Below are 72,089 nucleotides of genomic sequence, written 5' to 3'. Positions count from 1 at the left end.
TTATAGGTGTCTTTAATTGACTTTTTGGATTAAAAACGTGGTCAACAAGTTGGCCATGTGCCACACATGTTATTAGCTTGAAGACCAAGCTAACTATGTGACCCACACATTGAAAAACTTGCTTTGTAAGTCAAGGCATGTGTCTTACAAAGTCAAAACACATTGGAGGTCCTATAGAATATTGCCATGTAGCCTCTAGTTAGATAGTATATATAGAGATAAGAGTGAAGCCCTCTTCACTCTTATCAATTTTTTTCTTGCTTCTAGTCTAACTTCAAGTGTCTCTAGTTTTCTTGTCTTTTGGCAATAGCCATTTCAATTTCTTTCTTAATATACATATTGAGTTATTTCTATTTTGTCATCTTTCTTTGTGAAAAGTCTCACTTATTTATTTGTCTTTATCAAGTTCTTGTCCTTGACAAATTGACAAGAGTACACTTATAATACCAGAGCTTTGTCTAATCTTAATTAAGAGTGGATTATTTCTTTCTCTTAATAAGACATAAGCATATTAGAAGTTGCGGATTACCTTCTTTTACATTGATATTATTGTTAGTATTTTTTTTATTCTCAAGTATTCTCTTCTATTTATTTTGAGCAATATTAGACATCTTTTTTTTCTAAGTGTTATCATAGCAGAACTCGCTGAAATGAAGAGTGCAATGGCACAAATGTAAGAATAATTGAGGGAGTTAATGCTTATAATGCATCAACTCAATTTACCACTACAAAGAGCAACAAAATTGGCAGGAAATGAAGATATAGAAATGATTGGAGCTACTTCAACATCTACACCAAATCATATCTCTTCTCTTATAGTAGAACCCCCTTCCAATATTAGAGAAACTAGAATTATCCTATCTGAGAAGTTTGATGGTACCACATCAAAGTTTAGAGGATTTATCAATAAAGTATAACTTATGATTGAACTTCAATCCCAAAGCTATCCAATTTTAGGATCGCAAGTTAGATTCATTGATACGCTTCTTCCAAATTCAGCATTATCATGGTTTTCATCTTTTTTTAAATGACAAGATCTAATATTGAATAATTTGGATGCTTTTTTGATAGAATTTCAATCCATGTATGGAGAACATAATGCAATTCGTATTACAACCAACAAGATTTGTATTTTGCGACAAGGCAATCGATCAGTAACATTGTATACTTCACAATTTTGATAACTTGCAATTGATATCAACTGGAATGATGCTGCACTTGTTAGCCAATTTCTCTATGGATTACAATATGAGGTAAAAAAATTAATGTTCAATTTATCTAATCCTCAAACATTGAGTCAAGCAATTGACTTTGCTGTGAAGTGTTACAATCGTCTTTTTGAATTTCGATCTAAGAATTATACAAGTGGACCTCAATATTACTATAATTCAATGGCAACACCAATATTTCTTCAACACATACATTTGGAAGTAAAGGATATGTAAATCGATGCGGTATGTTTCAAATCTCTTACTAAGCAAGAAAAGACTTATCGTCATCAGGAAGGATTATGCTTATATTGTGGAAAAGCTAAGCACACTGCTCAACATTGCCCAAAGAAGTGATACAACCATAAAATGAGGAGTACGATGATCAAAGAAGATAGCATGTCGAAAAATAAATTTATCCAGCTATCATACGGACCATGCGGCTGGAATCTTGTATAACACCTAGTAAAGGTCCTATTCTCTCCTCAAAACCCTCTCCATGTTTTATGATAAATATTATTCTAGGACCTAAACATTACAAAGTCTCGGCCTTGCTAGATTCAAGAGCCTCAACATGTTTCTTAGATGAAGAATTTGTTAAAAGACATAGTACACTTTTAGTGAAGAAAACTAAACTTGTTCATATAGAAGTCATAGATGGTCATCCGTTGTCTTCAAGAGATGTTACTCATGAAATCCTTCCTATATAAGTAGCAACTAATGGTCAAAGTAGCTTTGTAATATTTAATATCATTAAGTCTCCCTCTAATCCAGTCATTTTAGGTTTATCATGGCTAAAAAAATATAATCCTAAAATAGATTGTACTTCTTGTAGTCATGATTTCTAAAAGTATAACTAAGAACATAATTAATTAAGTAGAAAGTCATAAGTCTAGTACAATTAAACCTTTATTTGTAGGTGAAGAGCTTTCTAACATGCTGCAAAAGAAAGATCACCTTGTGTCATTTATGTTGCACTTGTTTCTACTGGTAGAAAGACTTCAAGTGGCATTCTAAGTCAATATCAAGATTTTAAAGATGTATTTGAGAAGAAGAATGTGGATACTCTTCTGAAACATCGTTCCTATGATTGCTCAATTGACCTTCAAGAAGGAGCACAATCGCCATTTGGACTAATCTAAAATTTATCACAAAATGAGTTGGTTGAACTCAAGGAGTATATTGAAGAGAATTTGGCCAAGAACTTCATACGCCATTCCATATCTTTAGCAAGAGCTCCAATTTTATTTGTGAAGAAAAAATATGGATCATTACGGAAGTGTGTGGATTATCAAGGATTCAACAAAATCACCATTAAGAATAGGTACCCACTACCTTTGATATCTGGACTCCTTGTTTAGTTGAATCAAACTAGGATCTATATAAAAATTGATCTACGACAAGCATACAATCTAGTACGCATCAAAGAAGGAGATAAATAGAAGATTGTGTTTCAAAAAAAAGTATGGACATTTCGAATACAATGTCATGCCTTTTGGACTAACAAATGTACTAGCAGCATTCCAACATCTAATGAATGATGTCTTTTGGGAGTTTTTAGATGATTTTATTATTTGTTACCTAGACGACATCTTAATCTATTCTAAGAACTCAGAAGAACATGAACTTCATGTTTGTTGTGTGTTACAAAAACTAAGAGTTGTGGGACTCTATATCAAGATAAAAAAGTGCATATTTCATACTACTCAAGTCGACTTCTTAAGATACATCATTTCAAATGATGGACTTATGATGGATCCTAAGAAAGTTCAAACTATTATGGATTGGAAGATCCCAAAAATGGTAAAAGATGTCCAATGCTTTTTGAAATTTTCCAACTACTATCGAATCTTCATCAAAGACTTCTGTCAAGTTACAACTCTACTTACATGTTTGACTTCTAAAGTCAAACTTTAATAGAATTAAGAAGTAAAAGTAGCATTTAAAGCTTTAAAGACAACGTTTGTTTCTACACCAATCTTATATCACGTTGATTTTTTTAAGCTATTTTTTACGGAAACAAATGCATCAAACTTTGCTTTGGGTGCCGTATTGTCAGAAATGGGAACAAATGATAAACTTCATCTAATAGCTTTTCATTTCAAAAAATTTTCAGTAGCCGAGATCAACTATGAGATCCACGATAAAGAACTTCTTGCAATTATGGATTTATTTCAAGAATAGCGCTATTATCTAGAAGGTACTTTTAGCTTAGTCATTGTATATATAAATCATAAGAATCTTGAATATTTTATGTCAACACGTGTTTTAAATTATCGCCAAGCCTATTAGAGTATGTCTTTGTCAAGATTCGAATTCAAGGGCACTTATGAATTAAGAAAACAATAAGGTTTAGTAGATGCACTCTCTAGACAATCTTACCTTGCACCAAAGAAAGGAGATACTGCTTTCAATCAACAACGGACAATTTTCTTGAAGCTAGAGCATCTTCATCTTTGAGCAATGAAATCAATACTAATTTTTGATTCAACTTTCATTAAGCAAGTTCAGTCAAGTATGTCTTTTGATTCTCTTATTAGTGATATTAAGGAAAATCTTTCAAAGTCTCATGATACTTCTAAGTTTGAATTCAATAACAATTTACTATATTTTGAGGGACGCCTATATGTTTTACAAGTTGAAGCTTGATTATGTGTTCTTCAAGCTCGTCATGATTCTCCAGCAGCATGACATTTTGAGTATAATAAAACTTTAGAACTAATATCTAGGGACTTTTGGTGGCCATAAATATAGAAAGCAATGAAAGATTTTATCCAATCTTATAATATTTGCTGAAGATCAAAAATTCCTTGTCATCAACCTTATGGACTTCTTTAGCCATTACCCATTCTAAAACAACCATGATCTTCTGTTTCGATGGATTTCATCATGGATCTTCCAATCTCAGGTTCTTATGACTTTATATTTGTGATAGTAGGTCGTTTTACCAAGATAGCATATTTTGTACTATATATAAAATCCATCACAGGTGAAAAAACAGCCAAGCTCTTTCTTAACAATATCTATCACTATCATGGATTACCCAAGGATATTCTATCAGATAGGAGAACTCAATTTGTATCAAGATTTTGGCAGACTCTTTTCAAGATTCTAAAAGTAGATATAAAACTATCTTCGACATTCTATCCTGAAATTGATGGACAAACGGAGCATATTAATAAAGTTTTGGAGTAGTATTTAAGATGTACCATCAACTACCAACAAGATGATTGGACAACTCTTTTACCATTGACAGAATTTGCTTACAATAATATGATACATTCTTCTACAAAATAAATGTCTTTTTTTGCCAATTATGGTTATCATCTATGACTTGATACTTTTGACTTTTTAAATGTTGATGATCTTTTGGCAAAAGATTTGGCAATTCATTTGTCAGAGCTACATGCAACGATGAAGGTGCAGTTAAAAGAAGCTCAAGAACAACAAAAGGTCAATGCAGATGTCTATCAAAAGGAACAACCACCATTCCACATGGATGATAAGATATGGTTACTTCATCATAATATCAAGACCACTCATCTTTGTGATAAGTTGAACTATTGAAGGCTTGGACCATTTTCTATTTCTGTACAAATCAATCTAGTTGCATATCGTTTATACCTACCGAAGTCAATAAAAATCCATCCAACATTCTATGTGTCTCTTCTTGAACCATACAAGACAATGGACATACCAAGAAGAAGTCAGGCTCCATCTCTTCCTATAGAAGTAGACAATAATGAAAAGTTTGAAGTGGAAGAAGTCTTAGATTCAAGGTGACGCCAAAATAAATTAGAATATCTTGTCCATTGGTGCGGATATGACATTAGTAAATATACATGGGAGCTAGTAAAGAATCTTGCAAATGCAACAAAGGTGGTAGAGGCTTTTTATCAATGACATCGATTTAAATCAAGATGAAAACCTTCTTTATAAAAGAAACAAGATTTAAGCAAGATAACATTTTACTTTCAATCCTTGTTTGTAGTTGCTTTGTAGTTGTGACGTTGAGGAGGTGGAGAACCAACAACCAACAAATTTGATTTAAGAGCCTTCATTTACTGACCTGCCAGATGAGACATTACAAATATCATAACTTTCAAGACGACACAATCAAGATGAAGATCTTCAAGAATGACATATTTTTCCTCAAATAGATGGCAAGATACAATGCGTTTGGTATCACGACCTTGGAAGGCACTCCCAATGTTTGGTTATTTTACTAGAAGTAGGAACAACTCCTGACGGTGCTCCAAATATTTTATTTGAAAGAAATTATAAAGGCCTCAATAACGATCAAATAATTGGGTGGTCTTTCCACCCTAATATGGGATACTATCAATGGTTGAGAGGTCCTATCAATCATCTTCGAAGAGAACAAAGATCAGAGTAAGTGGCAAATACAATTCGTCGCATCATAAATTTTTTCAATATATGATGACCACTCCTTATAGAACTTGTCTCTAAAAGAGAAGGTTATGTCATGGACATATGCATGTAAGCTAGTAATTACATGTATAAATAGGTAGAAGTAAACAAAAGTATGTAAAAAATAAGTTAATTCTATAATATTTCATATGGAAGCTTCTTAGAAGCTCTATAGATGCTGCTTTGACTTTATAGGTATCTTTAATTGACTTTTTGGATTAAAAACGTGGTCAACAAGTTAGCCATGTACCACACATATTGTTAGCTTGAAGTCCAAGCTAACTATGTGACCCACACGTAGAAAAACTTGCCTTATAAATCAAGGCATGTGTCCTACAAAGTCAATACGTATTGGAGGTCCTATAAAACATTGCCACATAGCCCCTAGTTAGATAGTATATATAGAGACAAGAGTGAAGCCCTCTTTACTCTTGTCAACTTTTTTCTTACTTCTAGTCTAGTTTCAAGGGTCTGTAGTTTTCTTGACTTTTGGCAATAGCCATTTCAGTTTCTTTCTTAATATATATATTGAGTTATTTTTACTTTGTCATCTTTCTTTGAGAGAAGTCTCACTTGTTTATTTGTCTTTATCAAGTTCTTGTCCTTGACTCTATATTTATTTGGCTTATGTAGCACAAAGATGTAATAATTAATACTTGAAAGAAAAAAATCAATCTTTGTATAGATATTCATTGTATTATGTATCAATTATAAATATCTAAATTATTTTTTATTAATTTTAGAACTATCATTAAGCCTATTATATATGAAATTGGGCCAAGTCTTTTTATATAAATTAAAGTGTAATTCTTGGAATTAAAATCCCTAAAAAATATTTATACCAAGATAAGCTATTTTTGTAAAAACTCTTCTTTCTATATTCAAATATTTTCAAAAGATTTTATCTTTGTTAAAAAAAAAATTGTTTATGGACTATTTGGATTAAAAGAAACAAGTTTGTTTTTTAAAATGATGTATAGTTTAAAAGAGGCTAATTGAGTACACACAAATTTCTTGAAAATTTATTAAAAATAAACTAGCAAAATATGTACAACATGAGTTGTCCTTATTCAAGAAATGGGACAACTCTTAGATGACTAAATACGTACTTGATTCAAGAAATGATAAAGTAATTAAATGAAACTCTATTATCCTAGATGATGTGATTATATACAAAAGTATAATTAAGCTTACTTTAGTAGTTGCTAATATCTTAGCTTTGAAATTCAGTATAAAGAATGTGATTGTCATTTTACTTATTCCGAAAGAAACCTCCCAGAATAAATCCGTATAGGAGAATTCGAACACAGGGAAAGACTAAGCGTATGAGTTTCACTTTTTAGGATCACACAATTAATTGTATTCCAAACCACTAAAATACTAAGAAACACTAAAATGCTTCCTCTCAGTAATAATACTCCTTCATCAACTGATAACCAGAATGTGCAACCCTGCACTCTCAAAAGACCACTCAAAACTCAATAAATTCCATCCAACACTAGAAATAATAATCTTCACTCCAACCAATCTAAATTCACAGAATTCTTGTAATCACAGACTTCCTCTATCGAAACACACATACATAACTCTCAATAAATAACAATGATAATCTTCCATCCATAATCAATCTTCCAATAACTTCTCATATAATTCAATCACTCAATACTCCAATTACATAATCAATAACTCATAAATCAATCTCTGATTTATTCCACAGACTCACTTCTCAGTATTCAGAAACTATCCATTATTCTTCAACAATAAAGAAAACAAAAGAAACAAAGAGGAAGCATCAAGCTTAACTCCGGCTCATGACTATCACAATCTGGCATTTTCTTCCTCCCTCCCATCCTCCTTATACTACCCCGAGATACCAACTCCTATACTATGAATGATAACTACTTTTCCTGACTATTCATCCATTCTATATGTTGAACCACCTTTTCAACAGTCATCTATCCCTGTTTATACTATACACTAGGTATCTACATTCTGAAAATAACTACTTATTCTACATAGTTCCACTCCTAAATATGCACCATCCTTGCAAACATCCAATCCGAAGCTGAAGTAGTTACTCCTCAGCATTACCTTTACTTGGATCTACTGATTCCAGTTCTAAAGGCACATCGTCGTCCTCTTGGTCCAATACATTTATTGGTACTATGATCAATCTGGCAATTAAATCTTCATTAAGTGCATTCAATTCTCACGCTTGGCTTTCCAATTACAGAATTCAAGTGTCTTTTTCTTATAATTAGTATTGCTGTTGCTTCACCTTCTTTTCCAATTCGCCAATTTAACCTTCTATTAGAGTAGACCTTTGTGACTGTCGAATGTTGGCCAATTAAATACCATACCCTCGAAGGAGCCTATTGTCACAAATAATAATTATTTGACCATATACGTCTGTCAAGGACAAAGACTCAATGAGGGAAAATATACACAAAAAGGCTATCTCGATATAATAAATCAAAATATAAACAAGTATGTATATTAAAAGGAAACTGGAATGGCTATTGCCATAAGACAAGAAACTAAAGACTCTTGAATCTGGACTAGGAGCAAGAAAGGAGTTGACAAGAGTGAAGAAGCCTTCACTCTTGTCTCTATATATACTATCTAACTAGGGGCTACGTGGCGACGTTCTATAGGACCTCCAATATATGTTGACTTTGTATGACACATGCCTTGACTTACAAGGCAAGTTTTTCTACGTGTGGGCCACATAGTTAGCTTGATCTTCAAGCTAACAACATGTGTGGCACATGGCCAACTTGTTGACCACGTTTCTAATCCAAAAAGTCAATTAAAGACATCTATGAAGTCAAAGCAGTGTCTAGGAAGTTTCTAGGAAGCTTTTATATTAAATATTATAGAATTAATTTACTTTTATCTATTTTTACTTACTTCTACCTATTTCTATATGTAATTATTAGCTTACATGATTATCGCCGAGACATTACCCCCCCTTCTAGAGACAAGTTCCACGAAGAGCGGTCATCATATGTTGAAAAAATCTATGATGCGACGAATTGTATTCGCCACATACTCTGATCTCTATTCTCTTCGAAGATGATTGATAGGGCCTCTCAACCATCGGTAGTGTCCCATACCAGGGCGGGAAGACCACCCAGTTATTTGATCATTGTTGAGGCCTTCGTAACTTCCTTCGAATAGAATATTTGGAACACCATCAGGAGTTGTTCCTACCTCTAGCAAAATCACCAAACATCGAGAGTCCCTTCTCAAATCGTGATACCAAACGCGTTGTCGTGTTGTAACACGAGTATACAGTGAAAATAAAAAGAAAGGAGAATTTTATTAATATTCAGTTACCTCGAATATTGGGAGCATCGACCAACTCCAGTGCAAATACTGAGTGGTCAGGTTCAGTCACTCCGTTACAGTCAGCCGGGGCATACTGAAATGCTCCGTTCGATTCCAATAACGGGAGTCAGCAGGAAGAGAAGGACCAATTCACACGACGGGTTCGAAGAGCCAATTGGATCCAATTTCAAGAATCCAATCCGAGTCCTCTTATCCAATATGAGACCTGAATTGGCCGGTCAACCCAATTATGGGAAATCCAGGTCTTACTACGGGTCTTAGCCAATCCGACGCGAGGACCAATTTGACCCAATTACGGGAACATCTAGGTTACTACGGGCATCTTTTCCAATATTGGACCTGAATTGGTCGGGCGACTCAATGTGGACCCGATTACGGGGTTCGATTCTGTTTCAGGCTGTCCTATTCTCTGTGCCGTTTCAGGGAACGTTGTTTTCGGTAAATGGATTTCTTTAAGGTAAAAATAGAGGAGAAAGCTTTGACGGTGAGAGCCAATTTCGGATCCAAGCTTGACGGCGAGAGCCAATTTCGGATCCAAGCTTGATGGTGGGAGCCAATTCTGGATCTAAGACGGAAGATTGAAGAAATTCAGAGGATAAGGTTAGGGGGGATATAGTTTTGAGAGGGAAGTTTTGAGAGGGAAGTTTTGAGAGGGAAGTTTTTGAGGGAGATTAGAAACGGGAGCTTCATGCTTCGGGTCGGGGAAGGAAAGACAGAGAATTTGGATTTTTCTTCTTTGTAGAGTTTTGGGAAGACTGAGGCAATCGCTGCTGAAGTCAGTATTGTAATGGTGAATCGGGATTTTTAATGAAGTGGGTTTGAATACTCTTGACTGTTTTATGAAATCGAGTTACGTCTGTGATTGAAGGATTAAAAGGGTGTCTATAGGATTGAGTATGCGGAGTGAATGAAATTTATTGGGTTAATCTAACAAGACAGTCAGTGGATACAAGATCGTAAGTACAAAGCGATATTGAAGATTAACAGTTTGGGTTATTCAGGGTTCTCTGTAACGTCTAGAGACCTACCGGCTGGGGCAAAAAGGACTTTGACAAGCAGTCGAAGAGCATCCGTATAGATTTACGGTACATTGTTGCAGTTGTTTATGTTCCAGCAGTCAAAACTGATAGACTGCTTGACTATCGGCGAATCTCCATACTACCTTCTACAGCCAGACACCCGACGCGTTCTCGAGCAGGAAAGCACGTAATACGACAAAAAGTGGTGAACCCGACGTGAAAGCTTGAGGTGGAAGGTATTGGATTTCGGTTGATTTTATCTTTATTTTTATGGAAAACGAAAATAAAAATTTTGAAGGATTTTTGGGAGGAGTTTCTGGTGGGGAGTCTTCTAAAGGACAAGGTATGCACATGGATCCATCTATTGCTAGTTTGTTTCAAGCCTTCTCATTGTCAATGCAGCAACAGCAAAGCAATGATCGAAAGGAAGCTTTGGCAACCAAAGCATTGCAAGCAGTGGTCAATAAAATTGATCAATTTGATGGGAGGAATATTTCAAGGTATTTAAGATGTTATGTTCGTGAAATAGAATTAAATCGGGTTTCTGAGAAGAAAATGGTTGCACTATTTGGACTTGCCACGATACCGGAAATAAGGGACCACATTACATCGATTACAGATCATTATGGGAATTCATGGGAGGATTTTTCACATACATTGAAAGACAAATATTTCTTGGAAGATGCTGATCGCGTTACTAAGAAGCTGTTTCTGGAATGGATTGAACGGCCTAATAAGAATTTGCAAGCAACAGAGCTACTAAGGAAATTTGAGAGGCAGTACTCTCAATTATCGAAGGTAGAAAAATTGACATTGGAGCCGAACAAAGTTGATCTATTTCTTCAAGCTGCTGATGGAGAATTGCAAGAGAAATTAGAATCCCTTCTTGAAGACAAAGAAGAAGATGAAGGATTGACAACGAAGTGGAAGAACGTTGAAGATGCGGTGGGGTTGCTTACAAAAAAAGAAAGGAGGAAGGATAGGAGCAATATTCCAAAAACAGCACAAGCATCCAAAGCTCCAGTACGTACAACACCACCAACAATGCCTATAGTTCAATCTTCGACATCCTTGTCAAAGAAAGCAGATATGGGTATGGAAGAAATTATACGAGGAATGCGAGATCTTCAAATCAAATTGGCAAGACTTGAAGAGAATACTTCTATAAACAATTCGAAGAATGTTTCAAAACAAGGATATGTACAAAGATGCATTTGGTGTGATGATGCTTCACACACTAGAAAAGATTGCAATGAATTTAATAATATGATACGGCAAGGAATTATTTGCTGGAAAGATGGGAAGATAGCATTGAAAGATAGGGAGGATCTTCTTCAAACCAATTTTGGCAAGGGAGGAATGAGAGCATTGGTTCAAGATTACTTAAAGGAGCATGAAACAGTAGCACGAGAAAGTGCAAGTTATGGTGCTAGAGTAGATGATGAAATTGGTGGAAGTACAGAAACTAGTGAGTTTTGGGCTTCTACCGTTTCTACAATGCAAGAAGGGAAATTACCTCGAGAAGCGTTATTGAGAACTGCAGCTATAATACGAGGAAGAACAGGTTGGGAGGATCCTGTTGAGTCTCTTTCAGTTCATGCATATATTGCTAAGAGCCAACATGAAGCTTTGATGGAAGAAAAAAGACGAGGAAATTTTGATGATACTAGAGAAGGAAATTCTTTTAAGAGGCAAACTCAAGGAGACAAGGCTCGGGAGGCAGCTTCACAAGAATTACCTGTAAAGGATACCTCAGCATCATTGGGAGAAAAAACAATGGAGACAAAAGATAAGGGCAAATCAATTGCTTATAAGCTACTTTCTGACATTGAAGCGGCAACAAATTTGAAAGGGGTGTTGAAAGAACGTATATTAAACGCTAAGGTGGAATTCACATTGAAAGAAGTCTTGAGAATTACAAAGAAGGAGTTTCATGATGTTATCATTGACAGCATTAAGCGAAAGAGGCAATTAATGGGCGAAACTGGAATGAGTCATGCTATTGATGCAAGAATATGTAGAGATGAAGAAGAGGTTGATATTGGTTACAAGCAACCAACAAATGAAAAGAATGGGTATAATCAGCGAGTACGTTTCGAAGATTCTAGTGACAAGGAAATGGAAACCTTGAGCCATTATACTCAAAAGCATTGGGCAAGGGCAACTACTGAGGTATTGGTGAAGGTAGGAGATATAGATGAACCAGTAGTTGCTTTGGTCGACCATGGTTCTGAAATAAATCTCATGTCTAAAGATCTTTATAAGAAGCAAAAATAGCCAATTGATATGGAACATGGATGGGTAATACGAGCAGCTAATAATACACGGGGCGAATTATATGGAGCTTGTCCAGATGTCAAAATTCGGATTGGGGATGTTGCGACGGAGCAACATTTCTTCGTTCAAGATACAACGTCTTATCCGTTGATTTTAGGACAACCTTATATCACGGCAACATGGATGGAAACAAAAGTACTTGATGATGGTTCTGCTTATGCAAGGATACGGAGCGAAGATGGGAGGAAAGCTGATAGGTTGAGGGAGAAACCATTGCCAAAGATTGTTGAAGGATTTAAGGATTTTGGGGAGGTACCACTGTAAAGCGAGATTATGGAGGTACAAAAGAAGAGGTACTCTCGCGAGATGAAGGTGCCTTTAATGCGAGTTTTATTGATATATTGGAGAATGGAAATATTATGTATAAGAAAGTTGATGATTTTAAAAGAAAAGAAAGAAAAAGATTATATAATATTGAAGGACAATTACGCAAGATAGGTACATTGCAAGATGATGAGAGGATTTTGGGTGTTTATGAAGAAAATGGACTGGAAGATTCATTGGAATTGATTATATCTATTGGGTTAGAGGATAATGATAAGATTGTTGAGATTCATTCGAGAGAGGTTTATACCATGCTTGAATCTTTTCAAGCACCAGAAGTCACAGTAGAGACGAGATATAAAACGGCAGATAAGAAGGTAAAGCCTGTTGCCAGACCATTACCAGAAGATTCTAAAGAACAAATGGGAGAAGCATCAAAAGAAGCAAGTTTAAGAGATCCAATGAGTATTGGACATCAGTTTACTGAAGAGACTTTTGAAGAATTGAAGATTGGTTCTGATGGTTCTTTATTGCCGGAGGAAATTACTTGCTTCAAAAAGATGTTGGCTAAATAAGGTAGATCGTTTGCCTTCGAATCTCATGAAATTGGGTGTGTGGATCCAAATATTATAACATCTATGGTTATCTTCACTGTACCGCATGTACCTTGGAATCTAAGTCCGATTCCAGTACCGAGGGCACATTTACCTAAATTGGTGGAACTATTGAAAGAAAAGATAAAGATGAAAATATTGGAACCTTCATTTGCACCGTATTCTAGTCGATGGTTTACGGTACCTAAGAAGAATGGGTCACTGCGGTTTATTCAAGATATGCAGCCGGTGAATGCTGTAACTATCAGGAATGTAGGAATTGGACCTATTGTGGATGAATTTGCTGAGGCGTTTGCTGGAAGGGCGATCTATTCAATGGGTGATTTGTATTCAGGTTATGATCAATTTCAACTTGCCGAAAGAAGTAGAGATATGACAACGATGAGGACACCGCTTGGATTGGTTAGAATGTGCACTATTTCTCAAGGCGTGACCAACTCAGTTGCGCATATGATGAATGGGATGAATAAGGTATTGAGAGATTTTATTCCGGAAAAGACTATGCCTTTTCTGGATGATGTTCCTATAAAAGGGTGTAGAGAAGGAGACAAGGATGAAACTTTAGATACGAGGGGATGTCGCAAATATGTTGTTGATCATATATAAGATTGTGAAAAGATTTTAACTCGGCTTGGAGAAGTTCATCTTACATTATCGGGTATGAAGTTCGTATTTGGAGTACGAGAGGTTGTAATTGTTGGACATTTATGTGGATCTTATGGAAGAAAACCAGATCCGACTAAAGTTGATGCAATTGGAAGGATGAAAGAGGATTGTGATTCTTTAACAGAGGTTCGCAGGTTTTTGGGTGCATGTGTATTTTATCAAATCTGGATCCCTCATTTTGCTCACATAGCGAATCCATTATATGAACTGTTACGCAAGGGTTACCGATTTAAATGGGAAGAAAGGCATATTCAGGCAATGCAAAGATTGAAGAAATTATTGATGTCACCTCCAATATTGAGGAAGGTTGATTATAAGTGCAATAGACCAGTGATTCTTACTGTAGACGCTAGTCCAATTACCGTTGGATGGGCGGTGGATCAAGATGATTCGAATGGGAGTAGATTTGCAGTTCGATTTGGGGCTAAAGTTTTAAGTATTCGTCAGCGTGCATATTCGCAAGTCAAAAGAGAACTTTGGGGAGTCGTTTCGGCTATGAAAGCTGAAAAGGACTATTTGATTGGGGCAGTAGTAGTAATTGAAACAGATTGCTTGCCATTGCTTGGAATGATTATTAACTGTTCAACGCCAGATATTGCAATGTTGAGATGGATTGCTTATATTAAGTCACTAAATCCAGAATTTAAGCATATCACTGGAAAGGACAATTTAGTAGCAGACATGCTATCTCGAGCAAGATACGAGAGGGAGGACGAAATGGTTGAAGACATTGATGATGTCGGATTGAAATTCTATTCAATATCAAATCTCAACAAAGAAGACAAGCTATTTCTTGAAGAATCTTATGAAGGAGAATTATTGGATATTGGTCATTATTTGAATACCTTGACTAAGCAGGGGAATTGGTCTACAAAAAAATTCAAACAAATAAGAAAAAAAACATATGGATTTTTACTTTGAGATGGATTCTTATGGAAGAGACCGAAGAAAGGAATTGGGATGCCACAACGAGTGATAAGCAAAAGGGAAGAAAAACTAAAATTATTAAAGGAGTTTCATGATAGTTTATGGGCAGAGCATAGAGGAATCTGGGCTACTTTTGCTAAACTCAAGGAACGATATTGGTGGAAAAATATGTATCGAGATGTGGTCTCATTTGTAGAGTCATGTGAAATCTGTCAATCGTATTCTAATATCCGACATCGAGATGGTCTTCATCCTACGTATCCTCTGGCTATTCATTTTAAATGGGTTGTTGATTTGGTTATTATGCCGGTTGGGTTATGGCAGATGAGATATTTGGTTTTAGCTCGTGAAGGTTTATCAAATCAAGTAGAAAGAAGAGCATTGAGGACAAAATCTACAGAGACAATTTGTAGGTTTTTGCTTAAAGATGTCATTTGCCGTTACGGGTGCGTAGGAAAAATCACTGCAGATCGTGGAGAATTAAATGCACAAGAAGCTCGTAAGTTCTTTGAAAGATGTGGAGTTAAACTATCACTGACTACTGCTTATAATCCAGAAGGGAATGCAAAAAGCAAATGTGGTCACCCACCGATTGTGAAAGCATTGGTTAAAGCTTGTAATGGGAAAGTTAAAGAGTGGCCACGGCTTTTGTCATTTGCATTATGGGCTGATCGAACAACACATAGCTCGGTGACACGATATATGCCAGTAGAACTTATGATAGGTCAAAAACCAATTATGTCGATTGAAGAAAAGGTACTTACTTGGAGTATGCTACCATGGGAAGATGGATTGACAAGAGAAGAACTTCTGGCTATTAGGATTCGACAATTGGAGCAAAGAACGGAAGATGTCTAGATAGCATTGGGAAGGTTAAAAAGAGCAAGGTTACAAAACAAGGCGCGATTCGATAAGCAACATCGATTGAGACCAAAAGCAATCAAGGAAGGTGACTGGATACTTGTTTATGACAATAGTCTGGATAATCAACATAGTACTTTGCGAAAATTCTCAAAACATTGGTTTGGACCATATGTGGTAACAACTGTTCATGGTAATGCGACTTACTCATTACAGGAGTTAGATGGTACAAAATTGAAAATACCAATTGCAGGGAAGCGAGTAAAAATATTTAAACGAAGACACGCAGAGATGAATATGGAAGACCTTAATGAAGGTATAGAGATTCCGCAGCAAGAAGATGAAAGTGATTTGGATAATGAAGGTGACGAAGACAAACGGGACAAAGACGTAGAGGATATATTCTGAATCAAACAGCAATTGGATAAATTGGTGCATACCGGAGGATGCACAGGTTCAGAGGGGGTGGATGTCGTGTTGTAACACGAGTATACAGTGAAAATAAAAAGAAAGGGGAATTTTATTAATATTCAGTTACCTCAAATATTGGGAGCATCGACCAACTCCAGTGCAAATACTGAGTGGTCAAGTTCAGTCACTCCGTTACAGTCAGCCGGGGCATACTGAAATGCTCTGTTCGATTCCAATAACGGAAGTCAGTAGGAAGAGAAGGACCAATTCACACGATGGGTTCGAGGAGCCAATTGGATCCAATTTCGATAATCCAATCCGAGTCCTCTTATCCAATATGAGACCTAAATTGGCCGGTCAACCCAATGCAGTCTAATTACGGGAAATCCAGGTCTTACTACGGGTCTTAGTCAATCTGACGCGAGGACCAATTTGACCCAATTACGGGAACATCTAGGTTACTACGGGCATCTTTTCCAATATGGGACCTGAATTGGTCGGGCGACTCAATGTGGATCCGATTACGGGGTTCGATTCTATTTCAGGCTGTCCTATTCTCTGTGCCGTTTCAGGGAACGTTATTTTCGGTAAATGGATTTCTTAAAGGTAAAAACGGAGGAGAAAGCTCTGATTGCGAGAGCCAATTTCGGATCCAAGCTTGACGGTGGGAGCCAATTCCGGATCTAAGACGGAAGATTGAAGAAATTCAGAGGATAAGGTTAGGGGGGATATAGTTTTGAGAGGGAAGTTTTGAGAGGGAAGTTTTTGAGGGGGATTAGAGAGGGGAGCTTCATGCTTCGGGTCGGGGAAGGAAAGACATAGAATTTGGATTTTTCTTCTTCGTAGAGTTTTGGGAAGACTGAGGCAATCGCTGCTGAAGTCAGTATTATAATGGTGAATCGGGATTTTTAATGAAGTGGATTTGAATACTCTTGACTGTTTTGTGAAATCGAGTCACGTCTGTGATTGAAGGATTAAAAGGGTGTCTATAGGATTGAGTATGCGAAGTGAATGAAATTTATTGGGTTGATCTAATAAGACAGTTAGTGGATACAAGATTATAAGTACAAAGCAGTATTGAAGATTAACAGTTTGGGTTGTTCGGGGTTCTCTGTAACGTCTAGAGACCTACCGGCTGGGACAAAAAAGACTTCGACAAGCAGTCGAAGAGCATCCGTATAGATTTACGGTACATTGTTGCAGTCGTTTATATTCCAGTAGTCAAAACTGATAGACTCCTTGACTATCGGCGAATTTCCATACTACCTTCTACAGCCAGACGCCCAGCACGTTCTCGAGCAGAAAAGCATGTAATACGACACCGCTAGATGTAACCGATATGCAACTGGGTTGATCTGTTCAGAAACAGAAAAAGGGCCAAGCCTACGATAGTCCAACTTGTCACAAGGTCGAGTAGTCTTGATATTGCGACGAAGTAGCCATACCTTATCACCCACATTGAGTTGTGGTTGCTCCTTATGATATAGATCTGCGTTTATCTTTTATCGTTCTTGAGCTTCCTTCAATTGCGTCTTCATTATTGCATGTAACTCTGAAAACCGATTTGCCATATCTTCTGCTGCACGATTATCAACTTTTAAAAAATCAAAAGTATCAAGTCGTGGATGATAGCCATAATTGGCAAAGAAAGGTGTTTGTTGCGTGGAAGAATGTACCGTATTATTATAAGCAAACTGTGCCAATGGCAGAAGGGTTGTCCAATCATCTTGTTGGTAGTTGATAGTACACCTTAAATATTGCTCCAAGACTTGGTTTACGCGCTCTATTTGTCCATCAGTTTGAGGATGGAAAGCCGAAGATAGTTTTATGTCCACTTTTAAAATCTTGAAAAGGGTCCTCCAAAATCTTTACACAAATTGAGTTCCCCTATCCGATATGATATCTTTAGGTAATCCATGATAGCGATAGATATTATCAATGAAAAGCTTAGCTGTTTCTTCACTTGTGATAGATTTTGTACATGACACAAAATGTGCCATCTTGGTCAAACGATCTACTATCACAAATATAGAATCATAAGATCTTGAGCTTGGAAGATCTGTGATGAAATCCATAGAAACAAAAGACCATGGTTGTTCTGGTATAGATAATGGCTGAAGAAGTCCGTAAGGTCGATGACGAGGAATTTTTGATCTTGAACAAATATCACATGATTGTACAAAGTCTTTGACTGACTTCCACATTTGTGCCCACCAAAAATCCCTTGATATGAGTTCCAAAGTCTTATTATATCCAAAGTGTCCTGCTGCTGGAAAGTCATGACGTGCTTGAAGAACACGTAAACGTGCTTCTCCTTCTGGAACATATAGGCGTCCTTCAAAATATAATAGATTATTCTTGAACTCGAACTTAGAAGGATCATGAGACTTGGAAGAATTATTCTCGATATCATAAACAAGAGGGTCTGAGGACATACTGGACTGGATTTGCTTGAGAAAAGTTGAATCAACAGTCAATGTTGATTTCATTGCTCGGAGATGAAATTGCTCCGATTTCAAGAGGACCGTTCTTTGTTGCTCAAAAGCTGCATCTCCTTCTTTTGGTGCAAAATAAGAATGTCTAGATAGGGCATCAGACAAACCTTGTTGTTTTCCTGGCCGATAAGTGATAATGAACTCGAATCTTGACAAAGACATACTCCAACAAGCTTGACGACGATTCAACACGCGTGTTGACATGAAATACTCGAGGTTCTTGTGATCTATATACACAGTGACTAGACTAGAAGCGCCTTCTAAATAATGATGCCATTCTTGAAAGGAATCCACGATCACAAGAAGTTCTTTATCGTGGATCTCATAATTGATCTCGGCTGCTGAGAATTTTCTTGAATGAAAAGCTATCGGATGAAGTTTGTCATCCGTTCCCATTTGTGATAAAACTGCACCCAAGGCAAAATCTGATGCATCTGTTTCCATAAAAAATACCTTGGAAAAGTCAATACGATATAAGACTGGTGCAGAGACAAATGATGTCTTCAAGGCTTCAAATACTGCTTCCGCTTCTTGATTTCATTAGAATTTATCTTTACTAGTCAAGCGTGTAAGTGGAGCTGCAACTCGTGAGAAATCTTTGATGAAGATCTGATAGTAATTGGCAAATCTCAAGAAACATTGGACATCTCTTACTGTCCTTGGAATCTTCCAATCCATGATTGTTTGGACTTTCTTAGAATCCATCATGAGACCATCATTTGAAATGATGTATCCTAAAAAGTCAACTTGAGTAGTGTGAAATACACACTTTTCCATCTTGGCGTACAATCTTGCATCTCTAAGTTTTTGTAATACTTGACGAACATGTATTTCATGTTCTTCGACGTTCTTAGAATAGATCAGGATATCGTCTAGATAGCAGACGATAAAATTGTCTAAGAATTCACGAAATATATCATTCATGAGATGTTGAAAAGCAGCTGGTGCATTCGTGAGTCCAAAGGGCATGACATTATATTCGAAATGTCCATACCTGGTTCGAAACGCAGTCTTTCATTCATCTCCTTCTTTGATCCGTACTAGATTATATGATCCTCTTAGATCTATTTTTGTATAGATCTTAGCTTGATTCAACTGGTCAAGGAGTCCTGATATCAAAGGTAATGGATACTTGTTCTTGATTGTGATCTTGTTGAGTCCTCGATAATCAACACACATTCGTAAAGATCCATCTTTTTTCTTTACGAATAGAATTAGAGCTCTTGTTGGAGATTTTGAATGGCGTATGAAATTCTTCGCTAAATTCTCGTCAATATATGTCTTGAGTTCAACCATCTCATCTTGCGATAAACTGTAAATTGGTCCAAATGGTGGCTAAGTTCCTTCCTTGAGGTCGATTGAATAATCATATGGGCGATGCTCAGGAAGAATATCTGCATTCTTTTTCTCAAAAACGTCTTGATACTCCTGATATTGACTTGGAATGCCACTTGAAGTCTTTACGTTTTCAGAAATAGGTGCAGCATAAATAGCAAAAGTTGATCCTTCTTTTGCTGCGTGTATAAATGCTTTTGCACCTATCAGTACGGGTTTTACTATATTAGACTTATAATTTTTTACTTTGTTGATAGAACTATTAATAACGCTCTAGGAAAAATCAAGTTTACGTAAATTCCAATCTATTGGAGGGTTATATTTTTCTAGCCAGGATAAACCTAAAATAACTGGATTGGACGGGGATTTAATTATGTTAAAAGCTATGTAGCTATCATGACCGTCTATTGTTACTTTTATAGGATGAGTTTCATGAGTGACATCTCCAGAAGACAAGGGACGACCATCTATGACTTCTACATGTACTGGTTTAGGTTTCTGTACAAAGGGTATTTTATGACTTTTAACAAATTGTTCATCTAAAAAACATGCCGAGGCTCCCGAATCTAATAAAGCAGAGGCTTTGTAATTCTTAGGTCCTAAATATAAGTCTATTATAAAATAAGAAGAGGGTTCTGAAGAGAGGATAGGACCTTCATTAGGAATTGTACAAGGTTCCAACTGCACGGTCCCTATTGTAGTTGGACGAATCCGTTTTCCGACATATTGTCTTCTTTGACCGCCGTACCCCTCATTTAATAATTGCGTTGTTTCTTTGGACAATGTTGAGCAGTGTGCTTAGGTTCTCCGCAATATAAACATAATCCTTCTTGACGACGACGAATATTTTCTTGCTCAATTAGGGGTTTAAAACGTATCGCGTCAATTTGCATGTCTTCTACTTCCGAATGTACGTTTGGCAAAGATGTTGATGTTGCCATTGAGTAATAACGTTGAGGTTCCCGTGAATGATTTTCGGATCGAAATTCGAAAAGTCGATTATCACATTTTACCGCAAAATCGATTGCTTGACTCAAAGTTTGAGGACCAGGTAAGTTGAGCATCAATTTCTTTACTTCATATTGCAATCCATAAAGAAATTGACTGATGAGTGCAGCATCATCCCACTTGATGTCAATTGCAAGTTGTCAAAATTATGAAGCATACACTGTTACTGAGCGATTTCTTTGTCGCAAAATTCGGATCTTATTTGTTGCAACACGAGTTACATCGTGTTCACCATACATAGATCGAAACTCCGCCAAAAAAGCTTCCAAATTGTCCAATATTGGATTTCGTTGTTCAAGAAAAGATGAAAACCACGATAATGCAGAACCAGAAAGTAGAGTGCCAATAAACCTGACTTGTGATCCTGGAGTTGGATAGCTTTGCGGTTGAAGTTCAATTGCCAATTGTACTTGATTGATGAACCCTCGAAACTTTGATCTCGTACCATCAAATTTCTCGAGTAAGGCAATTCTTGGTTCTCTAGTGCTTACAGGGTGTTGTACAATTAGAGAAGGAACGTGATTTGTTGTAGATGTTGAAGCAGCTCCGATCATCTCTATATCCCTACTTTCTGCTATTCTTGTTCTTTCCTGTGTTGGTGAATTGAGTTGATGCATCGCAAGTATTAACTCCCTCATTTGCTCTTGCATTTGTGCCATTGCACTCTTCATTTCAACAAGCTCTGCCATAATGACACTAAGAAGAAAAATTTGTTTGATACTGCTCAAGACAAAAGAAAAGAAAGAGTTGATAACAAAGAAGATACTAAGAACAATATCAGTTTAGAAGTGGGTAATCCGCAAACTTCTAATACGCATATGTCTTGTCAAGAGAAAGGAGTAATCCACTCTTACTCAAGAAAAACAAAGCTTTGATATTGTAAGTGTACTCTTGTCAATCTGTCAAGGACAAAGACTCGATGAGGGAAAATATACACAAAAAGGTTATCTCGATATAATAAATCAAAATATAAACAAGTATGTATATTAAAAGGAAACTGGAATGGCTATTGCCACAAGATAAGAAACTAAAGACTCTTGAACCTGGACTAGGAGCAAGAAAGGAGTTGACAAGAGTGAAGAAGCCTTCACTCTTGTCTCTACATATACTATCTAATTAGGGGCTACGTGGCGACATTCTATAGGACCTCCAATATGTGTTGACTTTGTAGGACACATGCCTTGACTTATAAGGCAAGTTTTTCTACGTGTGGGCCACATAGTTAGCTTGATCTTCAAGCTAACAACATGTGTGGCACATGGCCAACTTGTTGACCACGTTTCTAATCCAAAAAGTCAATTAAAGACATCTATGAAGTCAAAGCAGCATCTAGGAAGTTTTTAGGAAGCTTCTATATTAAATATTATAGAATTAATTTACTTTTATCTACTTTTACTTACTTCTACCTATTTCTATATGTAATTATTAGCTTACATGATTATGGCCGTGACAACGTCATATGTCTATTTAATCCCAACCGCTTCTAAATGAAGCACATCTATTTCATCAATTCTAGTGTAAGTGCATCCATCGTCTGTCATCTTTGATTCCTTTCTAGCGACGTCATCCTCATTTGAAGTAATTCCCTGGATTGAAGTCTGAGGACTCTTCAGTTCCAACCACAAGCTCTTCTATTAGTAGATGTAATGCCTTATTCAAGGTATTCTCATCAATTTCAATAGTCTTCCCTTTCACGACACTTGAACCATCCTTAGGGTCATAGTTCATCAAGTATTCTTCCAATAATTCTACGTTGATTGATGGTAAATTATTGGCCGCTCGCAGAAATGGATATAACTATATACTTCTATAGTCCTTTTGCCGTGTTGCGTTCCAACAAATTTCTAACCGCATGGGTTCTATGTTTGTGAGAATATATAAAGAGAGAGCTCGTCGGTATTACTCTTTGACCTCACCCTTCTACCATCTTCCTCCTTCTCCGAGGCTCTCTTCACTTTCTCACTCGACATTATAAAACACTATGTGACACTACTCAGTCACACTAATACTATGTTTACGATTTGTCGTGGACTTTCCACTACCAAAACTATGCTCTAAAAACTCTAGACTAAATATTGAAGATAGGTAACATGAAGTGCCCCTCTCCTTACTATTTACTTGGTTATGAATCAAGAATCCCTAATCTTGATTATTGATGTTCTAATCCACTAATCCACCACCGCCTTCTGCTTCTGATTATACACTTGTGATTGTAGATAAGTCATCATGAACGAGTATGTCTTCTCCTTTCCAAAATTGATAAATCTACCCTCGAATTTATGTATAGTATAGGCGTAGTTGGTTTCTATATATACGGGTTGTGAATTTGGTTCCTGTGAAGTCTTCCAATTGGACTGAACCATTGGAAAAGCCTGCCAACACGCGATATGGTCCATGCCATCGACTTTAAAATTTTCTTGGAAAATTGTGAAAATGACTATCACACAGCAATACTAGATCATTTGGCATAAATGATTTTGGACAGAGTTTACTATCATAATATCTCTTTTGGCGGTACTCAATAGCTTCCATTGTCATCAAGGCTGAAGCTTGAATCTCATCCAATTTTTTTAATTCTGTCAACCGATATTGGAGAGATTTGTTGTTGCCCAACCGTTCATCGAATGCAATTCGTAAACGGTGAATCTCCAATTCTATTGATAAGATTGTCTCTTGCTTGTATATCAATTGAAAAGGTGTAGAATTGGTCATCACTTTATACATAGTACAATATGTCCACAATGCTACAAATAATTTAGTATCCCAATCGGTTCCCACACCTGAAATAGTCTTTGTTAAGATCATACATAGGATATCGTTGGTCTTTTTTGTGTGCCCATTGGCTTGTGGATGATAAGGTGTAGTTTTGCAGTGCTTGATCTCATACTTCGCTGTTAATGCTTCAATTATTATATTAATAAAATATGTTCCACGATTACTAACCAATTTTTTTGGATAGCCAAAACGAGTGATAATGTTCTTATATAAAAATGTTGCTAGGGTATTGGCATTATCAGTTTTCGTTGCCATGGCCTCTACCAATTTGGTGACATAATCTGTGGCTACTAGAATATAATGTTTATGTCCATTTCGAGAGGCAAGTGCAATTGGTCCCACAAAGTCAATACCCCATTTTTTGAATGGTGCCTAATCCAAAATTGGTACCAATGGCATTGCAGAAGTTCCAGTAGGGCGACCAATTCGTTGGCAAGGATCACACCGATGAACATATTAGTGTACATTCGAAAACATTGTTGGCCACTAATATCCAGCCATTAAAGCCTTACGTGTGGTGCTATCATCCGCAAAATATCCTCCACAACTGTCCAAATGACATCCTTCCAATATTGTACGAACTTCACTTAGAAAGATGCAATGGCATAAAATTCTATCCCACCCTTGTTTGTACAAGGCATCTCCAATCATGGTATATGGGGCACTTTTTAAAATGAGACGCTTCTTTAATTTTTTGTTATAGGAAATTAAAAAAGTCTGAAACATTAGATATTGGATCAATTCACCATATTCGGGTGTAATGACATCCACAGCGAATAATTGTACGTCCAAAAGGGCATCGTTTATCAGTTCATTACCTAGTATATTAGATAAACGAGATAAGTGATCCGTATTGGCATGTTGCTTGCCGGGTCAAACGTTAATCGTAAAGTTGAATTCTTGGAGAAGTAACATCCATCAAGCAATTTGTCTGCTCAATTGAGGTTTATTTATCATGTACTTAAGTGCGTCATGATCAACGTGGAACACGAATGGGTATCCAAGTAGATAGTGGTAGAATTTTTGTACAGAGTAGATCATTCCAAGGGCTTCTCGCTCGGTAGTATTATAGTTACGTTTTGCCATACCCAATTTTTGACTCGCAAAATATATTAGATGATCATAGTTATTTTCATCCATCTGACTCAATATCAATCCAATCATGATGTTGGATGCATCGACATAAACCTGAAATAGTTTCGTCTAGCATGGGGCAACCAATATTGGTACAAACACTAATTTTTACTTTAATGCCTCAAAGGCAACACTACATTCTGCCGTCCAAACGGGACTAGAGCCATCCACTAGTGGTTTCTTTAGCAGATTTGTCAATGGCTGAGATATCACCGCAAATGAATGAATGAACCGCCGATAATAGCTGACATGGCTTACAAAACAACGTACTCTTGACACTGTTTCTAGCTTTGGTAAAGCCAATATTTGAGTTATTTTATCTAGGTCAATAGCAATACCGCGGTTGGAGACTATGTATCTCAAGAGTTTTTTTGAGGATATCCCAAATTGATACTTCTCCGAATTCAACGATATATCATACTTATCACATTGATCCAAATATCTTTCCAAACAGTTCAAATGATCAACTGTCATACTGAACGTGCAAAAATAATCTAAGAATATTTTCATTGACACTCGTAAATAATCTTGAAATACTTGTGTCATCACCCATTGGAATGTGATTGGTACATTGCATAATCCAAATGGCATCACTTTATATGCAAATGTGCCCCAATCTATCATAAAAGTAATCTTGGACTAGTCTTCCTCGACAATTTGGACTTGATTGTAATCCAAAAAACCATCCAGAAATAAATAATATTCATGGCCTGCTATGGCATCCAATATATTGTCTGTAAAAGATAGAGGAAAATAGTCCTTTTTGGTAGCAACATTTAATTTACGAAAGTCTTGACAGATTCTAATCTTGCCATTTTTCTTGAGTAGCATTACCATTGGTGAATCCTATTCGCTATACGAAACTAGATAAAAGAAACTCACATACAATAATTTGTCCAATTCCTCTTTCACTATTAGGAAATATTTTGGATTGACATGGTGTTGTCTTTGACGAACTGGTGTAGCATCTTTAACCAATGTAATGTGATGTTCACACACAGTTATTAGAATATCCTTCAGATCTGCATATGTCAAAGCAAAAGATAATTTATGCTTGAAAAAGAATTTGTTCCACTTATTCAACTCGTTACCTTGAATACCCATGTATATCTTTATATTCTGGGGTGCTTCATGGGTGCCTGAGTTCATAGACTAGAAAACAAGTTCTTCGACAACTATCGATTTAAAATTGCCCATCATCTTGCATAGGAAACAGCAACTACTGGTTGCTCATTTCTGACCTCATTGCACTCACATGATTGACATCATATCTGGTCATCTATTCGGTAATAACATAATCCGAGTTAGTCACATCCTCTTGATGCAGTAAATATTCGATGGGGCCTCCACATTGATAGACTCCTACCTTTGCTGTTGAAGTGATTTGTCCTATCCCAAATTGCAATGAACCTATAGCATCGTCATCTTTCTCAATCAATTGACTCTCGTTGTCCGATATAAATTCTGATTCTGGCAATTGAAATTCTCCATGATATTGTACTGGGTACATCTGTAGAACAATCTGATCATGGCCTTTTCTAATTGTCAATGTGCCTCGGCTCTAATTGTTCTTAACTTTTGTTTGATAAAGCTAAAGTCTGTCCAATAAAATGGGATACGATAACGTAGAACTCTGTAATCAAAATATAATATAATTGATTTTGTATATCAATCTCACGATTACAGTGGCAATATTGCGTAAGATTTCTATTGGCTTTACCTGACTATGATCTGCCATTCGCAAGACCAATGTCATAGGTAGCAATTGCTTTAGATCAAAGTCGTCCATTATATCTGCATTCATTAAATTCACACTGGAGCCACCATCGACTTGTATCCCTGGAATTAAAACGCCATCAATTGATACATCGATTGTTAGTGCTCTCAGATTTGGGTTTAAGCTAACTTCATGAATTTTTTTTAGTGTGGGATCTTCATCGTATTAACGCTGAATTCAATGTAGGTCAACATTTCGGTGCTACAACCAAAAGTTGCTTCATTATAATTGAAGGGTGAATAACATCCAAATCCTTTAGAATGTTGTAGGGTTCCATATTGAGAGTAATTTCTAATACTCTTTTACGTTTTATTGGTTTCGATTTTACTTTGTTTGGCAGCAATTCCTTCTTGGTGATTGGGATTGCCGCTAATAACTTTGCCAACTTTTCTACCACTAAAGATTCCTTTAATACATAAGATCTTTTATTAGACTGTACAAGTATTGGTACTTGGTCAGTTGGAATCGATCTTGATGGTCCCGATAAATTAGCACGTGGAACCAAATTGGGTTCTTCAGTTTGTTGAGGTCTCAATATTGAGATACGTCCCAATACTGATATTGATTCATTTAGCCCCGTAGATGGTACTACTTGCTCTCCTGCTATTAATTCATCCAGGTCCTCAATTGGATTCTTGTCTTTTTCTTGGCCTTTGATAAGCACTGCGTTCACTACCTCGACACAATGTACTGGTGAGTCTCATAGAACAGGACCTTTGTCCTCCACTGGTTGGCTTGTTTGCATTTGTTGGTCCGAGTTATTATAATTAAAGAGCGCATTGCATTACTAATAAGTGTGACTAGATTGCTTATAATTTCCATATATTAAAGCATAGTCATCACTGGCCCTTGGATTAGGACATTCACTTGTATAATATCCAATTTGTTTGCAACGATAGCAACGAAGTGGTTTCCTGTCAACTCCTTCAGGGATATTAGGTGTCTCTACTAGTATATAACGGCTATGTCTGTTCCTTGTCGGATGAGTAAAAGATCTTGGTTGATCCATTGGTATTGTAGACTCTATCATTGGCTTCATCATGGGTGGATATTGATGGTATTCTTCTTGGTTCATCGCCAATCCGTGAATATTGGATACACCTTCTTAGTAAAATTTAGAGTTTAGGAAATTGGAATAATTCTTGTTTTATTTATTTGCTCGATTTCTATTCCAGCCAAACCTATTATTTGTTTCTACTTGATTGACATTCCACGAAGTTGGTTGAATCATGGTCTATTTTTTGACTTGTTGTTTCCTTAAATTCCAGTAATTGGCAATGGTATGCTTACCCCTACAAAATGTACATTGGACCATCATTTAGGGTGGTGAAGAACATTCAGTTACCAAATGACCTTGTCCTTTATAATTGCTGCACCAAACATTGGGTCGCATGTTGGTCGGTTCATGCCTTTTTTCTTTATCTTTGGTCAGATTCACAACCAATTCATCCATTTTTTTTTTGTCAATATTAATAGCAATGACTCATTGGGATCCCTTGATACCAATGCATTTGGCAATTCTTTCATAGGTATTAGTTTTTGATATGCGAAATAAGGCGCATACGGATGTGATGATGATAGTGGTACAGCTTGCAATGGGATGGCATCCACTATTCCCTATGGAATTATACCATAACCATTCCTTCCCAGATAACTTTCCGATGCGTCATTCCAATTTGTCATTTGATAACCTCCTTGAGATGGAATCATTGTGGCTCCAACTGTTAAGTTTTGGTCATAGTGACATTCCTCCTATACTTTTGCTTGCTTAAGAGATGATGCAATGGTGGCTGATTGGGCCTCCTTTACAAACATCTACAATTTTGATGGGTGTAGTCCATTAACCAATATGGACAACACAAACGATTCCGACATTTGATTATTTGGCCATTTTCGAAGTATATCTGCTACACAACCATAATATGACTGTATCACTTCTCCTGGTACCATTCTGCTGTTCATTAATTTTTCTCTAAGACGTTCTTCAAAACCAATTGGTCAAAAATGGGCTAAAAATGTATTTTTTAATGCCTCCCAATTGATAAATTATCCCACATGTTGGCAGTTATACCACTCAAACGTTGTGTCTTTCAATGTCATTGGTAGCCATGTTAGCCAAATGTCTTTTGTTCTTCCATTATTGGCTATACACGCCGTCAAGAATTGAAACAAAGGTTGATCTAGATCCGCACCTGGCAAACCTCAAAAAATAGATAATGGTGCAACGCTAGTCGTTCAATCGCCCACTACACCTATTTGAACTGCAATCGAAATGGCAAGTCCTCCTAATGCCATTGAATTTTTTGATCTACTGAACTCCATTTTAAAACAATCATTGCTTCTCTTTATTCGAATTTTCGGGCTCTCAATGCTCCTTGATTTACTGTTATTTTCCGCAAATAGTTTTATAGGTTGAATTGCAAGCGAAAACGTCAGATTTTGAAATACAATATATTTATCTTTATTGGCGACCAATTTGTGCCAATCTAAAGAGCCACTATTGCTCATTTTGGCGATACCCACTATTGAAAAAATACCCAATGGAGTATCCAATTCTTCTATACCTCCTTCACTTTCAGTTAACGGCCTCAAGATTCCTGCTAGAATGATAACAAAATTTCTTGCGAGTGTTCTTGGTAGTTTTTCTAATCGTACATACGACTGCAGAATTAACAGTCTATCCAGTTCTTGATATGTTCGAATGCGTCAACAAGCTTGCAACCACGGTTTAATCCAACTCTGTCAATGTTTCCTATTAAGATTATGTTCTTGCTTCTCTCTAAGCAAGTTCCTTCCTTGTGCTCTTTCTTGTCTTTCTCTCAACTGATTTATTTTCCTCGATGTAATGTTCTCATTCTTATTAACTATAATCTTGCTTCAAGTACTACTGAAATTCTCTTCTATCTCCAATTTTATCACATGTTCGGTAATTAATTCCTAACACTCAAAGCTATTATCATTCCCCGGCAGTGGCGCCAAAATGTGATTGTCGTTTTACTTATTCCGAAAGAAACCTCCCAGAATAAATCCGTATAGGGAAATTCGAACACAGAGAAAGACTAAGCGCATGAATTTCACTTTTTAGGGTCACACAATTAATTGTATTCCAAACCACTAAAACACTAAGAAATACTACAATGCTTCCTCCCAGTAATAATACTCCTTCATCAACTGATAACCAGAATGTGCAACCCTGCACTCTCAAAAGACCGCTCAAAACTCAATAAATTCCATCCAACACTAGAAATAACAATCTTTACTCCAACCAATCTGAATTCACAGAATTCTTGTAATCACAGACTTCCTCTATCGAAATACACACACATAACTCTCAATAAACAACAATCATAATCTTCCATCCATAATCAATCTTCCAATAACTTCTCATATAATTCAATCACTCAATACTCCAATTACATAATCAATAACTCATAAATCAATCTCTGATTTATTCCACAGACTCACTTCTCAGTATTCAGAAACTATCCATTATTCTTCAACAACAAATAAAACAAAAGAAACAAAGAGGAAGCACCAAGCTTAACTCCAACTCATGACTATCACAATCTGGCATTTTCTTCCTCCCTCCCATCCTCCTTATACTATCCCGAGACACCAACTCCTATACTATGGATGATAACTACTTTTCTTGACTATTCATCCATTCTACCTGTTGAACCACCTTTTTAGCAGTCATCTATCCCTATTTACACTATACACTAGGTATCTACATTCTGAAAATAACTACTTATTCTACAAAGAATTTAGCGGATTGTAATTTTTCTACTCCATTAATACATTGGGTACCCTTGTTTTTGTGTCAAAAGTATGTGTGTATATATATATATAAATATATATATGTATATATATATATATAAACATATATTTATATGTTTCAGTTGACCAATTGCCCCCTTGGCTCAAGCCTACGACGTAGCAGGTTGATTGTAAAGGGTTTAGGGTTTTTCCAAGTGCTCGAGCTCGAAAGTGATTTGGTTCTTTCCCGTTGCAGCTTGTGCTGTGGGGAGCCAACCCTCACTCTCCAGTAGCCATGACGACTCGCCCGAAGAAGAACCGGAAGAAGAGAGGCCACGTCAGTGCTGGCCACGGGCGCGTCGGCAAGCATCGCAAGCATCCTGCAGGTCGCGGTAACGCCGGAGGCATGCATCACCACCGGATTCTTTTCGACAAGTACCATCAGGCTACTTTGAAAAGGTCGGGATGCGGTATTTTCACAAGACCGTGAACAAGTTCCACTGCCCGATTGTGAACGTGGACAAGCTGTGGTCACTTGTGCCGGAGGCTGTAAAGGAGAAGACCGATGGTGACAAGTCCGCCCCGCTCTTGGATGTCACACAACACGGTTTCTTCAAGGTACTCCTGTGATGCTAAGTCTTTGTCTGTGAGCAATTTATTTATTCTCCATGATGCTTACACATTATAGGTTTTTATTCTCTGTTGGGCCATTTTTGCGATTAGTCCTTGTGGGAGACACTAACATAGTTTGAACTTTATCGATGTGAAAAATGTCTTTGTAGAATGAGATTGGAAGTGTATTTGAACCGCAGGATCTGAAAGTCTTATAATACAATTTGATTAATATCTTGTCTGTGTTTTAGGTGCTCGGTAAAGGGGACCTTCCTACGCAACCCATGGTGGTGAAGGCCAAATTCTTCTCCAAGCTAGCCGAGAAAAAACTTAAAGAGGCTGGAGGAGCTGTTATCTTGACTGCTTAAGCTTGGATCGACGCACACTGTAATAGGTTTTTGAACAGTGGATCATGGTGTTGTAGAAGGTTTGCAACATTCCTGTCCTGAGGTTTCATGTATAATTAGATTGAAAAATTTTTAAAAAAATAAAAAATAAAACTGTGTTTGCCAAGATCTTGGATGAGTCCTTTTTTTTTCTTTTTTCCTTCCATGACGGGACCAACGGGCATTCGAAATTTGTGTTTGCTGCATGTTTCAAGTAACACGCCGCCTGAGTTTGACAAGTTAATGCGAATATAGGCGTTTGAGTCCTTTCTTGGGCTTGAATAATCTAATTTTTCGGGTCTTTCGTTTAACATCACAGAGAGTTGTCACAATCATGCCCCTTCGATGCATTGTTCTGGTTTCTCTGAGTGTTTGGTTACGTTGGATGTGGCATTCTTCACGACTAATGACGTTAGTGACTGAGTAGACGAGTGCCTTATCTTTCTGTGCAAGTAGGATAAGCTTATCCTAAGTACTTTGAATGTTCATGAAATCTGTGATGTGGCACATGTTATCATGTAAAGTCTAGTTCAGAGTGAGTTATTGGTGCCAAGGTTACAATGTGCTGCGAGATTTTATCATATCCCGTAGCATCTCGAACAATCCAACGGGTGACTTGAAGATGCAGCCAAATTTAGTGAGCGAACTTGTCGGCTTGCATTCTGGACTGTTGGCTGAAGCGTCGTGTGCAACCCACAAGTCCATCGGCTGGGGTTTCCGTCTGAGCCGTCGAATATGAAATTTCGAACAACCCGAAGTTTTTGCTTCACGCTCAAGTTGCATGGACTATTTTTAGCAATCTTCTAAGTGATGGTGATCCATCTCAAGCGTAATCATAGGCCAGCAGTTATACAGTTATGGAACACACTGGTCTACATTTTGTATGAAATGATTGAAATCCTATCTACGTGTGCAAAAATCTTGGTTCAGACACTTCCAGAGTTCTGCAAAGTCCATTACGTAGTTGTATTTTGCAGACTTGTGCAATGGATGTAATTTTATTAATCAATCAGAGGTCTCAGCTGGCTTGACAATGGACACGTTCCACTTTATCATATCGTTAATACGGTTATCGGTGGCTGACTTTTCTCAGGTTTCTACATTGCTAATCAATAAAACCGTCGCCGATTTCAGTTACCGAACCTTGTGACATGGTTCCAGTCATCAGTAATGCAAGGAGATTTTCAGGTGTGACACACTGTTTGGCACAAGAGCCGATCGTAAATCTTGCTCCATAAATCGTCGAAGAACTGTGAGCCCTAACCAATGTTCTGCATGTTCTTCACGAACCTATGCATAACGGAAAACAGTATTGAAATTACATTCAAATATAACACCCAATCCTACAGTTAGTGACTTTCTGGAGGAACTTCATTCCAACTGTCATCTCCTGTCCTACTTCTGAGTGTCGGAATCAAAACTTTTATCTACTTGAAACACAGTTCATATGGTGGTATTCTCCTCTGTAACGCCCACCTGCCTCCTATACCGAGAAGACGAGTTGCGGTAGAGATGTCAGCGAGCAGAATTAGGGTGGAAGCTCTGCAGAGTAGAGGGGTGCCTTTTACCAGACGTGCGTTCCTTGTGTGACGCAATTATCGCGATTCGGAAACACAAAGAATTGAAGTTGCTATGAGGATGTTAGGCTTGCTGGGCAAGAAGATTTTCTGTGAAATGTGCACTGGTGGCGTAGCTGCATCATGGATGTCTGCAGCGTGTAAAACAAGCGATATGTCAGTTCTCCATTTGCCGGTCCGCAAGAGAGAACAGTTACAAGACTGTGAGCCGAGGAGGAAGGTGGTTTCAAGTTTGCTTCTGTGCAGAGAGGCACATTTCTGAGTGGAACATGCTAAGCGTGCCTTAACTGCCGCTTCTTCCCTTGTTTCCCGCCGTCTCTATCCTCTTCCTCTGGAACCCCCCTCCCTCCTACTCTCGCCAATTGATCGACCTGCCTTGCAAATGCATTCTGACGCTGCATGGCGATTCTTCCAGGTCCTTGACATTGTAGAGCCATTTCCAGTTTTTCCTAGCAAATGCTCGTCATCTTCCCTAAATTTAGCCATTATTAACAAGCTGCCAATTTCTTATCCACTATAGCATTGTACTGGTCCTCTTCTGTGCCCGGTTCTCTTGATTTCAGTTAAAAAATTTTAGCCCGTTCGTGTTAGCAACTGACGGAGATTTGAGGCGTAGTCATTACAGTGTAAGGAAAGGTCCCCGAATTGTCCTTGAGCAATTGCTATCACTGCTTTCCACTGATACATTGCAATTTTTTCAAAGCCGTGTCGCGTCAGCCAGGCATAACTGTGTTAAACCGCTGATTCCGAGCTCACTTGCTGGTACATTGTAATGCTGTTCGACATTTAATCGTTTTCTGAGATCGGGTACTTGCACATGTAATGGTCTTGGAATTCTCGACATTTGTTTGCGTCCAATTTTTTGTTCTCATCCCCCGTTAACTAGCAGTCGTGACATCTGTTTCTGCCATTGTTTCTGCCTGATGAATTTTTCGCAGCTGCGTACTTGTAGATTGTGCACATGCCACGATGAGAGCTTCTTAGGACTAAAAAGTTTGATTTCATCATGTCTCTGTCCTGTCTCATTGCGGTCAGAGTTTCCGAAAAGTTTTAGAAATATATCAACACGCGTCAATCAGAGAACACGTATAGAATTTGTTCTGGATACACCTCTAATATATTATCTCCACATCAGATTACTCTCCCACTTCTCTGGTGCCTAAATTGAAATCCTGTCATATCCCCTAAACAAATGCCTATGCAGTTGTGGTCGATCTGGTATCCCTCTGTTCATACTTGCGTTGCTGGAGCTCATTATATTTCGATTTCTATTTACACCTGGTGTTAAATAGTCTCAGTGGCAAGAGTGTAGAATGAATTCACAGAAAATTGTGAATAGACCTTAAATTTTACAGGTTGTACCATCACTGAATTGAGTGTCCAACTTCATACCTTATTTGAAATTCTTTCTGATGATTAGGCTGTATACTGCCACCTAAGTAAAGATATTCGTGCGAACTATTTTAAGTGGTGTGTGATGATCCTATTTGTCAGGAAAGCACACCTTTTTAGATAATCTTTTGATCTCTTGATCGATAATAAATTCATCTTTCTGTGTTCAGGTGCAAATTAATTCATCTTCACAGCTTCTAGTGACATGGAAGAGCTAGATCGACAGGAGTAACGTAGTTAAATGCTCTGAAAAGCAGGTATTGAATGGACATGCTCATCTTACTCTAAGAATATTTCTCTGTTAAATTATGGGCATCAAGCATAGAACATATCATGTACTAAACCTCCAATGGACTCCAAAGAAAACCAACATAGGCCAAGAAGAAAACATTGATTGAATGTGCAATTAGTGCCTCTTTCGAAATAGACTTGGTTTCACCTGTGACATTCCGTGGCCCAGGCAACCTTATCTGTGGCTCTTTGTTCATCAGCTAATATTTTTCACAAGTTGAGCTCAATTTCTCTCCTTCCCCTAACAGTAAGATTCTCGTAGGGATTCATATGGATTCTATATTGGCACAATGTCATTGGTATCCCATTTCTCTAAACATTTCTACCCATCCAAGATATAATATTCTATGGCGCTCGCCAAGGACTTTATGAGCTGATCCACCAAATCCATTGAAAATGGAAAGTCTATGTTAATGATAAGTCTCAAAAGTGAATGATTATGTGTCGAAGCAGGAGAGTATGGCCGTGATTGAAGTGCTGTGGAAAAGTGTAGAGTCCAGCAGTTAAATGCGTTGTGAAATGGACAACTAAATTAATAAGATCGTACCTGAGGAAATCTGTATCCACTTATCAAGCGGAAATTGTTCTCTATTACTGACCAATTTTGTGGCCTAGGTTTAGCAGGATATAGAACAGGCTTTTGGGCATGCTTGAATGTTCCATCAGCTTTCAAAAGTGAGGAAGAAAGAATCCAACGATGATGGATCATTCGGACAGGAACTAAACCTATGCCGTGATAATTCTCCAAAATCCACCGAGGTTCTCATGGCTAGCCCGTTGTGTCTATCACCAATCTGATTGTGGACAATGAGATTAATCGTTACAATTCGGTAACGTCTGATGTAAGATTAGGTTCATCTTCATGCTTCAGCTTTCTGGCAGATGTGATGATTATCCATTGACTGCCTAATTGGATTGATCAGGGAAAGAGCCGGATGGGTTTTGAAGTCGAAGACTATGGCAAACTTGGGGGAATGGAGAGCACCTCCACTCTGTTTGAAAAAGTTGTCCCTTTTCGTGTGACGAAGTCCAATGCGGAAGATCGGCAGATGGATCTTACTGCAAGGTTTATAATGGGACTGAGTAAAGTACATCGCTCTACCAAGGTACGGACTTGCTGGGCATTGTTTAGTGTTCGCGTGTCATACTGAAAAAGTGGATGCACAGTTGAATAATAACCTCTTAACCCGTAGATTCTGATTAGGAACAGCACTTTGTATTTTGTCATGTCCATTTGGATTGTAAGATGATGGTTAGTCTAGAATTTTATTTTGCTTGAAATTTCTTTACTTTTTGCATGTGTTTTGCTCTTCATTTTTATTCTTGGAGGAGCAATGTGAACATCTTTTATGCTCATAATGTAGTTTCCTTGCACCAGGTTCTTCAAGTGCAGATTACCAACGAATTGGATCCTTTCTTTTTCTATTCCTTAGAAGTCAATGAGGACGACTTTCAAAACCTCAAAGTGGAACAATGCATATTGGTGGATTTTGCAACGTTCCCTTACAAGTTCATTGAGTTGCTCGAGCAGTGTATTGTTTCCTCTTGTACTGATAATCCAAGGTTTGTAATGTTCTCTTCTCGTTGTTGTCACAAAGTTCCGTTCGTTTATGCCTAGGACATGCTGGTTATCCCTATTTATATTTGTATCATGACGGTGCTTTGTGTGTTATGAGATAATGAAGTTGTTCTGTAATTTTAAAAGCAGGGGTACTGGCAGGTTTCTTGCGGTATTACACTTACGAACTGGGGACTCTACGTTAACTGTAGTGGAAACAAATCAATTCAAGCATCTGAGTCATCTATCACTTGTGTTTCGGCAAGGAAACGACTCTGTCATCAAACAATTTCTTGCTGGCAGGCTGGCTGAGTACAAGGTAAATGATGAGAATGAGTCTAAATGCGGCGTGGACTGTGCTAATGTGAGTGAATTTAAAAAACGAGTTCGTTTGGTATTTTAAGATGTCATCCATTGGGGATGTCTTGCGACAAAGATGCTCAACAATACTAAAAATCATTGCATGTGGCAGGCTATCAACGGTGACATGCATGAAAAGTTGCGGCGAACGCTGCACTCTTTAGAAAAAGCTCTTCGTGATGTGAATTGTTTAAGCAGGTAAACAACTTCCACTGATTTTCCAAAAGATGTGCTATGCTCGTTGTAAACATGTAACATCTTCGCGAGATGCTTAGTTAACGCTTACGCTCATGTCCTTTAGCTGGTATTATTATACAGTCAAGGTTGTCATTCCTACGATCAACATTATCAGTTTTGAAAATAGCATTAATTTTGGAATAATTTTATCTTCAACAACCTCTGCCACATCTAGTCTTTAAGAGCTATATACCTAGAAGTGAATATATTACAAGTATACAGCTGATCGAAACAGAGGCATCTCTTCATGTAGTTGAGAAACTGGCTTCGGATTTGCTGGATTGATGATCTAACCGAGAAACGAAGCTTCCTTCAGAGAAGTACATATCACCTATAGTTATTCGGGGACAGCATTCCTAAACCCTTCATTCCGTGCTGTTGATCCACAAATGCAGCGAACTCAGTGAGCTGAAGGAGTCCCAGTGCCGAAACATTAGTGAGCTGAAATCTGATTTCACCCTGGAGCTTGCTCATGAAAAGGAAAAGGTTCGCTGTAATAACAAAAGAAATAAATAAATAAATAAATAAATAAAATAAAAGTATTTATAGAGTGACGAAGTCATGAAATGTGATCGGGTTAAAGTTGTATTATCTGCCAACATGCTTGGCATATGTTCTTATCTAAGATCTAGACTGATTCACGAAGCCTGAAACCTTCTCCATGTCTCAAAGAACGTAAATGGTCGGTAACCCCGCAGCTACGAAGCGTTGACAAGGAAACAATGACGGGATTTAGTAATCTGAATGTTGCAGTCCGAGAAGCGGTTGCTGAATGCTTAACTACGAAAAGCGAATGTCTGTTTGAGACTTGGAAAGTTGTTTTGTTTGGTTCTGTTTTGTAGTTCATGCAGGAGACAACGGAGCTCAAAGTTAGGCTTGAAAAGGAACGCACAGAGTTGGAGACCCGTCTTAGGCAGCAAATTGATCAACAGCAACAAAGGGCTTCTGATTTAGATAGCCAGGTTCATTACACGATTATCTACATCCAAGACTTTTGATTCGAATCTGTCCTCTTACTCGAAAAACTACTTTATAAATACTCAATCCAAAATCAATAGAATGCTTCAAAGTTAAATTCTCGGTTACGTTCGGAAGTGTAGGTGCGGTCATTACTGGATACGAAGTACAAAACTGATAACAAGATCACAGAGCTGAAAAATAAGTGCATGTCTCTTGAAAGAGACCTGGAGGAAAAGACGCAGGTACGTCCAATTATACAAGGGTAGGATCACCTTGGTTATCAATTAAGCATCTCCTCTCAACATGATCACTGTATTCATATGCGGTATCGAAGCCGAGGTCTTACCTGTCAACAATGTCCTCTACAGTTCTGGTGTTTTCCTTGCTGTAGTTTAAGAATATTTTGCAGAGTTCTAGCAGCTTTAATAAGCATGTCTTTGAACTTTTCCTGTTTGGCACCCTATAGTTCATAGCATCGTATACTACTGTGTGTCTTTGTTCATTGTGGATCTGGCTCTTAAAATCAGGAAGGCGATCGTTTAAGAAAAGAGAAGCGTAACCTGGAAACAGAGAAGAACGAAGTGGAAAAAGAATCAAACCGTCATCTTATTCGGCTTAGTGCTTTAGAACAGGAGGTAAACCTTATCATACTATACATTGTTGTGCATCAGATCTTTTAGTGCTGAGCAACGGCATTGACCGTAATATTGGCTATTTTGATGTATGGGTTCAGGTTTCAGACAAAAATGAATCTCTTTCCAAATTGACGATGCAGCTCGAAGTACAGACCACGCAGAGGTGCTCGTCTTGCCTCCTGGTTTGGCAGCCCATGTACAGCTTAAATTTTTGAATTTAGATTAATTCTATAACCTGTGGACGACATCAAATTACCTCATGATATGTTGCGTGCTTCCAACCTCATTCGGTATATGAGGGAATCATAAATTCGACATTGGCTTTGGGGTTCATGGTGGGAATTCAGGTCCGCATTAGAAGTATCGCGGAAAGAGGTGCTCGCGGCAGCTGACCGTGCCGAGGAGCGAGCAAGTGCTAATGCCACCGAACTTAGCAAGTGCCATCAAATCATCGAGAAACTGCAGGTACTAAGTTGACTATATTGCGTTTTCGTCATCAAATTTTACACGAGGTATACTTGAAATTTGAGTACTAAGACGTTCATGGGAGCACGCCTTTATTTCTGAACTTTTCTTTTCTTTTCTCCAATTATCCTTTGTCGTGCAGGTTGAATTACGCGCTTCAAAGCAAAAAGTGAAGCTCAAAGGTCAGGTCACGAGTCAGCAGGACAATTTGCTCAATGAGCGGCAGTCTGCTATTGACAAGGCTCAAGCAGACAATGCTAATCTACGGAATGAGTTGACAGCCCTAAAAGCTGATATGGAAGATAAAAAGAAGAAGGTAATTCCTTGGCAATTCAAAGTCGCGAGTCCTATATGAAAATCAAAGAAATAAAATATTCTCTGGTGGTTAAGGCTAATCATAATGTTCGTTAACATGATTCTTCAAAGATTTTCATACCCAAGTCTGTTGTGTGTGACCAGTCGGAGGAGCTCACTACTAAACTGGATGAAGCACAGAATCTACTGCAATCCAATCAACAAATGATCCAGTACTTGGCTCATCGTTTAATGTCGTTTGTTTTAAGATTCAGCTTCGCATCTCTTAATGTCCCGCGTTGTGTCCAGAGAATCTTTCCTTTATACGAATCTGAGCACAGAACAATGGCGCAGCTGAAAGTCTTAGTTGTCATAATTAAGTTTCTGGAACCTCTTGTGACGAGCAACCATAACTATTGTTGATAACGAATTTATTGTTTTATTCGAGTTGGGGGACTAGGCACTGAGTACATGGTTCACATGCTAATGTTCGCGCAGGTGGTTAAATCAACAATTGACGGAGGCTCAATTAGGGAAGTTACCGGCGGGATCAGTTTCCTCCCGCTTCAACGCATTCACTCGACCCAATACTAGTTCGCTGGCGTATTCTTGCCTCACATCGGCCAACAGACCTGGCGAAGCAACGACCCCTCTGTCCTCCAACAGCTCCTTGGGCGCAAGTTCTGGATCTAATGCATTCAAGAATCAGTTTCCTAAGTCCTCACCTTATTTATCTACAGCTACACCGATTTCAAACATCCCACCTCTTCAGCTCAAGTCTCAGCCAAATGGATTGCAAAGTGGTTTGGGAGTATTCAACACGAATCCATCCTTATCGGGGAGCCAGCGCTCCATGTATGTACCAGTTTCAAAGATTGCCGTGCAAGCTGCTCAAAAGGTTCAATACACAAAGAATATGGGGGTGACGGGCACCACGGCCGTTGCAAGCTCCACTAATCTGTCTTCATATACAGGGTGTCAGACCCCAATGGATGGAATAATGTTAAATACATGGGAGGATCCTGGGTCGTGGGGATCGAAGCATAACCCACTTCCCCGCCCTCAACTTTCATTCGTAGACAGGTAAAAATTTACCTTCATAAGTCTTGCTCGCCAGAATAACTGTTTTTGCTTCTCGACTTATTAATAGGCAATACTTGTTGCGTTTTCTGGAGTGAACCTTTAAGCTTGCTGCACAAGGGGCACACGCTTTAAAAGAAAAAAGAAGCTAGAATGGCTGTAAAACTGCTTCACGTGCCACCATAGTGACATAGCCACTTGTTTGAGTTCCCACATGGTGGAGTGTTATGATAATGAAAGGATCAGAAATGAAAGCAAGTGTCACTTCTGTACCTGATCGTAATCCAACCTGTGATAGCACTTTGATACTTCTCACACGTTTTTAACCATGCAGGTCAAGATACTCCAATCTTTCAAAAACCTGTGTGACGATTGGTAAATCCAACAGCAATGTTACAGCATCAGGCGGATGTCAGATTCATTGCTCTCACCCCCCATCTCCAAACCAAAAATCGTCCTCCGGACAGCAGTCACCTCCCATGATTCCCGCTGGTGATCCAGCTGAGTTGAGCCGGGGCCGTGAGCAAGTGGTGGGCGGGACCAGTGGTCGCATTCAGAACGGTAGTGGTGAATCTGTCAGTAGAACACCCGTCAACGAGACTGAGGATCGCCGACCGTTGTCACCAAATCCCAACCCTCGTGCACAGGTTTCACCACCTCGGCACTCAAATTCGAAGGTCAATGGTGACAGGAAGAACCCTTCTCCTGCTCGAACCAAAGTCATGAAGTCTCCCCCGAACCGCTCTCCGGCAAAGAGCCATTTCTCGCGTAGGTAGCATGTGGTGTGGCTCACAGGAGAACGACTGTGAATCTGCTGAAGCGAAGGGAGCAAATAGTTGTACAATAATTGATCTTTGCTGGCCGTACAAGCCCTGGTGCACCTGCGGCAACAAGATGTGATCAGGTTCCGTTGGCTGTCATCCCCCATTGTTAGAGTGGTTGCATGAGAGGTGGCCTCTAGAAGTAGGGTTCTGCTGTAAGGCGGCCGTAGCTGTGTCTATTTACTCGGGGTTGTTATGGAAACTTCTTGGCCTACGTTTTAATGAGGGCATTTATGTCAGCCGCTACAAGTTTAGAAACAGGCTCAAGTACTTCGCAAATCGTGGAAGTTGAAAGACATAGCATTTAAAAGTTTTGTTTTCTCTAGCCTACAAAGGAATTAAATGGGTTAGAATTCTGTATCTGTGCAAGAGCATTCGTTGTGACCCACGTTAAAGTGTCAGCGTTAATCTCTATTTTCACCAGAAGCTTTCATTGCGTCTCATGCTGAGTTCTTCCCTTGTCAAACTACATCTTACTCAACTGGATGGTAGCGAGGCATCCGTTGTCCCAGATATTGCCTCAGTGGTCAAACACAATGTCCAGTTTCTCCTCATTACACTGACAATGAATCTTCATACTTTGTTGGGTGCTGGACCTTCCTTTAGCTATAAAACTGCTATAAATCTCAGTTTTAAAGTGGATTTTTTTTGCTTTGGAGTTAGCCATAATCACTCAGGGAAATCTTCAAGAGCTTCTCCATGCAACGGAGCTCAATGCACAGTACTGGTGCAGAAATGAAGTGAATTCTTTACACAAAATGTACAAAGGTAGAAATGAAGGCAGAAGCACCAGTTGCCACAACCCTCACACTACCCTGTGCTCCTTACATAATTTTTACATTTTTCAAGTCTTTTCCTGCTCATCTTCAAAGCTTAAAAATCTCATAATCAAGCGAGTTCGCTTCACCCTACTTATAAAACATTGAATTACCTCCGGTACCTTCCCAGATTCCTCCTACATGAGAAATCACAGATTTTCCAGAATTATTTTCGATTTTTTTTCCCATTTTGAGCCAAGGGAGTTGCCTGGCTTTATTTTACACCCAGTAAACTACAAATAACCCTCGAATAATGTCATAAGTGCGCAAATTAAACTCCCGATTCTAAGCATTATCTTCAAGAATCCGAATAGGAATTGTTGTAAGATGCAGGAGTCCACCCGTCGGCTAGGGCATCTCCTTACATAATTCTATTGTCAACCTTGAAATAGGAGCACCTCATATCTTCAGATAATGCAAACCAGAGAATAACTTGTATATGTCCAAACCAGCATTCTTGACCTTCAAAAAAAGCTGCCAAGTCCGAAAGCGAATAATAAAAGAAGCAAACCTCCGCCAAAGATAAGGACTGTGCTAGGTCAATAGGCGATTCGAGCCTGGTCTATCACTCGAGACCAGAATGGAAGAACATCCCCCAACCTAGCAATCTGGTTTTTAAAAAATATAAAATACAAAATTAATCCAACTATGACACAAAACTTAAATGATGACATTAGAGAGGCACATATCAAACAGGAAATAAGACTATTTGATGATGACGAGATAAAAGTCTGACCTGGGAAAACCTGAAAATACAAAAAACCGCATTGAGAAAACTTCTGAAACTCACCTTCACAAAAAGGAAACATTGAACCCTCCCACGCATCATCTCCTCGCTCTGCATTCTCGTTATCCTCACTCTTACTGTGAACACCTTCTGTATCCTCACTTTCACCATCTTCAGCCATCCCAACTATGTCTCCAACTACAGGACTTTCATCTAAGGGACTGCCACTTACAACGCCACTTCTACACTGATTTATTAGGAAACCAGCTTCAAATTCTGGATTCAAAGAAGACGTAGTGGTTGGGCTATCAGTTGATTGATTATCACGTGGAAAGGACCCATTCGCTACCACCTGACCAGTAGGTATCATGTCCCAGAGGCCTTTCTGATCTGCCGAAACCCCAGAACGCATAAGCTGCATACCACCATTTTCATTCAAAGCCATATTCTCGGATTGAGGTTTTGTGGCAGTCACAGAATCATTACTCACTGGTGTGGTACCAAGTTGAGAATTAAGCTGACTAAGTTGAACAACGAGAGCGTCTGATGGTCCTACACCCACAAATGAACCATCAACCTTGTCATGATTGACAATCCCACCTTTACCAGTAGCAGAAAACCCAACGGATACGCCAGGCTTGGTGTAATCTGTAAACATTCCTAAATCCCTCTGTTCTGCCCTTGGAATATTAATTGGAGACACCATAACCGCTGCACCTGGTTCTGCAGTTAACTCTTGGGGAGAGAAACTGGTCTGATATGGGTCAGCACAGCCAGCTTTGAACCTTAACAAATGCCTATGAGACAATTCGGATCTGCCGGACAAAGGTGGCTCTAACCCTTGTTGAGTTTGACGAAAATATGGAGGTGAACCGAATGATGATGGAGAGTATGCAGTAATCAAATCGGGCAAATCTGCATCCACCAACCATACCAGAACTATTAGCACAAACGTCTTTAAAAGGACGTGTCCATCAACATCCACATACCCTAAACAAATATATGACAAAAGAAAAAGTGAACTTACAAGTCCGTGTCTACTCTTCGTGGCATTAACAAACAAGAGGGTTGATTTGAACACTATGTTGAACTCTGTCTGTATAATGCATCACAATTTCTAAATCAGCTAGTCCTCTGAAAGAAAATGAAATATACAATACAGATTAAGAACAAAAAGTACCACCCTGCCATTAACTTGAATTTCATCGTCCTTACCACTTTCTACCATGTTCCATGATTATAAATTCTGAGCCGTCATTATGAAAACTGCTCATAGTTATTACAGGTGTAGGACCTTCCTCCGTACGCAAAGAAAGTGGACTTCAAACCAATGGGCTACGTTACATACGTCCGTATCCATTAAAAGTTTCACCCTAACCGACCATAAAAATTGATTAAGTAATGTTGCTATAGAGCCTTCATGCTTCAATTGAGAAAATACGATATTTGGGGAGGTCAAACCTTGATAACCGTTCATACCACCAGCACTAGCAGCAAATGGAGCACCTTCTGAACCAAAACTACTGCTGCTACTGTTGCTGTTGGTGCGCTGAACGGACATGCCCCTCAAATTTGCAGATGTGAACCCGTCATGCAGACCCTCATCCCCAATAAATTGATCATGGGCATTGGAAACTCCAGGAAAATTATCTGTTACCATGATATCCCTGCACAGGAATTGGAAGTTCATTTACAAATCTAGTCATACAAAGATATAACCAGAGTGGATAAGAATCTAAACTCACAACTTCCAAAATTGAAAATGCCGAAATAGACTAATCATACCGGGCACCCTGTACTTTTGTAAAATTCTGGAGCCTTTCAATAACAGGGATGAGGTCTTTTCTTCGCACTTCAACAATCCGAGTAGGAATTGTTTCTATCTCAATCTCTTCAACCCCGTCTCCACTGAGACAGTTGTCAATCTCGAGTTCTTTCGGTGTCCCAGACAGCATCACATGAAATTGTATCTGAAAAATGGAATAGCATACTTTGAGAACCTACCATTTGAAGAAAAACGCACTAGAATAGTGAAGATCAAGGTGGCTTTCATGACAAAGCTGAAAATATAATAAGTCGTAGGAAATGTACACTTAATTTACACAAACTCTAAGGGCCAACTCAAGAAAACAAAGTATTCAAATTTCGAAGAGTTGGCACTTGTTGAAACAGGACGTCACAAGAGAATGCAGAAGAAAACCAGTGTTAAATAAACGGAATATCGAATACCTTTGATTCTGCCCAAATGGGAACAGGCCTAGCCTGATGCATTTGCACCTCAGCATTGGACATAAACCAGCGTTGCATCTCTTTAGTTGTCATGCCTTCCTTAACTACAGTCCCTAAAGAAATCCTTGTGCTTCCTGAACGTACTTCAGCTTCTTGGTGATCTTCATCCTGAGCATCAACTCTCTCTTCCCGCTCCACCCAGTTAGGCCGACGAGACACATCCCACTTCTCTACAGGTTCAATAATTACCTTCAACTCTTGTGGTAGGCCAGGACTTCCTGGTGCGCCTATCCCAGCCATTTGCGGCAACCCATTGATGTAACCAACGTCACCTCCTACAGAGGGACGCAGCAGGTACCGAAGCAGATGCCCTGTAGGGCCAAAAATCCAAAGTTGGTCCTTTAATGTACCAACACCTACGTCTGACTCCACACCTACTCCACCACCATCATGAAAAATAGCAGCCACAGCACCTGCAATAACATTGGATCGGCCAGTCGCTGTCACTGCAGCACTAGTTACAGTGCCCCTCCATCCGCCATTCCCATTCTTTATTCTACTCACTACATTGAGGCTTATGGCAGAAGGAGGAGGATAAAGTGCTTGATGATTCAGGTTCACGGGCCCTGTACTAGACCACCAAGGGAATACTGGGGCTGGGGTTAAAGTAGGCCCAATTAGCCCATCAATAGGTACTGCTGCGTGCGTCTGTGGCCCAACTACTCCACCGAAAGGAGATATGGCAAACAAGTGGTTGGTTCCCCTTGAAGAGCTAACAGCAATCCAATGACTGTCGCTACTGAAAGTAATGTCCTGAATCACCTGTACAGCAATCGAAATGAACATCAGACCTCCTATCAATACTAGATCTCAGAATAAACAGTTAGATAAAATACAAATTGGTCCACCACTTACCGCATTAGTAACTCCACGAGAGAGTTTGTAAAGGTGTACAAAAGATGTGTTAACGTCTCCACCAGATCCGCAACCGCCAGAAATCGACGATGGAGGAGTAATGCGGAACACATTGAGGTTGTGACCATATACAGAAGCAGTGACCAAGAGAGTGCCACTGGGATCAAAAGCAAGAGCTGACAGAGGGCTTGAGTGCGCCCTAAATTGGGCTATTACAGTTTTGCTCACGACATCGCGAATAATCACCTGCAATTAATAAGATCAAACGTTAAACGTTCATCAAACCTTTTGGATACGACTTTGTAAGCTTCTTTCCCCGCAATAAAGCATTAATACGTGCACTTGCTACGCCAACAATATTTGTATGAGAGGCAATATGCAATGCAAGTAGCAACAGGCAATAGTAGGTCTTCCATGTGATTGAAATCAAAAAGTTCTGCTCCTGCTGATCCTAACACATTCAAAGCAAAATAATGGATACCATTCAGGTAAATAAAGCTCACATAAAGGTCAATGTTAAAAAAGAACATACCGAGCCGGCGAACTCTGGTTCGAGAGCATGACCACCTTGCCAGGAATTATAGCCTTTAGAGCCGTTCTTCCAACTAGGAGTACCCACTCCTGGAGAAGCGCTGCCACCGTCCGGCATTAGTTCTGAGCAGTATCTAGTAAATGTCTTGAAACTCATGTCGCCTAAATGTACCACTCCTGCTACAATATTTTTGCTAGAATCCTTAGCATAACGTGCTATTGAATTCCCGTTAGCTGGCGAAGTCGATGGGCTCAAGTGCTGTGGGGACACTCGCCCAGTAGTCGCCAAGAGAGGCTGGCAGGCTGTATACGCTAACCACCGGGGTCCAACTGCCATCGCACCATATCCAAAATGACTGGATCCTGGAGCTGGTACTGGAGATGGATAAGTATCCACACTGAAAATGCTCTGAAGTGACTCTGCATCAAAGCAATATATCTGCAAAACCACATGAAGCAACGGCCTCCCATCAAGTCAGCATTCAATCTCTACACAAAGTGTTAATCACATCAGAAGAAAAAGAATCACTCACTGTAAAGCGTACTGCTAATAGCTCTCGGCCACGCAACTTGAGTTATTCAAACTAGACTTTTGCTGAAAGTGTAGAACTATTCAAAAAGAACAAAGAAGGTCATAGCACACATGGCACAAGTGACAAGACAAAGTAAACCCGTGAACAATCGAAGGATAGGAAATCAATTACCTTGGTGGACAAAGCCACTGCAACAACACGAGGGCTGCAACGCACTGCATGAATTCCCGATCTAAATTTCAAGGTGTGCACGTAAGAATGATTGCGAAGTGAATAGAATCGAACGACCGTAGGCACGAAGTGAGAGGTTCCTAAAGCCAAAGAGGCGCCCCCACCACCATAGCCTCCAACACCTGAATTCCCCGAACCTGTTGTATCTACAGTAACAACTAACAGCAGAGGTCGCGCTCCCTTAAAGTTTACCCCTCCATCAATTGACTCTTGAAATATCGGCTTTGGTTGAAGACGAAGGAATGCGACCGGGCCGTCACGACGTGAGACCAATTCATGCACATTACTCGCGTCTTGTACATCCCAAACTTGAAACCCATTTGGATACGCCAACAAGAGCACTTGTCGAATCTCACCTGAACTAAGCTCTAGCTTGTCAAAGCTTGACCACTGAATCTGGACATTCAAAAGAGGAAAAAACTTTAAAACAGCACCGAATTTTCGATGAGACAAAACCAAAGCATTCTCTCCAGAAGACAACTTACCCTCAACCCTCTACGGGGCAGCAACTGAATTGTTGCCCTGGAAGATATAACGTGTCAACTGCAAAACCCTACTATAAGAAATAAGATGGGATGAAATCCACAGACAAGCACAACCATTGGTATTTCCACCTTTGGCCTTTTGTCTCCACAAGGCACAACACCAATAATACCTTTTCCCGCTGACGATCATCTTCATGATTGAGGGATCCACTGGAAGCTGCTGAGACAGCAGCCTGACGAACGGTGGATGCAGCAATGCTGCTCGCATTTGCAGAGACACTGCGCAAATAGTTGGATATAGTGCGAAATGAGGAAGGGATTGAGCTGAATTTGCCCCCACGGGAACTACGCACATGATAGTCGACATCGTTCCTCATCCCACTCTACGCCTTGCTTTACAAAAATTGTTAAACCTTCTAAGCGCATGCCCACCTTGCGCTCCTGTGCACCCGCAGTTCAGACAGAAGTGGCATCAATACTCAGTATTTAAGGGATTGGAGCAAATATGCCCCACCCATAGATCGAATTTGCAGATTTTTTACAAGAGGGGAATACAAGCATTGTTTGCCAATAAATCTGGCTATAATGGGGTCACGATATCAAATTCTCGGAGCATCAGTAGTATAATCAGTGGCTTGCGGAAAGATCCAAGACCACGAAGCTAAAGAAGTCTTTCTCCAGCAATTCAAACTCAAGAGTCGTGATGATTCATGTGCTCAATCCACCCGCATTTCATTGACGTAGTCATCCACCGAAAGCGAAACACTTCAATTCCACACTTCTCCAACCTAATTCCATATATTTAGTCCATGTTGACAGAACCTAAAGTTGTATCACAAAATCGCAAGAGAAACAAGGATAATTAATTAAAGCCTGATTTAGAGCAGATACCTGGCAACGACTGACGAGGTTAGTCAGCCCATTGCCTTCTTGGAAACTCGTCACAGCTGATATTCTAATTTAATTAGTGCTTCTAATCGCACTTTGCTGATAGGTTAAGAACCAACCCTTGATCAATAGAATTTCAAACAAAATATGCCGATCGATGTAGGTATCTCCTTATCCTGCACGTCCCAGAAAGATAATTTTCAAAACAAAATTTCAAAACAGAGAAGCAAGTTTGCACGACGAGGAGGAGAAAGGGGAGGAAATATACAAAGTTAACTCTGAAAACACGAAACGACAGACGGTTTGATTCGATTTACCTAGTACACGACTTTCCCAACAGTTCACGTCTCCTAAATTATCCCACACTGTCGCACCAACACTGGATTGTGAGCTGCACAAAAACTCTCCAAGAACTAACATAATTTTGAGTCACCGAAAACTCCCCATCGTGAGAAAGTCAACACGCGTGCGAACGACGGACGAGGAAACAGAAAAAACGAGTGTCGAAAATTGCAAAAACACCAACTCAACCTACATCCAGATATAATCCGACTTCCCAACTAACACAAGGATGTGCAAGCAAGACAACTCCCAATCATCCCGCTCACAGCACGCAATTGACAAACTCCATTCCGTCGCAACAGCGTGTTCACGCCTATCATTCATATTCCCAGAACGAACTTCCAGGTCACACCACACGCTGACCTCACCGGACAGCCACGCAAAATCAACCACGAGAATTCTCTACCAGAAACACACAAGCGATCACAACTGATGGCTTTCTGTCAGCCAAAATTTCAATCTCGCAGCGAACCGCCCTCGATTGAAGCCCCTACATTCCGACATGATGCACGTTTTCAACGCCACCAAAATAAGAGCACCTCCCATCGCCTCGCAAATCACACTACGACCTCCTCCCGTTACCACTCCATGCCTACATATCCCTCAACCCATCCCTCCAAGGCGTATATCCACCACCCTCCATCAAAACCGCACCTGCTCGTACACACCAACCGCTGCGATGCACAACCATCCGCATCATCCACAACCTAATTTCATCGCCACCCCACCTCCACCATCAAGGATAAAACGATACATTATCGGCATCTCGCGCCCAGCACTGAGAGCTCAAGGGCTTGTCTGTCACGTACTCCCACATACCCGATCCCACAACAAAGTTGCGAACGGATAAAGACCAAGGGAGGCGAGAACCGAAACGAAAGGAAATGGTGGAGTAATTACCGTGGCTGCGGAATTGATAGACGAGGTCGGTGAAGAAGCCCTGGGCATGTACGCGAGATGCAATCGCTTTGTAGCTTGATACCGAGAGGGTTAGAGTACAGAAGTGGCGATGGGGAAGGTGCGACGAGAGACGGGAGGGAACGGGGATGGGGGCGAGACCAGGCGCTAAAGGGGGGCCTCGTGAATCGGTGGCGTATACTTCTCTCTCGCTCTCTCTCAAGACTGCTAAACCAATCAAGAATCCACCAAAAATAAATAATCATGTATATAAAAGTAATAGTGATGAAAAGGAGATGACGTTAAATAAAATAAAATCCATACAAACCTTCTTACAATCCAAAAAAATTAAATTAAATTCAAGTTATTCTCAACATTTTAACTACCGTGCGTTGAAACACCCTCGAGAGCAAATCCTAGAACAGCAGGCTGAGCAAGTCTGCTTAGCATATTGTATAGATTCCTTCTACACTTTCCTTGAATTTTCCCAATCAGCTGTTAAAATAAATAACTTCATTAAATAAATACTCAAAAATTAATTAATCTCGTAAGCGTAGTTTTCTATTTTCATTTTTCGAAGTGGCTCTTTTACTTCATATGAATATCCTACACGAGGTAGTTGTTTCTGCAGAAAACGTGTTCTCAGAATCCATGTCGGAGTATACTTTAAAGAAACAATACGGGAATCAAAATGAAGGAGCAGATTGGAAAAACGCAACAATCTTCTCGATTCTCCAATCTTTCACTCGCGAAAGAACAAGGCATCTGCACATTATGCTGCTCACTTTCAGTGCTCCATCGGTAAGTAAAGATGATGCATCCGTCAGCCTACTGATCTAGCCTTGTAGCTAGCATAGGCTGTTCAGCAGTAGGTGCCAATTTTCCAACCCGACGTAATCATTTTAAGGATAGAAAAGTAAGATTGACGTCTTACTTTTATTATTCAAAAATCACCGAATGCCACGAAACTTCGGGAATAACCTTTCGAAACTATTACTTAATTCACAGGAAGTCACCGGAGTACACCGAACCCTCGTAGACCGGATGAACACCAGAAGAAAAGAAAAGAAAATAGCATGACATATGTATTCATGTGAATACCAATGTGTATATATATATATATATATATATAAATATGTATCAAGAAATGAAGAAGGAAAGAAGATACTGTGGTTAGATAGGGAAAGATAACGATGGAAACAAATCGAAGTCGGTGGTGGGAATGAAAGAGTAGAATGCAGATCTTGAAAGAGAGAAGTAAGTAGCGCCACAATTCGCTGCAGAATCGTAGGGCTGAGGCAGAACCAGAGGCAGTAAACGAGAGAGGGCCGTGCCGCGTTGGCTTCTGCATGAAGCCCATGGGGTCCTCCAAACATCGGACCCTCTCCTTTGTAATTAGAAACTCGACGACAACCTTTTCGCTTCTTTCTCATCCCCCCTCCTCCTCTGCAATTCTAATCCTCTATCTATTTCACTCTCACACACGCTCACGCTCACTCACTCACACACACTCACTCACACACTCTCACACATACAATCTGAACTAGTTTGAATTCCCTCTTCCTCTTCAACACGCAGCCCGGCACACCGAAATGGCTTCGTCGCTTCTGCAGCGCTTCATCCCTCTTCTGCGACATCACCCACATTTTCATCCGTGGATGAGACTAGTGACGTCTGTTCATTCGTCCATTTATTCATCCATTTCCCGATTTGAGGGTTTAGTTCCTATTGGTGTGCTATTACTGTGTGCTTCAAGACAAAATAATACATAAATCATGCAAAAGAGCAGATGTGTCATGCTTTGAAGTGAGTTGGTACGTTTTGGACCTCGAAAGTTGTTGAATGTAAAAATCTTGCTGTGCAATTGGACGAAAAATTAAAAATGGAGTATGAAAAAAAGTGTAAATTTCACTTTTTATCAATATTTCAGAACATATAAATAACACACAACATAAAGCTATTAAAACTTTCAACTAAACTATTATCTTAACTTTTTCAATAAAAAAAAAAATAACAAAACTTCTAGTCTAAACATTCTACTTGAAATTTTCAATAAGTTTAAATTATTTTTTGAATATTCCAGAAGAATTTAAAGAACAACTTGTATTTAAAAATGATAAATATATGTATATATATATATATATATATATATATATCCATATATATTTATTTATTCTTAAGTCTTTAGAAACTAAAAATCTCAAATTTTAAAAATGAAACAACCAAGAACTTATTATATAGTGAAAATTATTGAATGTTGTCACATGTTGATATTTGGTTTGAAAGAAATTTCTTTGGAGTGACATTATAACCTTGGCATGAATATTGTAAGAATGACAATCAAAACAATTATATCAAAAAGTGATAGTTTTTTCTCGTGAGTTTGGAATAGTGTGAATCCAGTTTTTAATTTTAGGGCAACTGACTTGCATTGTAGAGAGGCATACTTTGAAGTAATAAACAATTATTCATTTTTTCCAAAAGTGACATACAGAAATATAGTTAATAATTTACACATCACATCTACATAAAGTTTATATTTCATGTTTGTGGCATATGATAATTATTTGAAGAGTTATACTTAAGATACAAAATTGAATGAAATTTAAATTATAAATTTTTTATTTTTTATTTTTATTAAAATGAATAATTTTTAATTAATAAAAGTAACACCATATGTTTTTAAATAGGATACATGCAGGGGGAATATTAAATCAGCCTACCTAAATAGCAAATCAATCCACCTTATTTTAATTGTTCAATCTTTGCAATTACTTCTCCAGTTTGAAAATTGAAAAACCTATGAACTTAATGGACAATAACAAAGATTAACCTAAGATTCTCCTTGGGGGGAAGGAATTTAGGGCCTCGCTTACATCACTTTGTGCTAACTTTGATATTATTGCACTCTTGGGTACCCCAGTTTTGACACACACGTTACATGGGCACATCCTCACCCAATATTCTTGTGCCATAAAACATGGTTGCTACACCTTCAAATCAACTAGAGTTCAAGGCAGGATTAAATGAATAAGTTTGTGGATTTTATAATTCCCAAATTACAGAAGTAGTCCTAGAGATTGAATGATGTAAGCAAGGTGAGTTGATTTAAGACTTAGGTGGGTTATATACATATATATAATTAAATAAAATTTTAAAAATTGAGAATAAATACACGTGCTAAAATTAGTACGATAGTTGTTGAACTTGCATTGAAAACAACAATATACTGTTACATGTGATCATCATATATACTTGTGTACTTTTAAAAAAATTGTTATAATTTATTCACGTGAGTATTATGATATTCAAGCAGGGTTCTATTCAGTATCTTTAAGTAGATCGTTTCAAAATGATCATATTGATTAAATTTAAGTTTGACTGTTTGTATACTCAAAATCTAAACAATTGTCAACAACTTTATTAATTTATTTGTGACACCCTACATTTTAAGATTGGTGTATTTCCATTAAATTGATAGGCAATGAAGATCATTGTTTGATAACAAAAAAAACATTTGATTTTTGATGCAAGAATATATATATATATATATATATATATATCTTTATATATATCAATGGAAATTATACTAGTCTTACTTTAACTGCACCTCACTTTGTATATTTATTTGACTTAATTTATCCTTAACTAATGTCCTGCATTTATGTTCTGTCCTTTATTAGTTGAAATCAATAATATTTATTTCAGTTGTTTATGATGAAAACATTCAAATAATTATGGGAAATGGTTTCATAATAATAAAGAATTTATGCATTTCAGAGATTGCAATTTTTTAAAAGAAAGATAAAATGAATACATACATACACATAAATATCAATATCAATATAATTTAAAGGTCCCTCTTGAATTTGAATAGGTTTAAATTCTCGTTAATTTAAAATTATAATATTCAAGTTTATAAATATAAATATTTTACTTTAAATCTTTTCATTCCAAAATAAACAATTGTATTTTGAGATTTATGTCTTCTGCTTAGAGCATATAAACATGTGTTCTATGGTTGAAAATTTCATGATAAACATGTTGACTTGAGACTTCAACAACTATGCAAGTGTTACTATTTATTATTGGTTCCTTTCAAGTTAATATAAATAAATAATCAATTAAATACATCTATCTAATTATGTATCTATGGATAGATAGAAATTGTGGAACATACACAAATTATGAAATTTAGGTGGATTATTATTAAAAGTATCTTAAATGAATATCACATTATGGATAGCCAAAGGAATATTAAATAGTTTTTATCTTCTTTTTCTTTTTTCTTTTTCTTTTCTAATCCACTAAAACATCAATGCACTTTTAAGTTTTAAGTTTTCATTTTCATTTTCATTTTTTTTTATTTGAACCTAATGCATCTTTAAACATTTTTTATTTTTATTTTTTATTTTTCTATTTTTTTATAGAATGAAATCTAAATAAAATCATCTAGCTGATTGAAGTCTAAATACATTTAACATCATTTTTTTTTATAATTATATTGAAATTTACAAATGTCAACCACATATCTTTGAATGATTAAGTTTATTTATTCATTTTTTTGTTATTGTTTTATTTTATATTTATGTTTATACTTTTTAAAATAAAATATTTAAAATTAATACACAAAAACATAAGAAATAATTGTATGTATGTATGTATGTATGTATATAGGCACACATGTGTATTGATATCAATAAGTACAAACCAAAATAAATTACAGCCATGCAAGGCAGTTTTAAACAATAAATTCCTGGCATTAAAACAAAGGTCCGATGTAAAATCAATTCAAAGGCTATTCAGAGGGCATTTTCTTCTGATGAACTTTGTTTATCTTTTGCACACTGACATAGCCAATCTAGCATTTTTGTTTATGCTTTTATTGAATTTAGTCTATTCGTCAAGTATTTTTTTTACTTCTTTGTAGCTATCTACCAATTTCTTAATTGCAGTGTTAATATTGAAATTTGCAATGAAAAATTTATTAAATGACGAAATAAATAAAGATACATATATGAAAATATAAGCATACACAGATTCAAACATAACATATTTTAGGTCATAAAATGTCTAACATCCACAAAAAAAAAAAAAAAAAAAAAAAAAACACAATAATAAAAATACTTTAACTGTAAGTTTACATATAATTATTTTTTAAAATTCTATTGAAGTTTGTCAAAGGCCTTTAAAAAATATAGAGAATGTATAAAAACAATTTTTTTAGATATTTAAAATATTCATTTATTATATAATTTTTTAACCAAAAAAAACATATGTATAAAATAATGTGAAAGATTCTAAAGAAATTGAAGGATCTGTTTATTATTTCAATCACATCTTGATTGATTCTTTGTCACAAATGAGAACAAAGATAAATATTTCATTTGTAAAAAGCTTATTAGTGCTTACAACAATATAAAAACATCTTACAGCTAATAAATCCTCTACCTAAATCTTTAGCATAAATGCACAAGAACATCATCTTCATATTAACCAATTAATTTTGAATAAAATCACCAATCAAACTAATATTGTCAACATTGTAATGCAAACTTAGTTTTTTAAAAAAACAATTTTTTCTCAAGAAAGATGTTTTGCACTTATCAGTTTAAGAACAAACAATGGATTTGTCAGCTTTGCTTAATATAAAATATAGAGGGTTTTACTTTATTATTGTATTTATTCAATTATATATCTGTATACATATGTATATAGATGTATCCATAGAGTTGTTAAAGACATACCTTCTTCTCTTTGCCATCTTATAATTTATTCCATCCATCCATTGTCTTTGTTTCTTTTTTCCTATTCTCCCATCATCTATTCCCAACTTCCCCATCTCTTATTTCTAGAACCCTCTTCTCCTATAATCAATCCATTTTATATTCACTATTTCCAACTCCACCCATTCCATATTCACTATTTCCAACTCCTTTCATATCTCTCATTTCTAGCTTGTTTCATGTCCCTTATTCCTAGCTTGTTCTATATCTCCCGTTTCTAATTTTTTCAATGTCTTCCATTTTTAGCTTCTTCTATGACATCCATTTTTAGCTTATTTCTTATCTCTTACCTCCTTCCCTTCCCTTGAATCATATATAGATTTTTTGCAACTAAGACATATGTAAAAATGTTATTGTAAAATATTATTGATAAATAATTTATAAAAACATATACAAATAGATACATTTAACACTATTGTATCATAATATATATATATATATATATATATATATAAATATTTTTGAATTTGAATGAATAATATTATTTTAAAAGACTACTTTAAAAAAATTTGATTTTTTTTTTGTGAGTATGATTTTTTGTAATAAATACATATATTTATTCTAATATTTATCTATATGATTAAGTAGAAGAAGATAAAAATAGATTTATTTCATAATATATTTTTAAAAATTTCTTAGAAGCTTTATAGATACTGATTTGATTTTATATTTGTTTGTAATTGATTAGTAGGTTTGAAACTTGGTCAACAAGTTAACCATGTATAGGTAGCTTATAGAATAAGTTAATTATGTGGCACACATATAGAAAACTTGTCTTGCAAGTTAAAATACGTATCTTGCAAAGTCAACACAATTTAGAGGTCATATAGGACATTACTACATAACTCTTAGTTAAGAGTATATATAGAGGCAAGAATGAAGCCTTCTTCACTCTTATCAATGCCTTTTTAGTCCTTAGTCTTATTTTAAGACTTTTTAGTCTGCTTGTCTTTAGCAATAGCCATTCTACTTTTAATACTATATCATCTCAGTGATTTTTTAGTCCTTTTGAGTGACATAAGAGTGTATTGAGGATTTTTATTTTATTTTATTTTATTTTATTTTAAAGATTTATGTCCTTAACAGTTTGGTAAGAATACTAATTCATCATTCTTATCTTTTTTTAGTAGTAAGTGGATTATCCTACTTCTATTGTTGTATTTTAAAGATTACAAAAATCCACCTTTAAACAAATTATTTATTTTTCTGACATCATTTTTTTTTTTCTTAAAAAGAGTAGATTAACTATCTTTTGATATTAAAGATTGTTGATTATCTTCCTCTAATTTAACTTGTGGATTTGTTAACTTACTTAAAATAAAAGAAAAAATTATAGATGCTTCACTTAATAAAAATGAGAATAAATTTGTAACTATTGCAGATCTTCTTAAACTTTTCAATACTCTTAGAATGGAAATTCCATGCATTACCATCTTCATTGCCAACTACGGAAACATTAATCGTATATCTATAGAAGAAGTTTCACTCTATGTCAAAAAATTATATAGTTGAAAGAGGCAAGTAAATCAACCTTGCAACCAAATTCATGAAGTTTTGCTTTTATAAATACAACATAGATAAAGATTAGTATACCTAAGAAGTTTGACAAAACAAGATTAAATTTTTAAAGATTTCTACTATAAGTCAAGCTCTATTTAAGATTGCATCCCTACTAATATTCTAATGGATTTATTCAACTTGGATTCATAGATGCACTTCTATTTGGAAGTACTTTTTTGATTTATAATTTTAATAGAAAATAATTCATGTCTCTTTTATGATTTAAATTCATTTCTAAAAGTATTTATAGCCACATTTAGAGAAAGTAATCAAAAAAGAATAACAGATATTAATCTCTTATTTTTATAACAAAGTTCATGATCAACCACCATATATGCTCTTGAATTCTAAAACCTTGCTTGCAACATGGACTAGAATGAAAAAGCCCTTATCAATCAATTTTGATATGGGTTGAAAGAAAATATCAAAGATTTGTTATTAACAACCTCAATTTATTTTATTTTATTTTATTTTTTTAATTTATTTTTATTTATTTATTTATTTAGGATAATTTATTATTTAAGCCATTTTATATGATAATTAATTATTTGAAATGAGTCAAGAATAAAGATTTGATTGGAGAAGAATAAGTTAAGTAATCACAACAACTCTTAAATTTTCAGAAATTTATTCATTCAAAGCCAAAATTAATGCAAATTTATATGGTATGTTTGAATATCTTATTGACTAAGAAAAAACTTATTATTGTCAAGAAGGTTTATATATATATTATGGAAAATCCAAGTACACTACTCAACATTATTCAAAGAAACAACACAATCATAAAATAAGAGGCATAATTGCCGAAGAGAATAATGTGTTGGAAAATAATTTTTTTTTAGCTACAATAGAGATTATGTGCTTAGAATCTTATATAACTCTTGATGAAGGTCTTATTTTTTTTAATCAAATTTTCCACTTTGATTAAAATAGAATTTTATTTAAGACCAAAAATTTATAAAGTCTTAGCCTTGTTGGATTCAAGAGCCTCAGCGTATTTTATAAACAAAGATTTTATCAAAAAAACAAAATATAATCTTAGTTAAAAAAATTAAACTTATACATGTAAACATAATAGATGATTGTTCATTATCTTTTTGAGATATTATACATGAAATTATTCCTACAAATATAGTAAATAGTCATCATAATATTTTAATTATATTTAATATAATTAAATCTCCTTCTAACTCAATTATTTGAAGATTGTGATGATTAGAAATGTATAATCCTTAGACAGACTAGATTTCTTATAATCTTGATTTTTTTTCTATAGTTTAGCCTAAGATTTTGCTAGGCAAATAGAAATCTATAAGACTAATCCATCCATACCATTATTGATAGGTCCAAAGCTTTTATGTATGCTGCAAAAGAAGGATCAACTTTTGTTATAATTGCCACACTTATTATTGATAGAGAAAAGATTTCAAATAGTATTTTAAGCCATTATTGAGATTATCAAGACATTTTTGAAAAAAAAAATATAGATATTTTTTCAAAGAATTATCTTTATGATTGTCCATTGATCTTTAAGAAAGAGCTCAATCACCATTTGAACCAATCTATAGCCTATCATATAACAAACTAGCTATAGTCAAGGAATACATTGATGAAAATTTGGCTTAGAACTTTATATGCCATTCTAAATCTCCAATTGGGGCTGTTATCTTATTTATAAAGAAAAAAGATGAATCTCTACGGATGTGTGTAGACTATCAAAGACTCAACAAAATCACCATCAAGAATAAGTACCCTCTACTCTTGATTTCAAAACTTTTTAATAAAGTAAATGAAACAAAGATCTATACAAAATAGATCTAAAAAGAACATACAATCTGATATGTATTTAAAAATGAGACAAATGGAAAACGACATTTTGAACTTGGTATCGGCATTTCTAATATGATGTCATACCTTTTGGACTCATGAATACACCAGTTGCTTTTCCATATCTAATAAATGATGTCTTTTTTGAATTTCTTAATAATTTTATTATTTATTATTTAAATGATATCTTTATCTATTCTAACAACATAAAAGAACATAAACTTTATGTTTGTTGTGTGTTACAAAAACTAAGAGATATATGATTATATACTAAGATAAAAAAAATATATTTCACTCTACTTAAGTTGACTTCTTAGGATACATCATTTCAAACAATAGTCTTATGATAGAGCCTAAAAAAGTCCAAACTATCATAGATTGGAAGATCCCTAAAACAATAAAAAAATGTGTAATATTTTTAGGATTTGCCAATTATTACCGGATCTTTATCAAGAATTATTTTTTTAGTTGCTGCTCCTATTACATGCTTGATATGTAAAAACAAATTTGAGTGGAGTAAAAAAGTTGAAGCATCTTTTGAAGCTTTGAAGAAAACATTTATTTTTGCACTAATCTTATATTGCATCGACTTTTCAAATTCATTCTTTATAGAAATAGATACATCAAACTTTGCTATCAATGTTGTTTTGTTATAAATGGAATCAAATAATAAGCTCCATCTGATAGTTTATCAATCTATATAAGAACAAGATTTTTTAGATGTTCTTTTTAGATGTTTTTATCTTATATCAAAAGAAAGAGATACAGCTTTTAATCAACAAAAAATGATTCTCTTGAAATTAGAGCATTTTCATCTTTGAGCAATAAAATCAACATTGATTGTTGATTCGACCTTTGTCAAAAAAATTAATCAAATATGTCTTCTAATCTTTTTGTTCATGATATCAAGAATAATTCTACTAAATCTCATAATACTTCTAAGATTAAGTTTAAAAATAATCTATTCTATTTTAAGGGACGATTATATATTCCAAAAGACAAAGCATGATTACATGTTCTTCAAGCTCATTAGGATTTTTCAGTAGTTAAATATTTTTAATATAATATGACTTTAAAATTAATATTGAAAGTTTTTTAGTGGCATCAAATGTAGAAGGTAGTCAAAAACTTTGTACAATCATGTGATATTTATTCAAGATTAAAAATTTCTTGTCATCAATCTTATAAACTTCTTTAGCCATTACCTATTTTAAAACAACCATAAACTTTTGTTTCTGTGGATTTTATCATAGATCTTTCAGTCTGAAGTTTGTATGATTTTATATTTATGATATTAGATTATTTTATCTAGATGGCATATTTTATACCGTATATCACAAGTAAAAAAATAAATAAGTTTTTTCTTGATAATATCTATTATTATTATGGATTGCCTAAATATAATATATTAGATAAGAGGATTCAATTTGTATTAAGATTTTAAAAAATTCCTTTTTAAGATACTATAGGTGGATATAAGGCTCTTTTTGGCTTTTTATCCTTAAACTAATGGGCAAAAAAAAGAGATGAATCAAGTTCTGGAGTAATATTTGAGGTATACCAACAACTATCATTATAATGATTGAATAATTCTTTTGCTCTTGGTAGAGTTTGTATACAAAAATTTGGTACATTTTCTACTCAACAAACACCTTTTTTTGTCAATTATGGTTATTATCTATGACTTGATATTTTTGACTTTTTCAAAATTGATAATCTTATGAAAAAAAATTTCGCAAATCATTTATTAGTGTTACATGCAACAATGAAGGTACAGTTAAAAGTAGCTCAAAAATAACAAATGATTAATATGGATGTCTATTGCAAGGGACAATCACAATTTAACAAAGATAATAAGGTATAGCTATTTCATCTTAATATCTAGATGATTTGTCCTTATGACAAGTTGGACTATTGTAAGCTTAGACTTTTATTTATTTATTTATGAACAAGTTAATTATGTTGCTTATTGATCATATTTACCAAAGTTTATAAAGATCTATCATATATTCTACATATTTCTTCTTAAGCTATATAAGACAATGGGTATCTTAGAAAGAAGACAAATACCACCTCTTTCTATAAAAGTAGATAATAATTAAAAGTTCAAAGTTGAAGAAGGCTTAAATTTAAGGTGGTACCAAAATAGATTAGAATATCTTATTCATTGGCATGGATATGATATTAGTGAATAGACATAGGAGCCAATAAAAAATCTTGTAAATGCAATAAAGAAGGTTGAAGCTTTTCATCAATAATATCTATTAAAATTAAGATAAAGAATTATAAGATCCATAAAAGGTAATAACTGCTCCTCATGAAACTCATCTCTAGAAGGAGAGATAATAAAAGATATATGTATATTTATTTTAAAATATTTTTTAGAAAAGCTTTCTAGAAGGTTCATAGATAATATTTTGACTTTACATGTATTTGTAATTAATTTGTAGGTTAGAAACTTGATCAAGAAGTTAACTACGTATTTATAGCTTGCAAGATAAGCTAACTATGTGGCATACATTTAGAAAACTTTCCTTGCAAGTTAACATATGTGTCTTACAAAGTCAACATAATTTAGAGGTCTTATAGGACATTGCCATGTAGCTCTTAGTTAAGACTATATATGGAGGCTAAAGTGAAGCCTTCTTCAGTCTTATTAATGCCTTTTTAATCCTTAGTCTTACTTTAAGTCTTTCTAGTCTTCTTGTCTTTGGTAATAGCTATTCCAGTTTAATATTATATCATCTTTGAGTGATTTTTTAAATGACATAAGAGTGCATTGAGAGTTTTTTTCTTCAAGATTCGAATCATTGATATTTTTAATTTTTATATATATATATATATATATATATATATATTTTAATATTCTATAATAAATTTTTATAGATTCTTCTATAAAAAAATAGATTGTTTTTGTTTGTAAATTCATCGCTTTTGGATAGTATTATTATTTTTAAAAAAATTAAATATTTTTAAAAAGTTTTTTTTAACTATAATTATATTACATATAAGTTTATTAATTATTTTAAAGGAATTTTTTAATAAAGCTTTAAAATTAAAAGCATGTTTTCATTGCTAAAAATTTTTAATGATACTTTATAATTTTTTTTAAGTGACATAAATAATTTTTTTATAATTAACAGCTAAAATTTTTGTTTGAAAAATTTCATTAAACAAGATGGTTTATGACAGTGGGGTTGGAAACATGGCTAGAAATAAGGTTGGAAATAGAGTACATAGAAAAAAAAAGAGGAAAGGAGGGAGGTGGTTGGAAACAAGAGATAAAGATAAGAAATAGACGAAATCAATCATGAAATGGCAAAGAAGGTTGTGGTTATATATATATATATATATATATATACATATATATTATTTTTAAAAAAAGACTAGCATTTCTATTGGCTAACTATTTTTGTATATAAGTTTGTAAATACATAAATTTTTTTTAAGAAAAGACTATATTTATTATCATTTTATTTATTCTCATTTTTAAATTTTTTTTGAATTAAATCTTCAAATCTAATTTTTAAATATTTATTCTAAAAAATTTTCATATATATATATATATAAATATATATATATATAATAGATTTTTTTGGAATCATAAAGAATTATAATAACACTTTTAAAAGTTCAACTAATATATAGCTATAAGAAATTTAGATTTTTTTTTGAAATATTTAATTTTATATTTTTTATTGCATTATCAATACATAATAGTTTTTGTGGATTTTACTTATATATATTACTTAATTTTTATTAAAATTTTAAATTTTTTGTAGAATTTGTTATATCCTATTTTCTTTTACATGTTTTCCTACATGGACAAAGTGTTAATATTATTGGAATAAATATTTTCTATTTGCAATTGAATCTATGCTCTTTGATAACTTTCAATTCAATGTATTTTATTTTAGATAAGCTGGAACCAAAATTCTTTTTGTGTCGAATTGAATTCATCTATGTTTGTCAAATTGTAATCAAAGACTACTGTTTGTAAAAAAGAATATTGAAATTAGGTTATGCTCAGGCCAAGGCTGTACAAAATAGTGATGATATATTATATTTATTTAAAAAGAACAACAATGTGTCGAATTCTTTAGCTTACACTTGAACTGCTCTGTTTGAAACAATGTTTACAATTTTGTTCGTTTACTTTACAAAAGCACAAAGCATTGTTGATGACAATTTTTCCACTAAAATTTGAGAATTTCAAAACTTTTAAAATAAAAACGATCCGTGGGGTTTTAATCATTGGATTTTTCTTTTATGAAAAATTTGCAAAAGAAATCGACAATATTTTAGACATCCCAAAGATGGCCAATCAAGTCTCTAATGTTTGATGCCACTGTTATTGAAAAAACAGAGATTATCTTTAAATTAGAAAGTAATTAGCAATGTGTAAATATATATATATATATATATATATATTTATGTGTGTATATATAATTTACATTTAAGAAAATCAGAGCAAAATTGTCATGGTCAACATCAGACTTTATTCAATTGTATTATTGTAGTAGAAATATATACAAAGTAATTATTAAAATTTTTGGATTATTAGATGAGTGTTGAAAGATCTAAGTATTGACGTAGAAGATGGCTATTAGAATTAACCAAGATAAATAGAAATGAGTTATATATCAATCTAAGCAAAACATTTAACAAAAGAATAATTGTTAGAATGACAAACACAAATGGATTAATTCAAAATTTAACTATTATAAAACACAAAAGTTTCTTGTATCAATGGACAAAGTGAAAACCAAGATGTATTGAATTTAAATATTAAAACCACAAAGAAAGAAGGTTCGAAGGTTCAATTGCCAAAAGTAGATATGGGATAGCTAAATTTGAGTTTAAATATTATGAAAAAAGAACATGGTCAAAATTTATAATAATAGAAAAAAAGAAGGATTTCATTTAAATTCTATTTTTTTGGATACAAAATGGCTAATTAGAATAAAGTATAAAAATAATAATAAATTTATTCAATAAAATATATTTTAAAAAATAAATTTAATTATACAATGTAAATCATGATTTTGGAATAGAAATTATTTTTGGCTATTTTTTTAAAAAAATTTAATAATTTATATTTTATTTAGTACACAATAATTTTATAGATTTTATGCATAGGCAAAAATAAATAAATTTATTATCATTCTTTTTTTTGTTTAAATAAACATCTAAAGATGTATTTGTAAACAATTCCTTTTTACAGACAACATAATTAGTATAAATGCATTCGAAGATAAGAATAAAGTAACCATCTCATCAATTTTGTTTCATGAGGCATTAAAATTGAAGATTTTAATGATGGGGTATATATATTTGAAACTTAAATCATATATATTTAGCTAATCCAAGCTAGTATTATGAATTTGTAATGTAACATGTTTTAAAATTTAAAATTCAAACATTAATGTCATTTATGTTTATATGGTTATTATTAAGAAAACAAGTACTTAGAAGATACAACACTTAGCATCAAGAAGGTTGCACACAAAGAGAGTATAGAGTAAGATATCTCTCACTTCCAACACCCATTACTTATAGGTGGTAGTTGCTGCCCTAAAAGACAATGTCCACTCTTTGACTTTTATACACATGGCCCTAGGATCCTTTTGGCATCTCACGAGTCCTAAGAGTATCCTATGTCCAATACTAATTACTCTTACGTCTTACAGACATACTCTTAGGATCCTTTGACATCTCACGAACTATGAGGGTATCTTATGATACACACTAATGACTCATGCTTAGTCTTGAGATATTTCCTTGTTAATACTTTGTCCTTTTAACTTTGACTCTTGGTTCATGACTTCGTCCTATATCCATTGGATGCCCTTATTATATACCAAGAGTCAAACCTTTGACCACTAGCAACTTATCTAAGGTAATATCTTATACAAAGTAACATTTTCTACTTTTACTTTAACACTTCCACTTTGCTATTGGTCAAATGCTTTTCAAGCCTAATGCCTTTGTCAACATGTGGTGTCTATCCTTTACTAATGCCTTTATCAACAAATCAGCAAGCATGTCCTCCATTGCACAATACTTCATATCAATCACTCCCATTTCAATCTTCTCTCTTATAAAGTGATGTTGAATGTCAATGTGCTTGATCCTTGAATGATGCTTTGGATTCTTTACAAATGCAAGACATCCTTGATTGTCACACTTCATTAGAGTTGCTTCCATTTGTACATCTCTAATGTCTTCTAAAAGTTGTCTTAACCATATTACCTCCATTGCACCATGGCTTGCTGCCATATACTCCGCCTCTATTCTTGATCTTACAATTCTTGGTTGTCTCTTGCAATTCCATGAAATTCCTTCTAGTCCAACAAAAAAATACATACCCCATTGTTGTCCTTCTATCATTTCCATCTCCAGTCCAATCTGCATCACAATAACCATGCAAACTAATGTTATCACCTCCAAGGCATAATTTGAAGTTCAAAGTACCTTTTAAGTACCTCATGATCCTTTTGATGGTTGTCCAATGGATTGGTCTAGCCTTTGACATGTGTTGACTCATAACACTCACCGTATATGCAAGATCCACCCTTGTGCCAACCATTGCATATATAAGTGAGCCTATTGCTGCCTTGTATAGAACACCTTGCATTTGACCTTCAACTTCAACAAACTCTTCATCCGTGTGTCACGGACACAGAAATATAGACTCGAGATCTAACAAGAAGTTCAAGAAGAACTGGCAAGAACTAGATTAATCAGTTGAATACAAGAACAACACCAAAGAGGTGAGCTAGAGCTCCAAGAGATGTGTTGTCGAGACTGAAGAACTCTTCAGCCTTGATTCCAATATATACTCATATTTAGGAAGCTTTTCAAGCAACTTCTATCAACTAGGAAGCTTCTAAAAGGTTCTAGAGACTTGCTTCTAGAAGGTTCTAGAAACTTATCTCTATAAGGTTCTAAGGACTATGTCCCTAACATCTTCTATTAAGTAAGAAGCTTCCAGAAGGTTCTAGAGACTTGCTTCTAGAAGGTTCTAGAAACTTGTCTCTAAAAGGTTATAGAAACTTGTCTCTAGAAGGTTCTAAAGATTATGTCCCTAACATCACCCCCTCTTTTAGCTTCGAGGTCTCTGAGAAGCAATATTGTTGTTAATCAGTACCAACGCAAGAAAATGAAGATCTGTCGCATAATGTCTGCTATGAACTCCAACTGTTGTTCACGAGGCAAGTGGTTTATTGGTCCTTGAAGCCAACGGAAGTGACCTACTCCTTCAACTTCTGACCAAGCATGAACTTCCGTATCCTCATTGTGAAATTGTCCTGCAAACACGCCTTCTGGCTGACCATCGTAAGCAAGCTCAGACTCAAATATAATCACCAGTGATCGGTTACTTGATATCCTCCATCGTTGTCGTAGTGTAGGCAGTTCTTCATCTCGAGGTCGCCTTCGTGAGTTAGTCGGTTGAGATAATCTGACTGACATAGTATATATCTCTTGGCTATCCATATCAAAAGACCAAACTATGGCTATTGAAAAAATTCTATTTTATCTTAGAGAAAATAACTACATCAACTACGAATTTTGGTGGTGCTCTCCCCCTTTCTTATATTCTTGGGTGAGCAAGCTTCAGAAAGAAGCTATCGTCGAACCGGCTTAGGTTTATGAGGATGTTGTTGATGAAACTCCTGTACCTTTTGCGACGCATTGGTGAGATTTTTAGCTGGCTCCCACGTTTGCTCATTAATGTGGTAGTCGCACCAATGAATAAGATACTCCAACTTGCTCCACCTTCGTTGTGAATCCAACACCTTTTCAACCTCATATTCCTCGTGGTTCTTGATCTCAATACTAGGTGGCAGACATTGCACTCTTCCAGGAAAAGACGACTCTCGATAAAGCTCCAACAGAGAAACATGAAAGACTGGATGTATCTTCATAGAAGCCGATAATTCCAGATGGTACGCCAGTGAATTGATTTGCTTCTGGATGATAAATGGTCCCAATCTTCAATAGTCCTACTTATGACATGGTCACTTGGTCTTGATATTCCATCGAAGAAGCCATGTTTTATCTCCAATTTTGAAAGTAGGTGCTTGATTTCGAAATCTATCTATAGACGCCTTGTAGGATTCTTGAGCGGATTGTAATTGGAGCTTCAACGTATTTTGAAGCTCTGATAGTTGTTTTGCAAATCTTTCAGCTGTTGGATTGTTATTTGTTGACGGACTCAATAAATCAAGCTTTGGATGATACCCATAGTTGGAAAAGAATGGTGTGTATTGAGTCAACGCATGGAGGGTGTTATTATATGCAAACTCGGCTAGCGGCAAATATATGGTCCAATTATCTTGCTGATAGTTTATGCTGCATCGTAAGTTTTGTTCCAAGACTTGGTTCATCCGTTCCGTTTGGCAGTTAATTTGAAGATGAAAAGCCGAAGAAAGCTTGATATCTATCTTCAGTATCTCAAAGAGAGATCTCCAAAACTTTGATACGAACTAGGTTCCTCGATCTGATACGATATCATCTGGTTGTCCATGATATCGATACACATTATCGAGAAAGAGCCTTGCTGTGACTTCATTGGATGATGTCTTCTTACAAGGGACAAAATGTGCCATCTTTGTAAGCCGATCTACCACGACAAAGATGCTGTCAAATGAGTTCGATGATGGCAGGTCCGTGATGAAGTCCATGGAAATTGAAGACCATGGTCGACGTGGAATCGGAAATGGCTGTAGGAGTCCATAAGGGCGATGTCAAGGATTCTTGGATCTTGAACAGATGTCGTAGGAGAGGACAAAATCTTTCATATCCTTCCACATTTGAGGCCACCAAAAATCTCGAGAAATAAGCTCCAAGGTCTTGTTGAAACCAAAATGTCCCGCAGCTGGAAAATCGTGGCGAGATTGAAGAACTTGGAGTCGTACTAGTCCTTTTGGGATATATAACCGCTCCTCAAAGTATAAAAGGTCTCCCTCCACCTTGAACTTGTCGTCATTGGCACGCTGCTTAATATCAATGGCTACTGAATCTTCAATCGTCATGATACGTACCTGATTCAAGAAGTCAGCATCAATTGGCACAATAGTAGCGGAAAGCCAAAATTACTCTAGCTTCAACAATATCGTACATTGTTGATCAAATGCTGCTTCTCCAACCTTTGGTACAAGATACGATCTCCTCGATAAGGCATCAGATAGTCCTTGCTGCTTTCCATGTTGATAAGTGATAACAAAATCGAATCTAGATAGCAACATACTCCACCAAGCTTGACGTCGATTTAGAACTCGAGCCGACATGAAATACTCCAAATTCTTGTGATCTATGTATACGGTCACTGGGTGTGCAGCTTTTTCAAGAAAGTGACGCCATTCTTGGAAAGAGTCCACTATAGCAAGAAGTTCCTTATCATGGATCTTATAATTGATTTCAGCAGCAGAGAACTTTCGAGAATAGAATGCAACCAGATAGAGCTTCTTGTCTTCTTCCATTTGTAAAAGTACAGCTCCCAAAGCAAAATCCGAAGCATCAGTTTCTAAATAAAAGGCCTTTGTAAAGTCAGGATGTATCAAGATTGGAGCCATAGTAAATGTGAACTTCAGGTCTTAAAACGCCTTTTCCGCTAGAGGTTCCCATTCCAGCTTATCCTTGCATGTCAATCGAGTGAGAGGAGCAGCAACTTGAGAGTAATTCTTGATGAAGATCCGATAGAAGTTGGCAAAATTAAGAAAGCATTGTACGTCTCTAACCGTCTTTGGAACCTCCCAGGACACGATTGCTTCCCCCTTCTTGGGATCCATCTTCAAGCCTTCCGTAGTCGCAACGAACCCCAGAAACTCCATTTCTATTTAGTGAAATAAACACTTGTCCAACTTGACATATAGTCCTTGCTCGCGTAGTTTCTCCAAGACCAAACAAACGTGCTTTTCATGCTCTTCCTCATTTTTGGAGAAGATCAGAATATCATCCAAATAGATGACAACAAAATCGTCAAGGTGCTCTCGAAAAATGTCATTCATCATATGTTGAAAGACCACTGGAGCATTGATAAGACCAAAGGGTATGACATTATACTCAAAATGGCCATACCTTGTATAGAACGCTATCTTCCACTCATCTCCTTCCTTGATTCGTACGAGGTTGTAAGCTCCCCTTAGATCAATTTTTGTAAAGTTCTTTGCACATCCAAGTTATTCTAAGAGACTAAAAATCAAGGATAACGGATAACAATTCTTCTTTGTTACCTTGTTGAGGCCTCGATAGTCCACGTACATCCGCAATAACCCATCTTTCTTCTTCACAAATAAGATGGGTGCTCCAATTGATGATTTTGAATGACGGATGAAGTTCTTGGCTAGATTCTCGTCGATGTACTTCCGCAACTCTGCCAACTCTATCTACGATAGATTGTAGATTAGGCCAAAAGGTGGTTGTGCTCCTTCCTACAAGTCTATGGTGCAATCATATGGTCGGTGTTTCGGTAGCATGTCGTTATTCTTCTTTTGAAACACGTCTTTAAAATCCTTATATTGCTCAGGTATACTTGTTGTCGAGATCTTCTCCTCGGTAGTTGGAGCTGCATAAATGACAAACGGTGTACCTTCTTTAGACAATCTTATAAACGCTCTTGCTCCAATGAATAAAGATTTCTTTATTCGGGGTTTTCTACTAGGCTTGCTCTTGGGTGGTTTTGTGGGAAAGGTCATCTTCTGCAACCTCCAATCTATGGATGGATTATGCTTTTTCAACCAGGAAAGACCAAGAATAACAGGATTTGATAGAATTCTAATAATATTGAAAATAATATGACTACTATGGCCCTTAAATGCCACTTCTATAGGTTTTGATTCATGGGTGACACTACCAAACAATAAGGGTCGTCCATCTATGACCTCAATGTGAATAGGTTTGGATTTTTGTACTGAAGGGATCTTATGACACTTCACAAATTCTTCGTCTAAGAAACAAGCAGATGCTCCTGAATTTAATAATGCTAAGGTTCTCAGTTTCTGAGGGCCAATAAGCAAAAGGATTGTAAAGCAAAGGGCACGTTGAGCGGAAAGAAAGGAACCTGGTTGTTGTTGCGATATTTCACTGTCCAGCCGTACGGTTCCTATTGTAGCTGGGCATCCTCGTTTTCCTGAACAAACGTACCCCTAGTCTTGATAATACGTCGATTTTGCTTCTTGGGGCAGTTTCCAACTTTGTGGCCTTCTTCACCACAATACAAGCATAGACCTTCCTCCATACGTCGCTTTTTTTCTTCTAGGGTAAGGGATTTAACACGTATTGCATCAATTTGCATGTCTTCTACCTCTGAATGTGAATTCACTTTGCTTGCCGACATAGTTGGGACGTGGCAAATCATACGATGTCTTAAACGTTGATCTTAGCGGAATTGGAATAGGCGATTATCGCACTTTACAACTTGGCTAATAGCTTTGTTGAGCGTTTGTGGATCAGGAAGAGTTAACAGCAAATCCTTCATATCATCCCTTAAACCCCAATAGAATTGACTCATCAACGCTTCTTCGTCCCAATTCATGTCGCATGCTAATTATCTGAAGTCTGATGCATAGACTGATGTAGAGCGCATCCCTTGTAGTAGTGACCGGATCTTTGTTGTAGTCCATCGAACCTTGTCGTGTTTACCAAATACTTTCGCAAACGCCTCTAAAAAGGTTTCAAAGTTGTTTAGTATGGACGATCATTTCTCAAACAAAGGAGCAAACCATGATAGAGCTTGTCCTGTAAGTAAGATTCCAACAAGCTCAACATGTGACTCCTCCGTTGGATAGCGTTCGGGCTGCAAAACTGTTATCAATCTGATTTGATTGACGAATCCTCGAAACTTAGAATGCGTACCATTGAACTTGTCCGGAAGGCTAACTCGGGGCTCCTTATGTTGTAGAACCAGTGGTGCTTGTCGAACTTGAGGCAAAGTTGCTTCTCCAAGTGCAGAAGTTTGAGGCTGGTGCAACCTAGATTGTACCATCCCAGATGCTCCATCATTATGAAGCCTTGCCATGACTCCTTCAATCTCTGCAGTTCTTTGCGATAACATAGCGAGGGCATTCATGATAGGATCTAACTTGGACTCCAAACTTTTTGTCATACTAATGTCTTAGCCTCCGGCCATTCTAAGAGAAGGACAGAAATGACTCTACAAGAAGACAATATTAGTTTAGAGGAGGGTACTCCGCAACCTCTAAAATGCCTTAAGAGCTTCAAGAAAAGGAGTAATCCACTCTCTCCAAGAAGAATAAGACTCCAATATTGTAACAAAAGAAGTATCAGTTTAGAGGAGGGTAATCCGCAACCTTTAAAATGCTAGTACACTTCCAAGCAGAGGGGTAATCCGCACTCTATCGAGAAAGAAACTAACTTTGATATATGAGGTGAGTGAAGTCTCGACAAACTATCATGGACACAGAAATACAGACTCGAGATCTAACAAGAAGTTCAAGAAGAACTGGCAAGAACTAGATTAATCAGATGAATACAAGAAGAATACCAGAGAGGTGAACTAGAGCTCCAAGGGATGTGTTGTCGAGACTGAAGAACTCTTCAGCCTTGATTCCAATATATACTCCTATTTAGGAAGCTTTTGAAGCAACTTCTATCAACTAAGAAGCTTCTAGAAGGTTCCAGAGACTTGCTTCTAGAAGGTTCTAGAAACTTATTTCTATAAGATTCTAAGGACTATGTCCCTAACATCTTCTATCAAGTAAGAAGCTTCTAGAAGGTTCTAGAGACTTGCTTCTAGAAGGTTCTAGAAACTTGTCTCTAGAAGGTTCTAGAAATCTGTCTCTAGAAGGTTATAGAAACTTGTCTCTAGAAGGTTGTAAGGATTATGTCCCTAACATCGTGAGCTTCATCAACTTCAAATTTGCCTCCAATGGTGTTCCAATAGGCTTACACTCCTCCATATTCAATCGTTTCAATACTTCTTCAATGTACTTGCTTTAGCTCATTGTAATGGTCTTCTTAGCATGATCTTTTACAAACTCCACTTCTAAACAATAGTGAAGCTCTTCCAAATCACTTATTTCATACTCCTTTTCTAACTTTGCCTTCAACCAATCCATCATCTTCAATGTATTGGTTAAAATGATCAAATCATCAACATAGAGGATGACAATCAATATGAACTCATTTGATTGTAACACATATAAGGAATGATCAGCCTCACTCCTTACAAATCCTTCATTCACAAAGAATGTATCAATGCATTGGTACCATACCCTTGGTGATTGCTTTAGTCCATACAATGATTTCTTCAACTTATA

General features: G+C 36.4%; 2 protein-coding genes, 2 long non-coding RNA genes and 1 pseudogene across 17 annotated transcripts; 2 read left to right on the top strand and 3 right to left on the bottom strand.

Annotated features, from left to right (window-relative positions):
* The first annotated feature begins 30,574 nt into the window (after positions 1-30,574).
* LOC112275747 (large ribosomal subunit protein uL15x-like) lies at positions 30,575-31,496 on the top strand (annotated as a pseudogene). Its single transcript, XR_016500382.1, has 2 exons — positions 30,575-30,987; positions 31,233-31,496. The product of XR_016500382.1 is annotated as a large ribosomal subunit protein uL15x-like (transcript).
* A 1,006-nt stretch (positions 31,497-32,502) lies between these two features.
* LOC112276205 (uncharacterized) lies at positions 32,503-42,462 on the top strand. 12 transcript variants are annotated; one of them, XM_073530753.1, is made up of 17 exons: positions 32,503-33,763; positions 34,507-34,593; positions 35,252-35,386; positions 35,551-35,733; positions 36,006-36,190; positions 36,348-36,504; positions 36,658-36,743; positions 37,178-37,268; positions 37,625-37,744; positions 37,883-37,984; positions 38,270-38,377; positions 38,476-38,540; positions 38,725-38,842; positions 38,985-39,158; positions 39,302-39,369; positions 39,635-40,219; positions 40,551-42,462. In XM_073530753.1, the coding sequence occupies exons 3-17, from the start codon at positions 35,282-35,284 to the stop codon at positions 40,990-40,992; spliced, it is 2,589 nt and encodes an 862-aa protein (XP_073386854.1). In that variant the 5' UTR covers positions 32,503-33,763; positions 34,507-34,593; positions 35,252-35,281; the 3' UTR covers positions 40,993-42,462. The 12 variants fall into 12 exon arrangements, with proteins under 12 accessions (XP_073386854.1, XP_073386850.1, XP_073386852.1 ...); XM_073530749.2 differs by having other exon boundaries at positions 32,504-33,164; positions 36,336-36,504; XM_073530751.2 differs by having other exon boundaries at positions 32,504-33,164; positions 35,243-35,386; positions 36,336-36,504.
* LOC141044860 (uncharacterized) lies at positions 37,740-39,415 on the bottom strand. Its single transcript, XR_012216601.2, has 3 exons — positions 39,279-39,415; positions 38,634-38,997; positions 37,740-38,302 (listed from the first exon to the last, which is right to left on the bottom strand). It is a non-coding gene; the product is annotated as an uncharacterized LOC141044860 (long non-coding RNA).
* Positions 41,763-49,628, bottom strand: LOC112275965 (autophagy-related protein 18h). Of its 2 annotated transcripts, none has more exons than XM_024506818.3 (12): positions 49,391-49,628; positions 48,712-48,759; positions 48,398-48,570; positions 47,677-47,947; positions 46,962-47,417; positions 46,259-46,696; positions 45,727-45,972; positions 44,812-45,633; positions 44,368-44,552; positions 44,044-44,249; positions 42,646-43,497; positions 41,763-42,463 (listed from the first exon to the last, which is right to left on the bottom strand). In XM_024506818.3, exons 4-12 carry the CDS (start codon positions 47,881-47,883, stop codon positions 42,456-42,458), a joined length of 3,420 nt encoding a protein of 1,139 aa, XP_024362586.1. In that variant the 5' UTR covers positions 47,884-47,947; positions 48,398-48,570; positions 48,712-48,759; positions 49,391-49,628; the 3' UTR covers positions 41,763-42,455. The 2 variants fall into 2 exon arrangements, with proteins under 2 accessions (XP_024362586.1, XP_073386842.1); XM_073530741.2 differs by having other exon boundaries at positions 48,514-48,570; positions 49,391-49,415.
* LOC149986501 (uncharacterized) lies at positions 49,025-51,252 on the bottom strand. The gene is made up of 3 exons (XR_016500383.1): positions 50,020-51,252; positions 49,637-49,858; positions 49,025-49,443 (listed from the first exon to the last, which is right to left on the bottom strand). It is a non-coding gene; the product is annotated as an uncharacterized LOC149986501 (long non-coding RNA).
* Positions 51,253-72,089: the final 20,837 nt, after the last annotated feature.

This window comes from Physcomitrium patens, chromosome 23 (assembly GCF_059467195.1).
Source record: "Physcomitrium patens ecotype Gransden chromosome 23, ASM5946719v1, whole genome shotgun sequence".
NCBI lineage: Eukaryota > Viridiplantae > Streptophyta > Bryopsida > Funariales > Funariaceae > Physcomitrium > Physcomitrium patens.
The sequence above is the reverse complement of the archived record's forward strand: the minus strand, read 5'-3'. Positions and strand labels throughout refer to the sequence as shown.

Excerpts from the sequence above, each read along its gene's own strand:
- LOC112275965 (XM_024506818.3), bottom strand. The coding sequence starts at position 47,883 with ATGAGGAACGATGTCGACTATCATGTGCGTAGTTCCCGTGGGGGCAAA. Across the intron at positions 45,973-46,258 it reads AACCAGAGTTCGCCGGCTCG|GTGATTATTCGCGATGTCGT; the intron begins GTATGTTCTTTT and ends TATTAATTGCAG. Across the intron at positions 43,498-44,043 it reads TGGTATGAACGGTTATCAAG|ATTTGCCCGATTTGATTACT; the intron begins GTTTGACCTCCC and ends TGGTGGATGCAG.
- LOC112276205 (XM_073530749.2), top strand. The coding sequence starts at position 35,282 with ATGTTCCATCAGCTTTCAAAAGTGAGGAAGAAAGAATCCAACGATGAT. Across the intron at positions 38,378-38,475 it reads TTAGTGCTTTAGAACAGGAG|GTTTCAGACAAAAATGAATC; the intron begins GTAAACCTTATC and ends GTATGGGTTCAG. Across the intron at positions 39,370-39,634 it reads TCCAATCAACAAATGATCCA|GTGGTTAAATCAACAATTGA; the intron begins GTACTTGGCTCA and ends ATGTTCGCGCAG.